The sequence below is a fragment of the Pyrus communis genome, chromosome 13 (assembly GCF_041283825.1).
Source record: "Pyrus communis isolate YQ-2024b chromosome 13, ASM4128382v1, whole genome shotgun sequence".
Taxonomy (NCBI): domain Eukaryota; kingdom Viridiplantae; phylum Streptophyta; class Magnoliopsida; order Rosales; family Rosaceae; genus Pyrus; species Pyrus communis.
The window spans coordinates 13,428,604-13,500,143 of NC_142577.1; the positions used below are offsets into that span (position 1 = coordinate 13,428,604).

Consider the following 71,540-nt stretch of genomic DNA (forward strand, 5'->3'; position numbering starts at 1 on the left):
GAAGAGCGATTGTAGATGACGTCCCAGCCGTTGTTGGTGACTCTGTACAATGCATTCATACAAATTTATGACAAGTTGTTAATTAGAGGTTATTTTAGGAATAATAGTGAGTGTGGAAATAACGTTTTAACTTTTTATGGTGGGTAAAATTATAATGTGGGTGAAGAAATAAGACAACGGGGTGGGTCTAGTAGCACTCTACGCTTATTCAAAACATAATTAAAAAGTACATTCAATTAAAGGTTGGTTTGGTTTCATTCGGTTCAGTTTTTTGCCAAAACCGAAACTATACTGAAATTTTGATTCAGTTCAATTTTCTTTCTCTTTTTTTCGGTTCAGTTCTTTTTTTTTTTCAATATTTTTTTTTTTTTTTATCAATGTCGCACACCTAAAAAACTGATCTTAACATTCTTCTTGAGTCTTGATACTAATAAAAGCAAATCAACTTGTTTCTTATCTCCTCAGTGATGGGGAATACCAGAACAAGCATAAGAATTCTAGAGAAGATGATCGCTACTATTGATACCGTCAGGGTGAAATGGCAATCTGTTGGTGGTGTTGTCACATGCATTGTTAGGAATTGCCCGCCAGTTCTCTCTCTCTCTCTCTATCCATGTTTCTATTTGCAAGCACGTCTTCAATTGTTTATATTAAGGGCAGACTCTTTACCTTAACCATTGCAAAGTTATATTGCTCTTTCATTAATTTGTTTAATCTTCATCAAGTCATATATGAAAAGTTAAATTGCTCTTTCAATAATTTTTTTTAATCTTCATCAAGTCATATATGGAGGATGGACTATCGCTAAAATGGCATCATTTTAAGTGTAAAGGGATTTGGTTTGGTTTGGTTTTCAAACCTCTAAAACCGAAACCAAACTAATAAAGTTCGGTTGGGTTCGGTTTTCCTTTTTTCTGTTCGGCTTTTTTCGGTTTTCGGTTTTCGGTTTTTTGGTGTTTGGTCTGGTGTTTCCAGTTTTCGGTTTTTTGAACCCACCCCTACATTTAATATTTCAAAAGTTTTAGTCTTTCAAACATCCACAAATCTCAAGCATTTCAATTCAATAAAGTCAAAAGAACTAAGTTTCAATTAAATAAAATCTCATGCTAGAAAAATATTTATTAATTACAACATCACATAAATATAAATACATGTAAACCTCATAATTCTTAGTCATTACAACTTATAATATGTTTATAGTAAGGTCGCTAAATAACCGACAATAAGCTTACATGTGCAAATTAAATTAATTAATATTTTAAAGATAGATGGTCCGTTCGGTTTGGTTTTCGTCAGTTTCAAAAGTATCAAAACTGAAGCAAACCAAAAGTAAATAGGTTTGATTCGGTTTTTAAATTGTTTGATATTTTTTCTTGGTCAAAATCAAACCAAACCGACTAATATGATTCCATTCGGCCGGTTCAGTCAGTTTGATGCCCACTCCTAGGCTCCAACATGTAGTATAGCATCGTCTCAAACCCAAGTACAAATCAAAGTGTCTTTCTAGTGTACCCAAACTGTAATGTACTTGTTGCATTAGTGTACCCAAACTATATTGTACTTGTATATAACAAACTCAAGTGATTAAGTGCATTTTGTACATTCGTTAAGCGCGGTACTTTTGATTCAATCTCTCCTTCCCAGATACCTCTCGGATAAAAAAGAAGAGAAAATAAATATATTGCTACACTTCATTGATTAGTTACAAGTTGTGTAGAGGAATTCATCAATTGGTTGTGAGTAAATTTTAAAGAAATTAAAATATAAAAAAATAAACAGAAAATTATTCCATGATGGAATCATATTGGTCGTTAATATATTATAGGGGTGTGCTATCCACACATCTTATTTTACTTTTTACACACTTTTTGATAATTTTTTTCCGTTGATTTTTTTCAATTCATCCGATCCGACGGTCGAAAATTAAAAAGATGTAAGAGAAGTAAAATTGGGTGTGTGGATCAAATCTCATATTATATGCATAGCAACAGCATAAGATAATCCAACATCGAGCATTCGAAAACTGAACCATTATATTTAGGACTTTTTTTGTTAATGGTCTTTTCAGAGAGAGAGAGAGAGAGAGAGAGAGAGAGAGACCTTCGGGTGGCGCTTCGGGAAGAACAAAACCGGCCGGCGACTGCGAGTACTAACCGAAAAGCACAATTGAAAAACCCCAAAGAACCGAAAAAAAGTTTCAAAATTTGAAATTGTTGGAGCAATTAATCCAAAACCCATCAATGCCTCGACAATCCCAAAGCTCTTGCTCTCATATATGAATGTATATGTGTGTGTATATTGCCGCAGCTTCAAAGGCCAACAGTTGATAGAGATCTCCATTCTTTTTCAGGTGAGGTTCCATTTCTACCTCTATCTCTCTACTTCTTATCTGTCAGTTTGAAGCTCAAATGTTTGGTGCTCTGTTCCAATCTTTGAATTTTGTGATCTGAGTTTTTTTTGTTTTTTACAAATAAAATCTTCCAATTGGGAGGCAGAAGATCACATGCTTGCTTCTGAGTCTGCATTGACATATCACCTGATTAATTCATTGATATTCCACTTTGTAGGAAAGATGATTGCATTTAACTCAATCTTGTTTCATTGATTACCTTGCTATGTTCAAATTGTTCTTTTTGGTTCAGTAGCTAAGTAATTATCTACTTTGTAAAGAGGCACCCTATTCACTTGGCTGTCGGAAATTCGGAATTTGTTTCCGCAATTATGATCATTAATTGGACTTTGTCGAATATGTTTAAATTCCAGGGTGCTACAGAACCTGTTTTGTCAATGCTAACCTGATTTCTGTTTTGATTTTCAGTATGGATACATTGGTTAAAAATATGCGTGTTCCTGGAAAGAAATCATCCTTTAAGGAGTACGGGAAACCCTGTTATTCCGGTTCTCTGGCAAACCTGATTTCGTCGCCAAAAGTTAAAAAAGGTGGAAAAGTTCCACATGTTAAAAAACTAAAATCAAAGTCGTCCAAGACCATTATTGCTTCAGCCTTGTCAAAGAAGAGAGGTGCCAACTCTTCAAGCAACGCGTCAAGGAATTATGATGCTTACAATAAATTGCTGAGTAGAAAAGGATTTCGTAAAGAGCATGATACAGATTCTTCCAAAAATCCGTCTGCTGTGAAACTTCAACACAACAAGTTATCAGAGAACGGCTCTGATGAGAAAGGAGAAAAAAGGAGGAGAAAGAAGAAACCGAAAAAGGATAAGGTGGAGTTGGATGAAACTTCTCGCTTGCAGAGGAGGACAAGGTACCTTTTGATTAAAATAAAACTGGAGCAGAACCTTATTGATGCTTATGCCGGTGAAGGTTGGAAAGGTCAGAGGTATGTACGATCATTTAATACATATCTTCATTTCCTGATTTCTGCTTTATATATCTCATAAGTTCTATCAATGATTTAGTATTTAAGCTAGACATAGGAAAAGAGTAATGAAATTTCGAAGACTTGGTTTGAAAAGAATAATATTTATGTTAAAATAGAATTTTAATAAATAGGTGACTGTGGATAGTTTTAGAAGCTAATGTTTTGATTATTCGATGAATGTGCATTTTCAATCATTTTAATAGCAGGAGCACAATCTTGTAGATTTTATGTACTCAAATTAACTGAAAACATTGCAGTGTTAAGTTTGAATTAAATTGCGATCATTTTTATTATACGCAAGTGATGATGATCAGTTAAGCATGTAGAATGTGCAGTGTTTTCTTGGGCTCCTTTCTATAGTAAATAGTTATGCGGTTTAATTCGTTTAATTATTACTTTTATCACAGTCGAGAAAAGATTAGGCCTGAAATGGAACTACAGAGAGCCAATAAGCAGATTTTAAATTGCAAGCTTAGAATCCGTGATGCAATTCATCAACTGGATTCTCTGAGCTCAGTAGGAAGCATTGCAGATTCTTTTATTTCTCCAGATGGATCTGTTTCTCATGAACATGTAAGTACACGGCATTACTATCCTTTTTGTATGTGCCGCCAAGGGATGTTTGGATCCCTAATTGTGGTCTCTGCTAAGGTCTGGACTTTCCAATAGCTCCCAAGCGTAGGCTACTGATAGTTTTGGAGCAATAATGATTTTATTGTTTTTCGTTAGAACCGATTCTCCTTGGAAATAATACCTCATATGAGGCGTTACCTCCTTATCTTGGTTTCATGCTTATTCACGTTCTGGTTTTTCTTTCTATTAGATATTCTGTGCAAAGTGCAAGTTGAACGAAGCTTTCCCCGATAATGATATTATACTATGTGATGGGACATGCAATTGTGCATTCCACCAAAAATGTCTTGATCCTCCCTTGGATACTGAAAATAGTAAGTTTCTCACCTCTTCTGAATTTGCTTTGGACCTTTTGGCGACATACCAATTATGTTTTCTTAGCAAAAGCTACTTCTAAGTTCAATTGTTAATCTACAGTTCCTCGAGGAGAGCAAGGTTGGTTTTGCAAATTTTGTGAGTGTAAAATGGAAATACTAGAATTAGTAAATGCTCATCTGGGGACCTGCTTTCCCATGAACAGTGGTTGGCAGGTTAGTCATTGCCTAAATCATTGAGAAATGTCAAAATTTCACCCCCAATTACTTTTGGTTTTGCTGCTTTAATAATTCCTATAACTAATGGCTCTCTTTGGAATATAGGATGTCTTCAAGGAAGAAGCTGCTTTCCCCCATGGCAAGAATTCCTTATTAAATCCAGATGAAGAATGGCCTTCCGATGATTCTGAAGATGATGATTATAATCCAGAGAGGAACGAGAACAGCTGCAGCAGGGGAGGCAGCAATGACATTGCATCAGAAGAGGAATTTTCAACTGATGTCAGTGTAGGTTCTGATGTATCTACCGACGGGGAAATTGTTTCCGGCCGCAGACAGAAAAGAAGTGTTGATTATAAGAAGTTATATGATGTGAGTATAGAAGCCCAAATTTTTCGAGTTCTTTTTTTCCACTTGTTCTTGATAAATAAAATTGAGATAGAACTCTAGACTGATAACAGAATTGTAATTTTTTTTTTAAAACAAGGCTCGACCCTAAGCCAACAAGACTCCCCTCTTAGCAAGGGTCAGGCAAAACGTCTATTGTACGCAGCCTTACCCTTGCTTTGCAAAGAGGTTGTTTCCATGACTCAAAACCGTGACCTTTCGAGAATTGTAATTTTTAAATTTCTAATTATAGTATGACCTTTAATTCCTTGTACCTTATCTTTACATTCAACTGGACTCCACTTTTGAGTCTGACAAGAGGAGAGTTGTAAATTTCAAGGTAATGAATTACTTAGAAATTGCTTGCTGGTGTTCTTTATAAATTTGATTGTGGATGGTTTGGCAATAAAACATGCCTATTAGGATATAGTCAACTTTTGAAATGCTCGTATCATATTTTAATCAATATATATTAAACCCTTTGAGGTTTAATTAAAGTTTATATTGTGTGGATAATAACGGGGCACTGTATCTGTTGTATAACAAAGGTTCTTTGAGGTGACGGTCCAATATTCACTGTGTTGCATATTTGTTTTCTCCTAAGGAAATGTTTGGAAAAGATGGTCCTTTGCTCGAACAAATTAGTGATGATGAAGACTGGGGTCCCAGTAAAAGAAAGCGGAGAGGAAAAGAATCTGATGCAGCCAGCACTCTTATGACTCTCTATGAAAGTGAAAGAAATCCAGATGTTGACCGTACAGAAAAGAAATCCAGCCAACACTCTTCAGATACGCAAGTTAGAAGGTCATGTTTCCGAATTCCTCGAAATGCAGTAGAGGTATTAGAACCTGTCCCTTTCCCTTCTCTCTCTCTCTCTCTCTCTCTCTCTCTCTCTCTCTTCACTTGCACCCATAATGATTCTGGCGTAGCTATTTTGAAAATCTGATGGTAGTATATGTAATTTCCTAGACTAAAATTTCTGCTGTAATTTCTTATTCCAGAAGCTCCGCCAAGTGTTTTCTGAGAATGAACTTCCTTCTAGAGCTGTCAAGGATAATCTTTCAAAAGAATTGGGCCTTAATCCTGAGAAGGTAATGGCGATCGATGAACTACAGATTGTTTGTGCCTTCTTGAACTGTCAACTAATTCGTTGCTTGGTATGAGTTTTATTGCTTGCCAATTTGGATAAGGGCAACGTTTTTCATCCAGTCAAATGCATTGTCTTTCTGGATTCTGCTTTATTGAAAATTTGGAATTATGGTGTGAATCTGAGGGAATGTTAAAATGTGTAGATATGGTTTTGTAGCTTCTGATCTGCCACTGATATAAAATGGCTACGATCTTGTTAGCTCTTCCATTGTTCTAATAATTTTAATGTTGCAATTTCAAGGTTAGTAAATGGTTCAAGAACGCACGTTACTTAGCTCTGAAAACCAGAAAGGTGAGCTAGTTGTCCATGTTATTTCTCATACGCCCATCTTCTTCAATTCTACTATTGTTTTTATTTTTTTTCGTTTATCTGTTTTAGCCTCTTTGTTATCGCTACTAAATCAAAGGTTTGTATGGAGTTGGAAATCTTTTAAACAAAGATTATATTGGTGAATGAGCCATGGAGAGTTAGGATGTTAAATCTCAACTCCTGAGGATTTTTTGTCTCTCAATAAACTATGTTGATGGATCTTTTGCACAACAGGGAGCGAGTGATAAAGACCTTGACACTTTTACTCCTGGAATCTCCAAGGAACCGGGATATGAAAATGTGACTGGAAAAGCTGCTGATCTCATGGCATCAGATTCAGATGATGATACCTTAGCTGAAACTGTGGTCCATTCGCCAAAGAATGTTAAGGCCTTCCGGAGAAAGCATCCAAAATCACTAAGCAGCCCCTTGAGGAAGAGTCAACAGAAAGGTCTTTCGTGTGGGTCATGTGCAAAGAGCAACGAGGTCTTTGTCCTTCAGAATAAGGTTTGTGAGTTTCTGGAAATTTGCCATCTCGTTTTCCATCCAAAAATCATATTAGAAACCAACTGCACTTCACCTGACTTTGCGATCTCAGAATCCCCATATCATACCTTTTTACATACGTGCAAGCAAACTTCTCATACAATTATCTCCCAGAACTATGTTTTTGTGGGAAGAAGAATTCTGGTATATCAGAGAATTCTTCAGGAACCCTCACCCTTTCCTTCCTCAACTAGTTCACTTGGTTAAATCTTCTCTTAGACTTGTGCTTGTCTCTGCTTATTTTTCGTAAAATATAAAGTGGCAGATTAGGGACTTTTTTGGTTTTTAGATACTATATTTACTGCCAATTATCTGTGTTGAAAATATAAAGTGAAAACAAAGATTACTCATGTGTTGGTTTGCTTTCATATAGGATGGAAAAGAGTTGAGTGATGATGTGAGCTTGAAGAAGCTTAGGAAAACACGAACAAAGGAGAAGAGGGCCAACCTTATCGCTGGAGGAGGTGAAGATGGATGTCGAATTGCAGAGCTGGAAATGGAGAGACTATGTAAGGCCAAAGGTAGACTAGAATACGTGAGACAGAAATTATTGAAATTTCAAACCGTGAAGGCAAAGCAGAATTCAAATATATCTCGATTGCATGAACAGTCTGTGATTTATGTTCCAATAGCAGAACTAAAGGAAAAGGTTTGATAATTTGACAATTTTCTGAATGAAATATAGCATTTTTTTGTATCAGTCATCCCGTCATTTTGAAATTTTATTTGTTTATCATTTTGCTTGTTGTACAAGAATACTCTCTCTCTCTCTCTCTCTCTCTGCACACAAGATATTAAAATTACTCTATATCTGAAAGCAAACATCGAATCCTGGAAAACGGATTGGCACTGTTGTACAACTTGAAATTGAAGTTAAGACGACGATGAACTACGAGCAGAATGATGCTGCATCAGTGTTGCATTCATTTAGTGTGAAATATTCTGCAGTCTGAAGGTTGCAGTTCAATTTCCAGTTAAAGAGATTTGTATTGTTTGTCCAATTATTTATTTTTATTAGAGGGGAGAGATTTCAACCTGCTTCGATCGGAGATGACATCGTTTAAAGATTAACATGGTTTAACATTTTGAGTTTACAAAAGGTTTATTTATTTATTAATTAATTTTTTATGGAGGCGAATTTGAAGTTTATATTGAAAAGATAAGCTCTTGGATTAGAGAAATTTTTTAGAGTGCCAGGAATAATTGGTTAAATTTTTTTTTTTTTCAAGTTTTCAACCAATTATATTATGACATTGGTATTCCGGGCTGTGTTCTTAACATACTAAAAAATCTCTCCTTGGATTGGACCTAGTGGCTTCGTTTGTTCTAAAGATATGTTGAAGAAGAAATGTAGTGTTGTTTTAACTTGAATGCAGGAGATGAATTATTCGTTAAATGGAAGGATTAGAAGGGAAGCGTTTCATTCATGACTAATCCCTTAAAATGAAAAAATCATTCTCACTTCAATGTACCTTGAATTTGGAGAATTATCTATTCTAATCCAGTCTTAGAGACCCAACGAGGCTGGTGATAAATGAAAATGGGATGATGTTAAACAACATGGTGAGTTAGGCTAGTTAAGCAAGGTTACATGACCATCCTTTATTTCTAACTACATATCTCCATTTCTATAAATTAGATCGTAACAGAAATACTTTTCAAGTGGTAACTACATTTTACACTCTTCCAGTTTGAGGTGATTTTCAAATAAGACCACGAAGTCCTACTTTTCTCAAATTGCACACTAAAATTTTAGAATTGTATCAATTTATATATTTTATCTCTTTAAACATCTAATTCTTTATTAAATTAACGAGTTAGCCCATATAAGAGTCCCACGCTCAACATGTCATCAATTTAATGGGATGATCAAACATTCAATAGGACCAAGGATATTGATAGACCCAATTTCAATTCCTTGCAACCTCAAAATAAGAACCATTTTAATTTATATCTTGATGCAGCAAAAAGACTCGTCACATTGTGTAGTCCAGCATATTCCTGTTAACCCCATTGAAAGATGAAACAGTAAACACTGGTGTCTTAACAAGGACGTTAAGCTTAACAACAACGAAAAAAGGGGGTGGGGGGGAAGGGAGAGAGAGAGGCACAGAAGCCAGTGGCTCGTGCACTTTGCCTACAAAAACCATAATCCAGTTAACTGTGGTCAAAATTTCTAACTCGATTTGATATTTATGATGTACAACGACTCAACGAGCCAGGTTCTATACACGCTTATCACAAGCTTTCACCATATCATAGAGTTTGTATACTTTTTGTACCTACTATGGGGTTTTTCAGATCACCAGCACTCTTGGTTCCGTCCAAAGTATGCCGTTTAGCAGATAACCGCGGCCTCAGCTACACATCATAAGAAATTAATAAGAACCCAAAGAAAAACCAGTACGATAATATTATGCTCCTACGAGCAATTAGGCATATATAAGAATTCAGAAAAGGATTTTCAAGCAAAAGCACATGAATTTGAAACCATGCAACATCGTATAAATTTGAATACTAAACTTTAGCGTCTCATTTCAACTCTCTTACTAAACCTACCCATGCCTACCCTGACAAAAATAAATAAGATTGAATTCAAAGGGTAGTCTTGGTTCCGGATAGTCAGCACTCATCATTTTATAATGAACACAGCAAGCCAAAAACTTATTTATTGGAGGAAGTGCCTGTAACATACCGTCTCAATATACTTCAGTTGCTTTAGAACTTGATCCGTTTCCAGTTCCTGAGCCAAACACAAAAGAAGAGGGACGACGTTAGATTTAAAGATGGACACCACACAGACCAGCTTATAATGAAAGTGAAGAAAGCATAGAACAAAGATAAAATCAAAGTGAGGGAAGCAAAATACATTGACATAATACAATAGTGAAGTGGTCTACCCTAATGACTACATCCCAGTCATTTCATATCAAAATCTGACTGAATGAAATCCCAATAACCCTCAGTAGGTTCGATATGGATAGTTGAGGTGCACAATTGTTGAGATGCAATCCCAACCATTTATATCTAATCTAGCAGTTTAAAATGTGATCCATTCTTTTAAGTCACAGAAAAAATGCGATCACGTTGAAGGATCCTATAAGAGAATTTGCGCGGATGCATACCTACTAGTGTTACTCCTCTAATTCTGAGAGTATTATACGAAAGATCTAAAAATTCAAAACTAGTCTATAAATAGAGATGTAAATAGTGTCAGTGATATGTCCACCTGAGGCACGTTACAATCAGCATGGCTTGGATCCCAAAGGATAGAGCAGAAGCACTCCCAGTCATCAGTTTGGACTTCAAAAAGAGGAGCCCTAATATACGAGAATCTTCCATATTTGTTAAAATGTCAAGCATAATCAACAACAAAAGTAGAAGATCAACTAAGAGAACAAAAGCGATATAACACAACTTTAGATCAATAGTATTACGTGACATATCAAGATACCAAAAAACTCTTTCTGAACTATTTTGTGCGCTTTATATTTTGAGATAATTTACATAAAAAAGAATCCAGCCGTAAGATTTGTGGTATAATTTCAAGTGGGAAGGACAAGGTTCCGGCTGGGAAGAAGGCTAAAGCTTTGTAGATTGCAGTGTCTTAGCTGCGATTTGGATTATAAGGATGGAGAGAAACATGAGTTTAGCCAACCTTCAATCACTCTCCATCCAAATAAAGGGGTAGGTCGAGAAATTGTTGCTAAATTTTTTAAATGCCTCAAGTCTTTGAGGTTGCAGTGTGTTACTCTCATCAAATAAATAAGTCCCATTGTTGATTTTTTGGCATCCAAATTGGTTTTCCAGTTCCAGTGTCAAGTCTTAATCTTCAATCACTAAGACCAAAGAATGAGAGAGATGGAAAACGAATAAAAACACCCATCGAGAGTAAGGAAAAGAGAGAAGGGAAGCTTTGATGCATTCTTCCAGTATCTAAAGTACCATCAGTCTTGGATTGGGGTTATATCCCAAATATTTTACAATGATCAGGTTGACAAGTCAAAAACAACATGCATACATTCGTATAAATGTTTCATGTTCTCCATTAAAGTAATGTCACTCAAATATATTACCATACATAAAACTTCCAACTAAATAATCAGATCACAACCTTCACAGGTTCCACTTAAGTGTTAACACAACCATAAATAAATTACCTGCGCCACTTTCCACAAATAGTTCTGTTTGCGCGATCTACAACTTCTTGACATTGAAGCCAATTACCTATAGAGCTATGTCTAGAAGGTTTATTGCAGTTCAGCCCCTACAACGGAAAGATGTGTCATTACTCCATAAAATTTCCAAATCTCTCATGCCAAATGAAAAGCTGATTACAAATAGAGACACATCAAGTACTTACATGGAATCTAGCATATTCTGACGAATCTATTTCCAATGGTTCACCAATGCCATTGATATCACTATATCAAATCAAAATAACAAAAGCTGTATATTGTAAGTAACATGCAAAATGAAAGAAAATAATGATTCGAAACAGAGTTAGGAAAGGCAGATGATGACAATTTTCTTTCCTAGAACAAATGAGAAAAAAAGATCCCACACAGGTAACTATGCAGGACAGCAAGCCAATGGTTTAGGAATACAAGCAGCAGAAACAAGAAGATCTGTCCTACCTGGCATGCTAAGCTCTCTGAAAACAAGGATTCAAAGCAAAAAACGAAATGAAACTATTTACCCTCCTATATAAACCACGAAGTGGCTACCTTCTTAGTACATATCATTTGAAACATGACCAATCGAAAGGAAGAGAGACAAGTAAAGTAGGCAGTTTTCACAAGGATAATCCAACTAGTGAAGGCAGTCTATAAACTTCAACTGCATCAAAAGTAAATAACAGAATAAACATACCCATTTGTTGGGCCAGACCAGTTAGGAACTTCCGCTTGAAACCCTTTGCCAACCCGAACACTAGTTCTATACGGTTCAATGTCTCTCAACATTAACATTATGGGATTCATTTGGCCCTTGGGTGATGCTTCCCTACTCATGACACTTGTGATATTCATCGATTTTTGGGTCACTTGCTCCTGTAAAATCTTATGTCTCTTTTTCAAACAAGAATGACAGAACCATTCATCAATAGGTGGTTTCTTCATACGGGGGTGGCAGCATGAAATGTGAAATGCCTCTTCACAATGATCACAAATTAGCATTTTCAAAGTGGTTCCAGAACGACTACAAATTGTGCATGACCGGCGATGGATGTCACTGCCAATGGTGTCAGTGTCTTCCGCAGAACCACTATTCATGGTAGCCTGGGAATCCCCAAGTAGTCCATGGCTTCTAAGAATAGAGATGCATAGATCCTTTTCAGACAGGTCTCCCACAACCTCCATAACTACTGCACTAGAAGAGGAGCACTCACCTGTTTCATGTACTTCAGTCTTCACGGAAGTTGAAGCATGCTCCATATTTGACTTTGATGATGAACAACTATCATTTACGCTGCTTACCTCTAAAAGTTTTTGCACGTTATTTTTAGGTGCTTCATCAGAAACTAATTCCTCACCAGCAGAACATCCATTACAAGATTCTGAATTTAAAACATGAGCGACTCTCTTGCATAAACGAGGAGCTACAAAATGAGCTCGAGTGGGTTCAGTTTCATGCTCTAATTGAGAAGCAAGTTGTTCCTTACCAGCAACTGCAGAAGCTTTAGAATTTAGAAAAGAAAAATAATCACCACTTATAGTGTTTTCTTGACCTCCTTGAAACCTGGTGACAGGGTTTCCTCGTAACTTCCTCCTTTTATAAACAAGATTAGGTGCAGAACTTTCAGACATGGTGACTGCTGAAAGCAGGGAAGAGCCACTTTTAAAAATCAAGGAGCACGAATCATCAAAATTCTTGGTTTCCTCAGAGATTGGTTGAGCTCTTCTGCAGCTGCAATGATCATCGCATTTTGTACACATCTGCCAAGTTTCAGCACCAGGCACGGAATCACATAAGTCATCGTGTAACCCACGGTTAGATACACAAAATATAGCAGCTTCAATTGAACTAGGAAGGAAACTCAGACTCAACATTTCACCTGAAACCACCTCACTAATATCTGGTGTCTGTTGCTTCAAAGTACCACAGTAACACGCTGAATCACTCTATAATATGTTTGAAATATGAGTTTCATATGACAGAAGAGGCATCTCCCAAAGTTTTCCTCATTCTAATGCATCAACCTCTCTGTTTCCAACAGGCAAAACAAGTTTTAAAAATGGGTATCATATTGTACAATTTCATGCACTTCTTCAATTGAACTCAATTTTATACGTAAGACCAGTTTCGCAATGCAGACGGGCAAAAAAAAAGAAAGTGAGACTCTTCATCGTCCAAGCAAAAACAGGTAACAAAAACTTGCTTGACACACACACACACATCATGACGAAACTCTACATGGTACTCCACAAACACATCACCAACAATAGCTACATCACCCAAGGAATTCTAACAAGGTAGGGGGCAACCAAACAAAGAAAAAGTAATTTACAGATTCCACTGTTTGCTTACAGTATCTACAGTCAAACCTACTTAAGAAGCTGCCTTAGGTGGGCCAGTTTTATAAAATTTCGCTACAAGTAAAGCAAAAGGACTAAACCCTAATTGATTTCTTTGTAGTAAGCAATATCCTCAAACACCCGTTTTTGGATAAACCCGACTTTCATCCTGCATCGCCAAGAGAAGTTTCAACAAAATAAAATAAGTACAACCACCCCATAAATAAGTAAACAAAAATTTTTAAAGGTTCCAAAATAACAAATGAAGAGAATAATCCTTTTAGTATCTTTAACTCCGTGACAGAGTATGAAGCACAACTTGCTCAGTTTCTAATAGAAAAGGATGCCAACCTGTTTAGATTTCTTGATGGTCACATTATTTGTTTATAGAAAACAAAGGGAAAGATTAAAAAAAAAAAAAGAGGGGGTGGGGTTGGGGGCGGTTAGAGAAAATGGTTAGATAACAATATGAGAAAAGGATAGAAACTGCTAGGGTTACACCAATAGGGATTCTAGGAATCACACAAACCTACAGAGAAAGTTCCATCAATTTTATTCAATCACTAAATCTGTCTAAAGGGAATCATAAGGGTGTAATTAATCAAGACCTAAACCTAATAATCCTAAAGAAAAAAGAAATTAAAGACTAAGGACCTGCTGGAACCATACACCAGCGGAATTTATTTAAAGCCATAGACATGAAACACTAAACATCCTTGACCCATATACCTTGCGTTCCTCAGAGTGCTATGACTCTTCTAATGCAATGTGAACCACAAACACAAGTAAAAACGCATTGACACTGCTTAAAGAATCTCTCTCCTTCTGATATATCCCAACATCAATACAAGACCCAAAGAAATAACATATGCAATTTCATAGCATCGTCGACCAATAACTAGCATCTTCCCTTTTTGATGAACTAATCATCACAATCCTCTAGTGAACAAATCCAAAAAAAAGTTCCACTGTAGGTGGGATCTCGTACCAAATTTCTTTCCAATGAAAAGAATTTTGATACAAAACCAAAAAAGTCGTAACGAAGGTCCTCAATTCTACCATCTTCACCACAATCGAAGTATTTAAAGAAATCCACAATAAATATAGGGATTCAAGAAATACCACCTCCATCACACACATACAATCACTTTTTACAGCTCTTAAATCAAACAAATTATGGTCGGCACTCTTCAATGGGCATTTCCACACCGCACATCTTGATAGCATGCACTCGCCTACCAAGTGTTATCTGAAATACAAAATTCTTTTATGTGCTATATAACTATCTTTGTGATACAACCGCCGAAATCCTCATCAGAAATTTTTCCCCAAAAATATCTCCACAACCCATCAAATTGCTCCAAATTTCAAAACTCCTTATAAGAACAATTGATGCACTGCAATAATTTCAGTTAATAACCTAAATGAGCCTAAATGAGCCTTGTGCATGCCCAAAAGACCTAAAACATACATAATTAAGCAACAGTCGCTTAAGCATTAGATACCACCCTGCCAATATGAAATTGTCACTTTGGCATGCAGCAAATTTGTCGAAATATGACATTTGGTATATTCTTAATGACTATTTTTATATCGATCAATAACCAGTCTCAGCACAAGCTTAGCACCGTGTAAAATCATCCACAAATCATGACACCTGAGATTGCTAAGTTTCTGGTTGAGACTAAAATCAAGATGCAACAATGGAGCTGGCAGAGAATAACTAAAAACAATCAAGTCATGGCATGATACACCAACTCACAAAACATAACTATGAGAAAAGCCTTTGGGCTTTTTCCGTCAAACATATCGTCAACGTCTTGGAGAAATCAACGCACTCTATTGTCCGAAACAAATTTAACTTGGACCCCAAAGCAGATTTTCCTAGAACTACATGGAGTCGATACCTCATCACCTCCTGCACTCAATGCAACATTTTCCTTGTAATTTTTTTGAGATGCATATCAAAACTAAAACAGAAACATCTTAACTAGAAAAACTACACATTTACTGATTGAGAAATGCCATATGTACCAAAAATTTGTAGCATGTCTGTTATACACATCAGCATGGCGGCCTGCCACAAACACCAAATTCAAGGGAGGTGGGTTATTGGGTAATGCAACACCTAAGTAAAATTTCAACTGGCATGCCCATAAAAAAAAATTAGTAAAATTTCGTGGAGCAACACACACTTTCCTCAGTTTTTCCCTGCATACCCATAGATGCATATGTTTACTTATTGCAATACTTGGAAACCTAATTAAAATGAAAATTAAGTCCTTATACTTAAGAAATGCTACTTACAAGGAAACTATTTTCACAATACCAATAAACAAAATGTTCTTCCACATATAGCATCTATTAATTAGTACCCGATTGTTTAGATCAAATTTTCAATCATCAAAAATCCTCTAATGAATAATGTCCCCTGCCCAAAAGAGCAGCAGCAGCAACAACAACAACAACAACAACAAAGCCTTATCCCACTAAGTGGGGTCAACTATATGAATCCTAGAACGCCACTGTGCTCGGTTTTGTGCCATGTCTTCCGTTAGATCCAAGTAGTTCAAGTCTTTTCTTAGAGTCTCTTTCCAAGTCTTCCTAGGTCTTCCTCTACCCCTTTGGCCCTGAGCCTCTGTCTCGTAATCACATATTCTAACCGGAGCATCTGTAGGTCTTCGTTTCACATGTCCAAACCACCTTAACCGATTTTCACTCATCTTATCTTCAATTTGGGCTACTCCTAATATACCTCGGATATCCTCGTTCCTAATCTTGTCCTTTCTCGTGTGCCCACACATCTAACGAAGCACAGAAGCATTCTCATTTCTACTACACTCATTTTGTGTACGTGTTGATGCTTCTCTGCCCAACATTCCATGTCATAAAGCATTGCTGGTCTTGTTGCCGTCCTATAAAGTTTTCCCTTGAGCTTTAGTGGCATACGAAGGTCACACAATACACCCGATGCACTCTTCCACTTCATCCATCCAGCTTGTATTCTTTGATTGAGGGTCTCCATCCAATTCTCCGTTCTTTTGCAAGATAGATCCAAGATAGATAAAGTGTTCGCTCTTTGGTACTTCTTGATCTCCAATCCTCACCTCTAAACTTAATCTTTAATCTACTTAGGCAAAGACCTTTAGATTCCAACACTTACCGCCAAAGGTTAAGCTTCACATTTTCTCCTCCTGAGTTTCATCTATCAACACTATATCGTCAGCGAAAGGCATACACCAAAGGTTAAGCTTCCTTATGATAATGAATCCCCAAAAGAGCACTAACAAAATTTTTAGACCCAAGCTATTCTCCATATTAAAACTCCACCTCAACCAACTGTCCCCAAGACCACAAGTCCACAAACTTTCACTCCAATTAAAGTCTTAGAAGAAATCCTCCACCAAAACCAGTTCCTAGTGATTCAAGTTTATAAAAGTTAAAACATAGGGTTCAAGAGGCACACCTCCATAATAGACAAAATCATGTGTTACCTTCCAATCAAACATTGGGCATTTCCACACCACATATCATGCACAAAATATACATGCTTACAATCTGCTACTAAGTGATATACCAATCTTTGTGCTCCAACCACCGAACTCCTCATCAGAATTCTATTCCCAATCAAATTTCCACAAGAGCTACACGTCCGCAGACAAAGGAATTGAACTTCCAGTTTTCAATGCCCCTGTTCTGCCTCAAGGCAAAACCTCAAACCCCTGGAAAAGGAGAAGCGATGCAGAGCAATAACTTCCCAATAACTTACATTATGCAAGCACAAAGCACTTGGTGAACAAATATAATTGCCTTGTAGCATGACATATCCAAGAAGATACTTCACTTTGTTGAAACTCACACCAGTTATATTTATCAGCGTTATCTCAGTTCATTCTTTTTTCCGGTCAAATCATAGTTCATCAAGAACCAACATAATTTGTACGCCTAATTTTACAGGACTTAAAAGCATTAATAAACTCAACCATCCAAATGTAACTGGACAAGAATACTAAAACGTCATGAGGTTGTGGGCATAAGCCACCAAATCATAAAGCATAACTATCAGCGAAACTTTTGGTTCTTTTTGTCTGCTTAACATATTCTCTAATGCCCTGAAGAAATCTATGCATTCTATTTAAGGTGCGAAATTAAGAAACATATCAATTAGATGATTGCATTTTATTTATTCAGCAATGTTATACGGACTAAAATTTAGTATTATCTATTTTTCAAACTAGCACTGAGGCATGCTACAAAGACCAAATTCAAGGTGGGTAGGGTAGTGTGTAACACCACGCATAAATTAAAAGTTTAACACATCCCCTATGCATATCATAGAAAACCACATGCTTTCCACATTTGTTTCCTGCACATCTTTCTTTGATCGCAACACTAAGTATTTAATAACATGGAAAGAACAGATTCTTTGCATTTACGGTTATTACTTACAAGGAAACTATTCATTTGATGCCAATATGGAACCTAGATAGACATACAGTTAAACTTCTATGACATTTTTCGAGTTTCATTAACTACGATAAAATAATCACCGAATAAATTTGCTGAATTCTCTACTTTTGCAGTCTTTCTTCATACATCACGATGGATGGGAAATAAATACAGAAACCAAATAAGATCAATCACTCAAAACTGTTCCACAAAGACCAACTAAATTCTGGTTCCAACAATAGGTGGTGACATTCAACCCCAATTCCAGGCACAGAGTCTAAAACAACCCGAATTTTGATTTCGTTATATCAAAACTAAACCAAATCAGTGTAAAGTAAATCTAACAAACGGGGAGCAAAGGCATGGATATGGACCCAATTTGGTCAACCCCAACTGGGAAAAGCAATCTAGATCCGTACCCAATTGGGGTTTATACAAATTTCAACAATAAATGGCATCAATGTAATCGCATAAAATTATAGGGGAAAACTATGATATGCAGAAAAGAGTAAAGCATTTAAAACTAAACTAAGAAAACCAAAAACAAGAACACACACACACACACACACATATATATATATATACGTATAATTGTATATATAAGAAATTGGGACACCATTACCATAGATGTGCATAGGATCAAAGGCCCAACACATGCAACAGGAAGAACTTTACCGTTGTTGCGCGCTTTCAACTACAGACAAGAATGCTGCAGAGGTGCCATTGTCTGTTGTTTGTCTGCAGGCAAGGACGAGGAACAGGGGTTTACGGAAAACAAACGAAGAGCCGAAGACAGAGTGGGAGATGGGTTTTATGCCGTTTTTAACACTTCTTTTCTTCGGGTTTTCCTTTCACAAGTTTCAAGATCAAAAGGTCCATCATAACCAATTTAATCCATTATATATAGATTGATTATTTTTGTTGTTGCCCAATAAGTATATTGAATAATAAACACACATCGTTTTTCTCCTTTTAGTGTTCATTATAGTCGATTTCATAAACAAAAACTGATATATTTATGTAATGTCTATACATATTTTGTTCAAGATTAAAAACCAAAAAAGACATAAATATACATTTGCAGATGTTCGATAGCCCAATAAATCATCCTATGACTAGAAAATTAGTTTAGAACTTTAGAACCGCAGGGCACGTGTCTCAAATTGTAACTTCCTTACTTTCTCGTCCCTATATCTTAAGGTACTCCTTGGACTCACTCTAATAGTGCTAATCTTCTATTAGGTCATCTGTCTGACCGGCAAATGTTCTCCCTTGCCCTCGTAGTTGTAACTTGAAATTAGATTTTCAAGAATAACCACTCATGTGTTGGTACGCCAATTACTTTTCAGACGTGCTTCAACAATCTCGCACTTGCACAAAAAGTAACTGACACTCATGACATACACTTATAAATCTCATTCCAACTATATGCATCAGTCAATCGTTACAAATTGGGTTTCACTACACTTATGCATGTGTCAATACCATATGAACCATGTAGTTGGGAATTTCTCCACGAAATGTATAAGTTATGTGGCTTAATCTATCAGCCCATTAAGTCTGCGATTAAAGGAGTTCGATACTCTCATTAGTTTAGGACTTCAAATTGAACTACGAATTATGGACTCTCCAAACAGCCTTACTTAGAACATCGCCCTCATTTGATGTTTAGGATTGGCTTGGCTTGGACAGGTCATTAAATTGCAAAGAATGTTGAATGAAAATATGGATGCTAACTTGCATATTTTATCCAGGTAAAATCTAACGTGATTGTCAGACAACCTAACATGTCATATTTCAGAAGAACAATCGTTCTTCTGGAAAGCCTACACCCATAAGTTAGAATGACATGGAAGGAAAAACACAAACCACAATAGCCAATTCTCAAATTCTACAGTTCTACTAAGCTTATTCCAAAATTTTATAAATTATATAATTGTAGTGATAGTAGAAAATATCGAAGAGATCCATATTTCATGTAGTTTTCCCAAAGTTTTCATCCGTTTCCCTTTCCGAAGTCCGCAAAATCCAATTGTGGGCTGTTGCAAACCTTAGGAAGGTCTTGCTTTGGTCTTGCACTTGATTTTTAACCTCTGAAATCAAATTAACGACTGTTACATTAAACAGTGAAAAAAAGAGGACAAAAAAGGGTACAAACAGAACGTTAACATAACAGAAACTGCAAAGCGAGCAAGAAAACAATCAAATTAAAAGAGAAAATGAACTCGAAAAGACTCGACGGTACCATTTAATAAATGAGGTGAGAAACTACTGAATCTCTACGTGCTCATTGCGTTGCTTGTTGAGCAAGAGGCCTATGAGGCTTTGGAGCTAAAAGAAACCAAACAATACAGCAAATTAAAGACATGAAGAAAAATCTCAAATACTTTAACCAAATGATGAAATATTCTAAGTAACGAACATGAACAAAGGCAGTGAATCTGACAAAAATTTGTGCTACGTATTGAAATCCTCCAATGAGCAGGAGTTGACAAACTATAAAATGTAAAAGTAACGATTAGCTTCCAGAAAAATATAAATTAAACATGAACTAGATACCATTAGGGTTTCCCTGCTCATAAAAACTGCGAAAAAGTGAGACTGCTTCTGTTGCCATTATCCCTCCAGTGCATTTGAATCCTTTCCCCTCTGGACCTCCACCACTATACAACAAACAGAAAGTGAGACTGAGAGACAATAATGTCGGCTAGAAAATCGGAGAATTCCAGAGTCTTCAGCATTAGCTACAGCTAAGGAATCACCAAAAAACACTTCCAGCTTACCTCTTACAGCCAAGTCAATAAATAGGCAACATGGTTTCTGTATGTTAGGATTGTTTGTACTGTCTAAGTAGTTTTCTTTTTGGCTGAATGTATTGATTAACTTATTAAGAACCCACTAAACCTGTGCGAAACAATCAACGTTAAGACCAATTTTAAGGCTTGAGCCCTCAGATAACATCCAGAAATCAAGGATTCAAGATATACATATGCCTGAACTCTTCTCATCAGCACATTCCTCCAATAAGAATCAGCACAATCTCAATGACGAAAAGATTTCATCAGATGTCCTCAACACCCCATCTTTAGTGAGAGATTTCATGTTTTGTGATATTAAATTGTTGATGGCAATTATGTGCATATATCTATGAATTTTGTGGTGTGTCTGTCGTTCACAGCAGGTTACCATATATAGATACTTATGTGGTTCCCTGGCATTATGTTATTCAGAAACTGTCTCCCGGAAAGGTACACCAAAACAAGCAAACAATTTGTTAAAGATCACCCAGAGAAAAAGCAATGATTAGGGAAGACACTACAGAAACTCAATCAAATCTTGATTGTGATGTGGGTTCAGAAATGAACCTCGTTTGTGGCTCAGAGCTACTTGAGTGCAACGACAATATTGATCCACACCCACCAAATTTGTCATTGGCACAACCATAAAATACTTCCCTTATTCCTAAACATGGGAGGAAGAGTCACCTATACATTAATCCAAGTGACAAAACGAAGATAAAAAAGTGTCAACATTTATTTGCAGATTATAAGAAAAGGAGCATACCAATAAATGATAAAGCCGCCGCACACATTATGCATGGCTCACATGTCACATAGAGTACACATTTTGAAAACTTTTCGGCAACTTGTGACTTTGAAAGCCTCTGTTCTCTCCACTGCTCAAGAAGAGTATCAATGGCTTCCATCTCTGCATGCCTTGTAGCCTGCATTTTTATGGCAAGCATGTTAGATTAGAAACTCATAAGTTCCAAGTTCAAAAGGCTTACATAGGAAACAGAGTTCTCATGAACATTAAAGAAAGCAAGCAAGTGCCAAACAGATATATCGCTATAATTGTAAGCAAGACTCCAAAGAATGCAATATACAGTCAGTATATTTTGAAACATTTGATCCAAGAATTTAATCATAGAACTGTACTTTTGAGTCAAAGTAGAAGGCAGGAAAAATATAAGAACAGTAAAGTACCAAGATCGAACTGAACACCCACCCACCCTCATTGAAATCGGTAAGGCATTAAAGATGCAAGCATATGTACACAAACAATGAACAATCCTCAAGATATTTGAGTTAATGCATTAAATGGGTCCCACTCTTTCCTTGTGGTTCCAAGGAAAACTGTCTTTAAGGGTACGTTTGGGTGAGCAACTTTCAAATTCAAGGGATTTAGACATAGTGATGAAGAAATGAATCACAAAAAGTTAAATGGGAGGATTACAATGCACCATTTGAGCATTACAAAAGGAAAAGGCATGCGAGAGGGATTTGCAAATGACTACTTGAAAGGAGTCATTTTACAAATTCTTCTTACGTGCCTTTGTTATGCACATGTGGTGCAGTTTCTAGTTCCTCCTATCTAACTTTTTGTGATCCATTTCTTCTTTATTTTGCCTATATGCCTTGGAATTTTGAAGTCCCTTCCCCAAACAAAACTTAAGAGAATAAGCAATTGAAATGTGAAAATTATTTTTATGGGCAAACCAGAGACATGACAAGGTATTGGGATTTTCGCTAAATGAAAAGAAGGCTCAGAAACAAATATCCAGATAAACAGGAACAATTATTTCTTCAACATCAGAACCAATGGTAAACTTACATTTCGTGTCTCATTAGTTCGATTTCTTCCCGAGGCTATGACATTCCCATCTTCAACAATCACACAGCTATTCAATCAAATTTATAGATTAGAAAAGTGCATTAATACAAAGTAGACCCTTGCTTTTTAACACAAGAAGCAATTGAGCGCATGTCACATCAAACTTCAAGAAGGTGATCAGAAGAATAAAAAGATAAGATGGGTATATACTATAAATTTTTTAATTCGGCTTGGGAAGCTTAATGAAGTGAAAAGTTGTGTTACCCCTACATTCTTGCCCTAAATGAGCAACAGGGCTGCTTTCAAAATTCAGAAGAGAATAATTTTCAAGCTACGCGTATATAACAAGGTAAACTAACCTATTTCCAGCAGTTATGTGATCAAATGGCCAAAACGGGTGAGTATAAAGCTCAGCAGTATAAAGACTCGTACAAGTGTGGCAAACACAGTTTATGCAATTAACCGAAAACTTACCCGACAGGAACTTCAAGGCTGTCCAAAGCTTCATTTGCCTGCAAAACGAAAGCAGGACCAAATATGGAAGTTATATACCGTAAAGCATAGCAAATTTAATCACCCAAAAATAACCATTAAAAAAAATAGAGTGGCATGCACAGCATTGAATTCACATGATGCATAAAGTTTCCATCATCTGATGGCCTGAAACACAAATTTCTGTTAGATGATTGGAACCAGAACAGCCCTAGAATGCCACTGCGCTCGGTTTTGCCCCAAATCTTCCACTAGCTCCGAATACTCCATGTCTTTCTTAAAATCTTTGTCCAAGTCCCTAGGTCTTTCTCTACCCTTTTTCCTCTGTCTCATAATCGCATTTTCTAACCGGAGTAATGAGACACGATCTGTTAGTCTCATTACACACCTTAACCGAACAAATCCTTTTGCATATTTCTATATCATTCCCTCGATCTGTTAGAATGTCAACTCCCCTCTGGATCTTGCTCTTTGATGTTTCCGGCACTAGACTAAACGTAGCAAAATCAGAGAATAACTAGAAACACAAGAATTATACTGGTTCGGCATAACTTTTGCCTACGTCTAGTTGTGATTTCTATGAGTAGAGAAACCACAACTTTTTTTTATTAATAATAGAATATAAGGACTTTTGCAAACCATATAACTAATCTCTCTCCTCTCGGTTGTCTCTCTGTTTTCTCTCACTAGCTTTCAGCCTTTTCCACACCTCCATTTATAAGTATAGGGTGTAGTTTACATCATATTTTCTGATTAGGTTTCCTATTCTGTATGGGATAGGAAAGTACACTTTCTTTTCTATTCTAATTTGGCTTCTAAGATTCCTAGTCCAAGAAAACTTAGTTCTTTCATAATCCTTGGAGGACAAGAATCTATGCACCTTTAGCTTTCCTACTACAAGCCTAAACAAAATACAACTTTAACAAAAGACAAACCAAATCCTAACAATCTCCACCTTGGTGAGTCAAACCAAGTCATCACGGTTGCACCCCAGAGTATCTTCAAACCTTCTTGAAGCAGTTCTAGACAACTTACAGTATCTTCACCTTGGCAAACTTCTTCTCGCCTCATTGCAACTCAAGTGAGGAGGTTGAACCTTAATCAATCAATGAGTTTGATCAAGTTCAAGAAATGCTCGAATTTCTTGGCCAACACTATCTTTGTAAGGTAGTCTGCATCACTGTCATCCATGTGAACCTTTTCAACCCAAATCTCCTTGGACTCCATCCAATCCCGGATTTTGTGATACCTTAGTCCAATGTGCTTTGATCTTCCATGGAAAACCTGATTCTTTGTCAAGTGAATGACACTTTGACTGTCACATTTCAGCTTTACGTACTCCTGAGTGATTCTCATTTGGCTTACCAAGCCACTACACCTAATTGCTTCGTTTTGGCCAGAGCAATGAACTTTGCTTTTGTGGTCGACAAAGCTGTAATTGGTTGTAGTAGTGCCCTCCAACTGATTGGTTTTCCTGTGCATGTAAAGACATAATTTGAAGTTGACCTTATCTTGTCAAAGTCCCCTGCATAGTCAACATCAACATATCCCAACACCCCTTGATTTTTCTTTTTACTTCTCAACATAATCCCTTGTCGCCTTCGGGTAACAGAATCCACTTGACTGCATCCCAAGTTGCTTTCCTAGATTTGCCATGTACTTGGAAACGACGTCGATTGATTGAGCTAGGTTGGGATGCTAGCCGTGTGCATACGATTGCATACATTAGGCAGCCCACTGCATTAGCATAGGGCACCTTCTATAGAAGCAGAAAACTTCCTCTGTAAGTTTTCAATTGTATTGACTGAATAATCAATTACACATGTGTGGATATATATATGTGTGTGTGTGTGTGTGTGTGTGTATGTGTGTGTGTGTGTGTGTGTGTGTGTATATATATATATAGCAATTTGACTATTTACATGAATACCCTTTAACTGCCTTAACTAATCACTTAACTACCTTAACTAATCACAGCTATTAACAAACTAATTACATTTAGTTTTAACAAAGTTTGTTAATAGTTGTGATTAGTTAAGGTAGTTAAGTGATTAGCAGTTAAAGGGTATTCATGTAAATAGCCAAAAGGCTATATATATCCACACATGTGTAATTGATTATTCAGTCAATACAACTGAAAACTTACAAAGGAAGTTTTCTATTTCTATATAGTATCTCACCTTTCTGCTTCACAGCTTCGATCCAACCTTCCGCTCGTCAAATCGATCGATTCTTCAATTCTTCGTTTTCAATCTTTCTTGCATCATGTTTTCTGCAAGTTATGGCTACTCAATTTGATTCACCACCACCTGGATCATCTTCTCCGATCGTGTCTTTTTCGGTTCAAAACCCTAATTCTTCTTCCAATCCGAGTCCTCTGAACTCATACACATCTCTTACAATTCACAACATTGGCAGTATGGTGCCAATTAAACTGAAAAATCCAACTATCTGCCATGGCGTGCGTTGTTTACCCCAATTTTCAGGTGCTACAAGCTTCTTGGCATCATTGATGGAACTGAAGTCTGTCCACCGCCATTCTTGCCTGATTGATCGCTGAACCCTGCCTTTGAGGACTGATGAAAAAGATCTTTTCATCTGGTTAAATTCTACTCTCTAAAGAAATCATTCCGTTCACGGTTGGGGTTTCGTCCTCTCGCAAGCTCTGGGTGAAGCTCAAACACCGTTTTGGAGGAATTTCAGAGGCTCACATTCATCAGTTGCAATCACGACTTCAATCAATTCAGAAATGATCTCTTTCAATCTCTGAGTATCTTCAACAAATCAAGGAAATTGCAGATTCCTTGCAAGCCGCTAGTGCCTCAATGTCCGATTGTGACCTAATTGCTGCCACACCATGGATTGCCTGATGAGTTTGAGTCATTCATTGACTCCATTATGCTATGCTTGGCTTCTACATCTCTTGATGAACTCCATGGTCTCTTACTCACTAAGGAACTCTCTATAGCCCGAAGAAAGAATGTCAACTCATCCTTGGCAACTGAACCATTTCAGGCTTTCTCGGTGCAATCTGAGCCCCCTCTACTTCCTACTCCACTTATCTTTGCTGCTCAAAATCAACCTCTTCACTCTGCATCTTGGTACAACTCAAATCGTGGCAAGTCAACTCGGGGTAATTCCTTCTCCAGTTGAGGCAATCGCAATTTTCATAATCGTGGTACCTTCACCAACAATCGTGGCAATCAAAACTATCAAAGCTCTCGCACCAATCAAGGTTCTTTCAACTTCAAAGTTCCTTGCCAGATTTGTGGTTCCACTAGTCATAAGGCAATTGACTGCTGCAATCAACTCCAGTGTTTTCTTCATCACTTGATCTTCATTTTAACACATCCTCATCATTCTCCCACTAGTGGTACATCTTCAACACAAAGTCATTATGCACCTGTTCATGCTACTCATAATTCATCTTCAACTGGAACCATCTCAATGGATACTTTTGCAAGTTCAATCCCTCCTTCAGAATCTTCAATCTTGCCAACAATTCAGACAGGTCATCCCCCCATTTTTGGCAATACACATCCTATGATTACAAGATTTTAGGCTAGGATCTACAAACCTAGGGTTTATGCGGCAACAAAACATCCACTTCCAGTTGATCTTGAATTTGTTCCAAGTACTTACAAGCATCAAAGCATGCTCACTGGAGAGCTGCAATGCAAGATGAATATAATGCTTTACTGTCCACAGGAACTTGATCTCTTGTTCCATCACATCCTTCCCAAAATGTAGTTGGATGTAAATGGGTGTTTCGAGTCAAGAAAAAGCCAAATGGCACTATTGATAGGTACAAAGCCCGCCTTGTGACAAAGGGCTTTCATCAATAAGAAGGTGTTGATTTTCAAGAAACCTTCAGTCCAGTTGCTAAACTGGTCACAATTTGGATCCTTTTTACACTTGCTATTCAATATAATTGGTTTTTAAATCAATTAGACATCAACATTGCTTTCCTTCATGGAGATTTAAAAGAGGACGTTTACATGCAACAACCTCCAGGGTTTATTGATCCTCTTTCTCCCAATTATGTTTGCAAATTAAGGAAATCTCTGTATGGTCTCAAACAAGCTCCTCAGGCTTGGTTTGATAAACTGTTTCAAGTTCTTCAACAACTTAGGTTCAAACAATCTTCATCTGATGCTTCTTTGTTTGTTCTCAATGGTCCTCAATTGGTTATTGTTCTTGTTTATGTTGATGATATCCTTGTTACTGGCCCTAACTCTCAACTATGTCAATAATTTATTCAACAACTTAGTGCTCGATTTCCAGTGAAAGATCTTGTTCCTTTACACTATTTCTTGGGCTTAGAAGTGCACAGGTCATCCAAAAGGATTTTCCTTCATCAAACCAAGTACTTGCTTGATCTTCTCAAGAAAACCAATATGGAAGGTGCAAAACCTTGCTGCACACCTCTTGGTTCCAAGAAACTAGATCACAGTGGGCCACTCTTGTCAAATCCCACTGAATATCATTCTATAGTTGGTGGATTATAATATCTTACTTGGACTCGGCCGGACCTTGCATTTGTTGTTAACCAGATATGCCAATTTATACATGCTCCAAGGGAACAACATCTTCAGGTAGCCAAACAAGTTCTCAGATTCCTTAAAGGTTCTATTTCGCATGGTTTATGGTTCACAAAGGGCTATGTTCATCTCTCAACATACAGACCGGCTACACCTTTGAGAGTGCCAAGAACCAAAGCATTGTTGCACGTTCATCTACAAAAGCTGAATATCGTTCCTTAGCTCACACTGCTGCAGAAATCACTTGGGTGTGCAAAATCCTTCGTGATCTTCGTTAGCATCTAATCTTATCTTTCATGCTCGAACTAAGCATGTTGAGATTGACAATCACTACATTCGAGAATTGGTCCTGGCAAATCTCATTGAAGTGCAGTTTGTTTGCAGTGAAGATCAATTGGTTGACCTTCACACCAAGTCTCTGTCTAAAAGCAAGTTGCTTACTTGTGTTCCAAGCTTCCAATTGGAATCAACTCTGATTCCCCTTTTAGAGGGGGTGTATTAGGGAGAATGACAAGTCATCCATTTCAATTACTGTGAAATAGTTTGTTAAAACTAAATGTAATTAGTCTATTAATAGTTGTGATAGTTAAGGTAGTTAAGCGATTAGTTAAGGCAATTAAAGGGTATTAATGTAAATAGCCAAAAGGCTATATATATCCACACATGCGTAATTGATTATTCAGTCAATACAAATGAAAACTTATAGAGGAAGTTTTCTATTTCTATACCTTCTCCATCACTTGTTTCTCTTTCTTGAACTTATGACATTGTTGCCTACTTAATCTGTAGGACAAGAATATGTGCACCTTTAGCTTTCTTAATACAATCCTAAATAAAATAGGACTTTAACAGAAGATGAACCAAATCCTAACACGATCTCTATAAGAGATAGATTGCCTCCATAGTTAAGCACCCTGGCATGTACCCAAATTGGTTGTCTGAGGCCTTGCCTCAGTCTATACTCAATAACTCTCTTCCAAAGCTATATTATATGACTCATTAACTTAATACTCCTATAATTCATACAAATTTGTATGTCACCTCTATTTTTGTAGATAGGTAACAAAGTGCTTATTTACCACTCATTTAGCATCTTCGTTTTCAAAATCTTGTTGAAAAAGTTTGTGAACCATGTTATTCCCGTTTCTCCCCAGACCTTCCACATTTTGATTAGTCGGGACCTACTGCTTTTTTATGTTTCATCTTTTTTAAAGCTACAACCACTTCCTGGTTCCTAATTCGACGACATGAGTAATTTCTACACTCTTCCGAGTAACTCAACTCACCCAAAGAAGTACTCCTTTTGTGTCCTTCATTGAAAAGAATCTCTCCATCTGTCTTTAACCACTCTCTCCGTAGCTAAAATATTTCCTTTTTCATCCTTGATGCATCTTAGTTCAAGTCTCTTTTGCCCTCCTTTTCCTTGCTCTCACCAATTTATAGATATTCAACTTTCTTTCGTTGGTATCCAAACACTTGTCCATATTGTCAAAAGCCATTAGCTTCACTTCTCTCATGGCTTTCTTTGCCTTCTTCGCTACTATATACCTCTCACAGTTTTCATCGGTTCTATCCTTGTATAAGGTTTTACAACATTCCTTCTTAACCTTAACTTTTTCATGTACCTCATCTTTCCACCACCAAGATTCCTTTTAATGTGGAGCAAAACCTTGGACTCTCCTAATACCCCGACTACAGCTAGCCATGGAATCCCACATTGGCTAGCGTTCCCCTCGGTATCCTAAACGCCTTCGGCAAGTACTTTCTCTTTGAAAGTGACTTGTTTTTCTCCTTTTAGATTCCACCATCTAGTTCTTGGACACTTCAAGGCCTTGTTCTTTCTTCTATCTCACATTCCCCCTTCCTCATTAAAAAGAAATCTATTTGTGTTTTTGATGACCCATTGTTATAGGTGATCACGCGCTCCTCTTTTTTTAAGGAAGTATTGGCTAGAAAGAGATCGTATGCCATTGCAAAAAATGACATCCCCTCCTTGTTACTCTCCCCAAAACCATGGCCACCATGGAAACCATTGTAGTTGATTGTCTCCTTGTCCACATGTCCATTTAAATCTCCTCCTATGAGTACCTTCTCTGTCTGGGAGATTCCTTAGACCAATTTTCCAAGATCTTCCCAAAATTTCTTCTTCGTACTCCTATCCAACCCAACTTGAGGTGCATGTGTTGTGAATATCGCATTTAAAATGCAAAAAACAGAACAAACTCAGAAGTTGAAAATAAAATAACCAAGATAAATAACACCAAGAATTAACATGGTTCGGCTGTATGTGCCTACGTCCATGGGGCAGCAACAATAACAATATTTCAATATATAAATGAGTAAGACGAATAATCTTGTCAAGCCTCTAGGATAAAGACTTAACAAAAAAACAGAAAGAACAAGAACTAGAAATACACTTTTTATCTCTTTTCTTTTCTCTCGCACACACTTTTTCCTTACAATATTCTCTAACTCTTATGTCATTGAGTGGTGTACAATTTATTGTTTTGCTCCAATTCAAAACTAGTGCAATAGACATAATAAATGTCTTCTTCAATAAGGATTACTAATCCTAATTGGAATTTAGTTATGAATCATTCTCCAATTGAGAAACCAACTCCAAATGGGAAAACAACTTCAATTGGGTAAACAATTTAAATTGGATTAACAACTTCAATTGGGAAAACAGCTTCAATTCGATAAACAATTTAACCTTCTACAACTATAATTCCTAATAGACTCGGGACAACTCATCATGGGTTGGAAAAATAAAATAGCATACGCACTAATCACATTGATGAGTTCTTGATTGCTATAATTCTACCCCAGACCCTCTTAACATCTACAACATCTCTTGTTCGAGTCTTATACCGTTTCTGGATTTGTTTGTGCCCGAATACCGAAACTTAAAACTTCAATCTTTGAGTTCTTTTGCCTTAAGACCAAACCACTTAGTTTCCTGGAGGCACATAATACTTATCTTTCTCCTCACCATAAACTATTTCAATAGATTTTCTCATTAAGGTTCCTATATTCCACGTTCCTAAACGCATTTTACTCTCTTGCACCCTACCCTAATGTCCTAGATTCTTTGACCTCACTTGTCCAGTAAGGTCAAAATACTTCTTTTACCTGTCTGGGGCAAAATTGATGTCATCGGATGATTCCAAACAACTTTGAGTCGAATTGTTCAAAAAGAAAGTTTCTATAACATTCTTACTCATTTGACACTATATTCGGGCACCGATAGAGATACTGCGATCTTTGCTCACTCATCATTGTGCCAGGGCCACACAGCTCGTCACGTCCGAGTGACGACCTAACTTCAACAATTTCATTTAGGATCCGTTCTCATTGGGATTCGACATGAAAACGGAGTACTGACCATCGACTACTTGACGCCTTGCCCCTCCTCATTTATCCAAGATTGAAACCGGCAGTGTAAGGTAAACAAAAACATCAGAGAATAAAAAAGGAAATGCAGAGTTTGAAGTGATGCTGTCTCAGAAATGTAAAAACACAAGTTCCTTGAAAATTGAAACCAAATCACATCCCACAGTTTATAAACCTCCCCAGTTTAAGATGTTAACAGTAGCTATTGTAATTTAGTCGGCCGATTACTATCCAACAACCAAAGGTTACAGCCTGCTAATGTGAAGCCGCAGCATTACCTGTTCTATAGCAAGACGCATAAATTTAAGGTTGTTGTCAGGGTACTCTTCTTCAAGAAATGCCATCTGTTGAAAGCAATTAAAAGATTACAGAAATACTGTAATTACATAAATCGAACACACAAATGTAAAGTCTGTCCATTTTTTTCCCCATAACGAGGTTGGGTGCATGCTCAAACACGCCAACACCCAGAAAAATCCCCAATTACGCTAGCCCTAATTTCAACAAACAAACAAAAATTGAATCCCAAATTATGGCAATCGTAATTTCAACAAAATCTCCAACAATCAATCACAAATTCAAGGGGAAATCGTAAGAAATTAAATAAAAAATAAAATAAAATTGCGAGAGCAATTTAGGAAAGAAGAGTACCAGGTGGATATGGAGGACTGGAGTGCGAGTGTGTTGCTTGCTGTTGATGTGGAAAAACTAATAATAGACGGAAATATTGGCTTAATTACATTCCCGCGGTATCGCGCCAAATAATTTGAGGGCGTTTCCTTCTTTCCTATTAAAACGGATCTGTCTCTCCGGATCCGTCCGGATCATTTAATCTAGAACGTTCCCTCAGATCATGCGGTCACAAAATTGATTTTTAATTTTATTTTTTACTTGTTTTACGGGAACGACGACGTCGTAATGGGACAGATCTTTCCATGGTGATTTAGTCCATTAAAAATCAGCGTAGTGGATTTTTCAATTGAAAAGTCGACGAGATTGAAATTAGGAGAGAGCAAAAAATTTTAAAAAATTGAAAAATCCGTTCATGTTTGAGATTTTCCTCTTTTTCTTTTAAGTGAAAGGATAAAAAAGTGACCTTAGGGATTTGGAATTGGAGAGAATTTTTGTCAAAACAACACAGGGAACATGTGCTTTTACCATAAATCAAACATCGATGTTTTAGACTAAATTTCGTTTAATCTCGGCCTTTGATCGCTTTTGGTAAATAAACAAGATTCCAACTTGAGATTGCTTTCAACATTAAAAGAGAGATATAAGACTAAAATAACTACAGTATTCGAGAAGTGTATACAAATAGTTAGAATGCCAATATTCGAGATCCAATTTTCCAAAACAAAGATTATAAGCATATGAAAACCAAACCCACAATATAGAGAACCACCCAAGTAAATTTCAACGAAAATAGCTCCATTATGTGTTACTTGTCCCATATCCAATACCATCAAAACCTCAACCAAACTTACATAATTAAACAAACAAGTAGTTGTTATATTTGACACAAATTAAGTCACTCACTCCAAACAATCGAAAAGGTTAAGCCAATATTTCTGCTCTTGTTGCGATTTCTCGATCAAAAGGGTGGGCAATATCTGGATTCTCACCACAACACCAACAAGACTATTTCAGCGTAACTGCTAACATTTGCGTCCCCTTGGCAACTTATATCAGTAGTCATTCTTCTGACAAAATAAATAGCAGTTTAGTTTTCTCGTTTTATTTGCAATTGAACGCGTAGCAACTACAACTATATATATATATATATATATATACATACAAATTAAATATATATACACACATATATAGTTGTAGTTACTACAAATATTATAAGCATATATAGATATCCAAGTTGCTGTGGAGAGCAACTACTACAAATATTATAAGCCTACATTGAATGCGTAGTCACTACAAATATATATGTACACACACACGCACACACATATATATAGCAAATTTAAAGGAATGTTGGAACAAGTTATTAAGTATGAGTCATGATTGAAGATAAACTTATTAGCAGCAGTTACTCAAATCTCGAGTTTTTATGGGTACAGTTTGAATGCTAAATTTGAGAATCGTTAGAAAATGTTGCACCGACACCAATAGCAACACTGCTGCACTGCATCTTTTGCGAATTCCTTAGAAAATGGAGGCACCCACAAACGAACAAACAAGAAAGTAGCGTTCTGGTTTCAATTTCCAATTTTAAATATTTTCATTGAAAAAACATTAACTTTTTTTTCATGAGTAATCAACTTAAGCCTAATTATTTCGATAGTCCAACAAAGAAAGATAGTCGTCTCATGTGAGAAGACTGTAATACACAGCAACTTGTTGAGCAACCTATACATAATGGGTGCAATGCATATCTTGCCAGTTACTTGTTGCTTTCCACATGACAATGTAGTGTACTCGTTCCATGTAAGTTGCTTTCTTGATTTACACGTCTCGATCCCAATATGCCCAGATACCAAGACATGCACATGCTGGTCGACACTCGAGGGTGACAAAACCATTTTAAACATGCATACAAATAAAATATGTAATTAGAAAGAAATATGTCAAAGCGGAAACGTATACATAGTATACAACTAATCAAGAATAGTATGAAAGAATTATTATAAAAATGTATGAACCAAGGAATGGGTCATACACAGAGAAAACTCGAAAATACCCAAGCGGAAGTGCCCTGACGTCGGGATCAAATGCCTTGATTCTAACTCCTAAAGGGGGCGCAAAACAAAGGGTGAATGGACCAAAGTTTATAATAATAATACTAATAATAAGAAAATTGATTTCTTTTTTAACATACTAACCCCCTGTTTCGAAAACACATATAGTACTACATAATAGGTTTTCAGAAAAACTCTAGCATGCTATGAAAATGTTCGTAAAACAAGTACTATAAACCAGTGCTCAATAATGGTAATATAGTCGCCCAAAGGCAAATCCATAAAACATCTGTAAATCTTATCAATGATGTACTCAACTAGGGGTATCATAATTGCTCAAAGGCATAACCTGCCCATCACCCGAAGATGAAGTTGTACGACTATGGGTTACGCCAGAGAAGAAATATAACATAACACACTGACACTAGCCATGGCTAGTGAAGCTGTCTGACACTGGTTTTGCCAGTGAAGCTGGGTGTATGTCATAAATATCCTCAACTATATCCTATGACCATAGACATCTACATACCTGTGTTGTGTGTATGTGTTGTATGATAACCCACTAGATAAGCACCGAAAACATATCTCGAAAACTCATATCAAATCACCGGAGCTCACAAGAAAACATCGCGCAAAGTCAAAAAAATGTCGCACAAAAATTAGCACAACGAACCTTCGTCATGCACAAACCGTCGCGCCCAGGCAATTATAGTAGGGTTTGCGCGACGAAGAAGTGACCTACGTCGCGCAAAACTGCTTTGCACAATGTAGGTCACTTCTTCGTCGCGCAAACCCTTTTTTTTTTGCAACAATTTTTTTAATTTAATTTTTAATAAATATTGTAAGTAAATTCTAAACAATAATTAATAAACCAAGAAAAAATATTTAATTATAAAATATATGAAAATGTACATACAATATGTCCAAACAAAAAAGAAAAAACTACAAGTCTTCTAAGTTTAATACATCATGCTACTGGGTATCGAATAGGCAAAGTGGCTGGGAAGTTGAAGGTGGAGTAAGATCAGGTGCTGGCATCGGGATTTGAAGGCCGGACATCTCTAAGACCCGTACAATCATACTCATCTTCTCGTTCTGGGCCCTTATCTGCTCATCCTAGGCCCTCATCTGCTCGCCCTGGGCCCTCATCTACTTGCCCTGGGCTGCAAGCTAACCTTTTAGGGTTGTCCTTTCCTCATTCAGGGCATTAACCTCTCATGCGGATGATCTAGAAGATGAGGCACCAGTCTCACGAACCTCGTATTCCCCATACACTGAACAACATTGCCATGACGACGATCAAACTTCTAATCCAGGACCTCAATCACGATCTGAAGACCTGCATCCTCGGGTACAGTGACGTCCTTAAACGGGGTCTTAGGGGGAAGCTGCGATGTTGCTTCTTGGAGAACAACAGTGCGCTTTTCCGCCATAGAACAAAGAATAAGCAATGGCTGAATACATCGCAAAGGTGAAGCAGCTACAACAACAAGAAGTAGCCTCCACATAAATCATACAACATTAATGGAGTTCTATATCTATATCTTAAACATTTCCCAAGTGTTTCAAACTTTCAAGAAGAAAACACATACCAGAATGTAATAAACCAATAATTTTCAATTTCCACAGCTTCTGCTTTATAATTAAGTCATGATTTAAAGGTGTCACACTTCAAATGCTTGTGTAGTCATCCTCACAAGATTAAGGAATGGAATGCATAGGTATAAAAGTATTAAGCGAGAAAGTATATAACCTAACTAAATCAGGACGACTATGGAATTGTCTCAAAAATTACAGCCCAGTATCAAAGTGAAAACAAACATCTAGTTTATTTTCAGTACAAATGAACACACCATGTTTAATCAAGTGAAATGTTCATCTGACTGTAAATGTGGACAAAGAAATGCTCAACTGATAAAACAAAATGGAATTTGGGGTATGCCTATGTGTATCCAGCAGCTAAACATTTTCTATACATTTCCTCCACGCATTTGAGTCAAATACTGTAAATTCTAACAAGAAAATGGCACACATAATATTATATTTAGAAAGAAAAAAATTGAGGACATTCAAAGAAGAAAATAGTGATGGAATAGAACCAAGTCCTCGAGCAATATGCTAACCTGGGTCAATACCTGCTGGCTGGCTAGGAATTGAAAATCTATACCGAAATTGCTTCAAACTGCAAACAAGAAACAACAATGAAATTCTTAAACCCTGAAATTCAACCCATTTCCTAATAATTTATCCCAAATAAAAACCCTGATTGAATCCCCGTTTCAACCATTCACAAATTTTTAAACCCTGAAATCCATCCCATGCCGTAATAATTTATCCCAAATTAAAACCCTAAATTCTAAAATTCATCTCAATTCACAATCAAAATCCTTAATTTCACAATTTCATAATTTGTAATTAGACTTACTTTCAAGGAGAGAGACGAGCATGACGAAGGGGTGGTGGCTGAGGAAAAAATGGTGCAAACAAAAGCATCCAATCCCCTAATAGAATGACACCTCAATAGTTGGAACACACCTCACGACTAGCAAAATAGTTGAAAGATGAGTTACCAATACCAGAAAAATATTATGCATAAGTACAAAATTCATAACCCGAACAATCACGAAACCTAGCATTGGATATGAGGCACGAGGATGGATTGGTCGGAGATAGAACGATGATTGGAATAAATATTTTCATCATAAAATTGAAATTCTAGAAAGCCCTTTCTAGTTACAACAACAAACTTCCAACTAAAACCCTAATTCTTCTTCTTCTTCTCCTTCATTATCCCCCCCCTCCAGCAAAACCCTCCCAAATCCTACAAACAATTTGAACGCCTAATTTGAATTGCATTGATACATTGCTTAAAATTCACAAATTTGCACAAACCCTTATTCTTCTTCTTCGTCTTCTCCTTGTTCCAGCCACCCAAAGCTAGTTATCGCAACAAAGAAACCACCGATACTCAAACAAGGGAAGAAAACGAAAAGGTTCTTTTTTATGCACTGCAGCACTAGATAGCTCCAATTACGTCCCAAAGACTACGAAAGACATTCAGAGATATGGTGCTTATAAATATTTTACTACATTTAGCCTTATACCAAACAATTATAGTGTTCAGCTCTAATGTCAATGTAACATTTTGCACACAAGCATAAAACATTTTACCAGATGCTAAACCAATTCTACACGCATACTTGTTAATGTTTTCGGGGCATCATTCAAATTAACCTCAAACAATTTATCAAGGAACAAATAGCATAAAAATCCCCAAATTAACAATTCACAGAAATATTGTATTGTCCGTACCATCTGAGATAACAACATTTCCTACAGCAATGAAAGCCCCCACTGCATTTAGAACATCAAAGACTCTAATTTGCTGCCTTTCCAAGCCCCAATTAAATTACACAAATGCAATTAACTTGAATTTTTAATTTGGATGTCGAAACATCTGAATGCATAAACCTTTTGCAAGCAAAAGGCAAATGCCAAAATCTCAATTCCCATCTTCTTATATGCAACGTACAACACTAATTACGCTATCGAAACAAGCGAATCAGAGACTCTAATTTGTTGCCCTTCTAATCACCCAATCGTTTAAAAACCCAAATCAACACAAAAAATTCAGAAATTATGTATTAAAAAAAAAAAAAAAAGGCTTAGAGTGTAAAGTTGGCATCAACAAGCCCGAAAAGCAAAGCTCTCAAAACATCAAAACATCACAGGCCAATTTCAATAACGATACAATATCAAAACATCACAGGCCAATTTCAATAACGATACAATATCAAAACATCACAGGCCAATTTCAAAACAATATGACAAAATCAAAGTGACACCATCAAGCAATTTCCAATAATTCACAGAAACCCTAGGTAAAATATTCCCAATTTGCCATTGGGTTTTAGGGAAATGGAGAAATCGATAGAGAGAATGAGAGAGATTGGGATTTACCAGCCAGCGCAGTCCCTAAGAAGCTGCTCGATCTTCTCACACTTCCTAACAAACTTTCCAGGCTCCACGTCCTCAGTCTTGCACTATGTCTTCACCATCTTCTTCGTCAAGAGGATGAGGAGGAAGGCTACGGAGTGAGAGAGAGGGCTAGATGAGCAAGAAGGAAGAGAGAGACCAAGTGAGAAAAAGGGAAAAGAAACCGGAGGAAGGCTGCGGAGTGAGAGAAAGGCGAGATGAGCGAGAGGGAAGAGAGAGACCGAGTGAAAGAGAGGGAAGAGAGACCGGCTGTGGGGGAAAAGTTTGTCCAAATTTAGGAAAATTCAAATAAAATGCCTATTAACTACAATTGCACGCCCAAATTTTAAGAACTTGCACGACGCAGGAATACATTAAGGCGTCGCGCAAAGTGGTTTTGCGCAACGACTCATTGTGGCGTCACACAAAGTGGTTTTGCGCAACAATCCCATTGTGGCGTCGCTTAAGCTATATTTTTTTAAAAAAAATATTTATAAAATTTACTGAAAATATGACTTTACTTCCTTCAAATTCAAATTTTTTTTACATAAAACCCACAATAATATATTTTTCTAACAAAAACCCGATCCGAACTACAATAATAAATTTAAAGCTACTTAATAAATATAAATATATATATATATACACACACACCATTGAACTTGATGAGATACGCATTGTATGAAATTAGTTTCAACGATCCAACCGTCAAACTTGTTTGTAAATACTTTGAGATCGCGTACACCAAAAATCGAAAAAAAAAATAAACATTCAAAGATCAAGTAACCGGACAAACCTTTTCGACAGTTATAAACGAAAAATCACGATTTAACGGGTATTTTAACTTCGATTTTGATGATTTTTTACAACTACACTCCTTGACCCTATATGAACACAATAAACCAATTTGATCTTCAATTTAAAAAATTTACACTAGTGGATACCACAAAATCAAATGTTATACTTAATGAAAGTATAAATAAACTCTAAGTGTTAGTGAATCTATTGTTTTAATAGGATACACATTGTACGAAACTAGTTTCAACAATCAAACCAAACTTGTTTGTATATACTTCGAGATCACGTATGCCAAAAATAGAAAAAAAAAACATTCAGAGATCAAGTAACGGGACAAACCTTTTCGACGGTTATAAACGAAAATCACGATTTAACAATTATCTTAACTCTGATTTTGATGATTTTTTACAGCTACACTCCTTGATCCAATATGAATACAATAAACTAATTCGATCATCAATTTAAAATATTTACACTAACGGATACCACAAAATCTTATGTAAGACTTAATGAAATTATCAATAAACTCTAAATGTTAGTGAATCTATCCTTTTGATGGGATACGCATTTTACGAAACTAATTTCAACGATCCAACCGTCAAACTTGTTTGTATATACCTCGAGATCGCATACGCCAAAAATGGAAAAAAAAAACATTCAGAGATCAAGTAACGGGACAAACCTTTTCGACGGTTATAAACGAAAAATCACGATTTAACGGTTATTTTAACTCTGATTTTGATGATTTTTCACAGCTACACTCCTTGATCCAATATGAATACAATGAAATAATTTGATCGTCAATTTAAAATATTTACACTAACCGATACCACAAAATCTTATGTTATACTTAAAGAAAGTATAAATAAACTCTAAGTGTTAGTGAATCTATTGTTTTGATGGGATACACATTCTACAAAACTAGTTTCAACGATCCAACCGTCAAACTTGTTTGCACATAATTTGAGATAGCATACGCCAAAAATCGCAACAAACAAACATTTAAAGAACAAGTACCTGGACAATACTTTTCGACGGTTATAAACGAAAAATCACAATTTAACGGTTATTTTAACTCCGATTTTGATGATTTTTTACAGCTACACTCCTTGATCCAATATGAATACAATGAACTAATTCGATCGTCAATTTAAAATATTTACACTAACGGATACCACAAAATCTTATGTTATACTTAGTGAAAGTATAAATAAACTCCAAGTGTTAGTGAATCTATTGTTTTGATGGGATACGCATTCTACGAAACTAGTTTCAACGATCCAACCATCAAACTTGTTTGTACATAATTTGAGATCGCATACGCCAAAAATCGCAACAAACAAACATTTAGAGATCAAGTGATGGGACAAAACTTTTCGACGGTTATAAACGAAAAATCACGATTTAACAGTTATTTTAACTCCGATTTTTATGATTTTTTATAGCCACACTCCTTAACCCTATATGAATACAATGGACTAATTCGATCATCAATTTAAAACATTTACACAAGTGGATACCGCAAAAGAAAAAAGCAATGCAAGAACCCCGAAAGAAAAGCAAAAGGAAATTAAAAAAAAAAAAAAACACTTTGCACGACACAAGTACACCTACGTCGCGCAAAGTGTTTTTTTTTTTTTTTTTTTGGCTTATGAACTAATTCAATCATCAATTTAAGACATTTACACAAGTGGATACCACAAAATCTTATGTTATACTTAATGAAAGTATAAATAAACTCGAAGTGTTAGTAAATCTATCGTTTTGATGGGAAACACATTGTACGAAATTAGTTTGAACGATCCAACCGTCAAACTTGTTTGTATATGCTTCGAGATCATATACGCCAAAAATCGCAAAAAACACAAATTCAGATATCAGTAACGTGACAAACCTTTTCGACAGCGATAAACAAAAAATCACGATTTAACAGTTATTTTAACTCCGATTTTTATGATTTTCTATAGCTACACTCCTTAACCCTATATGAATACAATGGACTAATTCGATCGTCAATTTAAAATATTTACACAAGTGGATACCACAAAAGAAAAAGGCAATGCAAGAACCCCAAAAGAAAAGCAAAAGGAAAAAAAAAAAAAAAACACTTTGCGCGACGTAGGTACATATGCGTTGCGCAAAACAACTTTGTGCGATGCAGGTACACCTACGTCGCACATAGTTTTTTTTTTTTTTTTTTGCTTATGAACTAATTCGATCTTCGATTTAAAACATTTACACAAGTGGATACCACAAAATCTTATGTTATACTTAATGAAAGTATAAATAAATTCTAAGTGTTAGTAAATCTATTGTTTTGATGGGATACGCATTGTACAAAACTATTTTAGACGATCTAACCGTCAAACTTGTTTGTGCATAATTCGAGATCGCATACGCCAAAAATTGCAACAAACAAACATTTAGAGATCAAGTAACGGGACAAAACTTTTTGACGGTTATAAACGAAAAATCACAATTTAACGGTAGTTTTAACTCTGATTTTGATGATTTTTTTACAGCTACACTCCTGGATCTTATATGAATACAATGAACTAATTCGATCGTCAATTTAAAACATTTACACAAGTGAATACCACAAAAGAAAAAGGCAATGCAAGAACCCAAATGAAAAGCAGAAGGGGAAGAAAAAAAAGGACACTGCGCGCGACGCAGGTGCACCTACATCGCGCAAAGTTGGGAAAAAAATGGTAAAGCATCTTGGTTTGGTGCCAAAATCTTGTGCGATGCAGAAAACGTCGCGCAAACGATCTTGGCTCAACGACACTTTGCACGACACCAGTCTTCGTCGCGCAAAGTGTCGTTGTGCAAAGACTGTTTGCACGACGTTTTCTGTTTTGCGTCACGCAAAACGTACTTTGTGCGACGAAATTTGCTGCGTCGCGCAAACATGTTTTTGTACTAGTGCATATTCGTAAATCCATAAAATTTCATATACGAAAATCCAATAATTCATAACCTTTAGTAAAACATAAATTCGATAAATCATAAGTTCTCTGTGAACCATGAATAGAAATTCATAAAACATAATATAAAACATACTCAATTTATGAAATATGAAATGCATGCAAGCCTAATATTTTATAAAAACATGCAATTTAAGAAGGGTCCACTCACAGATATTTCATTGCTGGGGAGCCGCTCAAACTAGAGAGGATGAGATCACTTCCAACTGATGCACCTAAACACAACTCAAGACCATTTAATAAACTTTACTAAAACGTTAGAATTTGGGAAAATGGACAGCATATTCAGATTCAGATTCAGCACGTCGAAAAATCTAAGGAAAGACCTCAAGTTCCCCCATGAGCTGCCGCACGAGCTGCCAACGTGCGGCATCCCAGAGGGCCACTCGTCGCATGTGGCGGTTTCTGACGACAGAAACCCAACTTTTCGACCAACTCTAAAAATTACCAAATTTTACAAGAATTTAGAGCTCATCAAGGGGAAGAATTTTAATACCTGAGCTGAAGTCCAATTCAACTACGAAACACCTGAAAACCACATCGATCCATCGGAAACCCTAGAAATGGGTGTTCTTGATTCGACCTCAAAACGAACTTCGACACCTCAGCCACTGCTTGGGCTTTATTCCTGAAGTGAGGGGAATTCTATTGGTGGTGATAGTTGAAGGAATCACCTTCAGAAATGGCGGATTGCCGACAAGGAACCATTGCACCTACCGGTGCAAGTCTTCACGAAATCAAAGCCCATTTTTTCGATTTTTAGGTGAATATGGAAGAGGAGTTAATGCTGAGTTGTTTCCAGGTGGTGCGTGGCTGTGAATCGCTAGAGAAATCACTTGTTTCCAAGTGGTGGGTGGCTGTGAATCGCTAGAGAAATCACTCGAAAAGGCGTCAGAAAATATGGTGGAAGTCGGGTCAGGTCACGGGTCAAAGAGAATGGACCGAATCGGCTGGCTCCCCCTCTCTCTACATTCCCTCATTTCCCCACTTTAGATTGGCCCATCACTCTCTCCTTTCCCTCCTATCTCTCTTCCTTCTCCAATCACAACCACACACGTGGCACATCAGATTTGCTGGAGAGTTCTAGATGTATGGTTAAATGACCATTTTGCCCTCAACTTTGTTTGTTTATAACTCTTTCGTTATAACTCTAAATTACATTTCGTTTGCGCCCACGCGTTCATAATGATGAGTACTATCAGAATACGCCAAGGAAATAAATCTCACGTGACACGACAAGGTTATAAACAAAAGTCAACTTTTTTTCCTTGAAGGGCATTTTCATAAATTCACGCATTAAAATTATAAAAACCGAAATATTTGAGGACAGGTCGTTACATGATGGATCACGGACAACAAGTAACTAGCAAAATATTGAACAATTGGAAAGATGATTTGACTCATTGCACCAAAACCACAATCAAAACTTCCCAAAATCAACGTCTATTCAAAGTCGACCCAAAATCAATGAAATTTAGCATTCGAACAATCGAAGACAAACAAGCAAAAATTTGAGAATTTTGGTAAGATGAATTGAATCCTAAATGCATATCTGTGGTGAGCGAGCGATCAAGGATTTAATTAATACAATCATGAATAACATAGACAAAGTCACATTGCTTGGTGTTGAAACTTGAGTGTGCAGTTATCACGTAAACGGTCCATTGGGCCTCAATAAGTTTCCTAGTGCATTTGGGCCTCTATAAGGGTTATTCAGGCCTAATTGGAGAGAAATAAAAATAAAAATATACATGAAGTCTAGAGAACTCTATTAAATTCTATAGACCTTCAAATTCAAACCTAAGTTGCATTCTTTAAAAGTTCTAAGTAGGGATAGACATTTTGAGATTTTGAATATTTCATCATTTCCCCCACTCCCTCAATATTTGGTTAAACTGGAAATTTATCCCATCCTACGGTCCCACCCCTAAGGTCAAGTTTAACGTATTCCCATATGCTCTTGCACACCTTCAAACTTCATACTTTTTTCAACACTGAAAGAGAGATGTCAGTGGCAGATCCATAAAAAGTTATTTGGAGGGTCACATGTAAAAGTTCACAAACATTTCTTAGACATATAATAACTTTGAAATTAAACCATAGTTTCATCATTCATAATTTATAGAACAAATAACAATACAAATTACAATTGTCTACGACACGTTTTTATATTCTGAAAACGCTGCCTTATAACTTCATTATCAATAGAAGAAAAAACACTGCTCTAAATATAAACTACCACGTTATCACTCAATCATTAATCTCCCATTCGGTTATGCAATAGACTTTCTCAATATTCATAATGGAAAATGCCCTCCCCACTGAAGCAATAGCAATTGTTAGAACCAAAGGCAATGCAATTTGCAAATACACATGATTATATACTTCTTTATTCCTCTCCGTCTCAACCTTTTTTTGTTTTATTTTATTTTTTGCAAAGCTACCAATTCCTTTCAATTGGGAAAGTTCACTATTTGAACGTGTATCAAGAATTTAATGCCCAAGTTGATATTTAAAAATAATAATAATAAGAAGGGCAACTCCTCTTATCATGGAGCCAAGTCCCAGAAACTTTCTTACTTTTCTATGGGTGGATTGAACTATCAACTTCGGGCTTCATTTTCCTTTTCTTTATTAAGCTATCCACTTAAGTCTCAATCGGCCGAAACGAAACTACAGGACTTTGTGAGACCTCACTCATTTCATGTCTATCTCCTTGGATCCGTTTCCAGTTCGAAGAGGAAGGTTTAGATCTTTAAATCTTATGACGGGTGCTCAGATTTTCTCATTCGAAAAGAAAAAGGATCAAGCTGTTGGATGACATGAATGAAGAGAAACTCCAACTTCTAAAGGGACAACATCTATGTCATCCATGAAGATTCACCTGAGTTCAGAGGGTAGGTTGACCCCCTTCCCCTTAATGGATCCGCCAGCGAGAGATACCACTAACGTAACAACTAGTTAGTAAAACTATAAGGATTGATTATGAGACTTATGTAAATCTAGTTGGAATGCAAAGGTATGCGATCCAACTTTTCAAAGAAAATATAAATATGCATATAAAAACCGAAACCCTAATACAAAAGAGAACAACCCAAGTAAATTCAACTAAAATAATTTCATTTATGTGCTACTTATGCCTCATACAAGAAAATTTCTTTTACTTATCAAAAGTTATTCATCACTTGAGAACCAGAGTAAAAGTTAAAAAGGAGAGAAACATGTATGAAAAATAAGAATGAACCATCTAGTCATGCGAACTCTTTCATGAGCAGGGATCTTGCACTTAGCGTCTCTTCTAGTTAAAAACCCGGGCTCCCGTAGAATTGAATCCTTTAGTTGGCTAAGTATTTTTAGGAAAAAGTCTATTGTGGCCAATTATGGGAGCTGTCCGGCGCAAGCAATCGATAAATTCAGGGGGACTGAACAGTCGAACAACCCATCTACGTCTGGATATTCTGGAACAGTTTACCCTCTCGCGCTGGAGATCAGACCCAGATAGGTGTCAGGGAATTAGTTTACCTTCTTGCACTAGAGAGCATACCCAGATAAGTGTCCGGAGATTGGTTTACCCTATCGCACTGAAGAGCATACCCATATGGGTGTCGATGAATTAGTTTACCCTCTAGCACTGGAGATCCTTCTCGCGTTGGAGAACATACCCAAATGAGGTTTTGAATAGTTGTTTTAGGTAGCAGTTGAGTCAGGTTTGTGAATAACTTCTTGGATCTTCATTGAGAATAAAGAAATGTATCAACTATGCTGGAAGGTAGAAACTGCATAACAACTAGGATAATCCTCAGCCTGCAAGGTCTGGTTCGTAGAACTTCTTGAGGCTTTAAACTTATTTGGATAAGCCTAAAAGACGTTAAGGAGGTGATGAAAGATTTCCCTAGGCAATCATTCACATTACTAAATGTGGACTGATAGTGCTCTGACCTGGCAAAGATGCCATTAATTCGCATCGTCTTTAATGGGGGTTCAATGTTGGCTTCCACTGCTTGTGTAGGCCGTGCAACTGGCTTGTCAAGGTATTTGTCGCACCGCCTTCCTTCGTCAACTCCTCGAGGTACTGCTTCTATTTCAAGTAGCCGTTGGTAGTGTGACCCGACCCGGTGGAATACGCAATACTTTGTCTGGTTCATCTTGGAGGTGTCTCCCTTTATGGGTTGTGGCATCTTGAACCACGACATGTCCTTAAGGTCGCGAAGGATCTGGTTGATTGAGACCGAGAACTTAGTGTACGTCTTGGGCGTTAAGCCTCTTTTCGCCGGGGATCGATCCCTACGTCTATTTCATGGCTTGTTTTTGTCATCGCCTTCTTCTAAGCTAGCTTCGTGTCTTTACATGGCTGCTCAAACGGCTTCTAGGAGCACTTAGCCTCATCCCAGAATGAGTGTTTTTTTACCAAAGCATAAGAATCTACAAGGGTCAAGTTCTGGCCTATGATCAGCTCTCTGAAAAGTAAGTGATCTATTGAAAGCCCCTTCCGAAAGGCTAAGCTTGCAATGTTATCATCACATCCGACGATTTTTGCCTTTACCACTTTGAACCTCTTGACATACGTGTAGAACGACTCATTCGGTTCCTTCTTCATGTTGAAGAGGTGGTCAAACTTCTTCTTGATCGAGTGGTATGATGAATATTCCTTAGTGAGAACCAAGGAAAGTTCGCTGAAGTTCCAGATTGAGTGTGGCAGCAAGGTGTGGAACCAATCTTGGGCCTCGCCCTGGAGCGTCATGGTAAAGATCTTGCACATGAAAGCGTCATTGTTGCCGTAAAAGGTCATTGCACTTGGGTAATGCATCTGGTGCCTGTCCGGATCTTCATCTCTTTCAAACAAGGTAAGATGTGGCAGGTTAAACTTCCGTTGTGGCTCCGTCTGCTCGATCTCGTCTATAAATGGTGACCTACTTATGTTGGCCATGTCTCTACGAAGAACATCATCGGTAGTCTCAATGCGCTGGAATCCATGCAGCTGCTCTGCTATGAGCCTTTGTACTTCCTCTTGGATTTGAGCATGATGGGGCAGCGGAGCCTCCGGCTACCCCTAATGTTGACCTGCTGGTCCATGTTGCTATTCGGCATGTCCTGCTGATCTGTGTCGCGGTCGTGATGCACGTCGTTCACTTTGTGTTGCCGTCTCGCTTGGCGGGGGCTGCCAATGGAACTTAAGCTGGACTGCTCTCGTGCTCTCCTCGGTCCGTTATGTGGCTGCCTACTCCAGTGCCTTGTAGGAAGATCTTCTTGTGGGCTTAGCCTCGTATGGACGCTTCGCCTGGAATGTCCTGAGTGCTTATCGGAGTGTGGGCCTAACCTCGAATGCACATTGACTCATGAGTTGAGTCGGGAATGAACGTTTCTCTACACATTGAGGAGGTAAAAGACGTTTTCCCGATGGCCTAAACGAAAGTGCACACTACCCGAACGCATGATTCATGGCAAGTTGAACGGGTCTTTGTCGGGACGTCGTTGAAATGAGTCACGTTATTCCACCATTGTCCTGCTTCAGGACACCTCATCTGGGGCGCGTTGCGTTTCAATGTGCTCAAGGAGCTGGTTCACTAAGGTGGTCTGTTGCGCGAGGGCGCTTGTTAAATTGGCGACCTGTTGGGGCAAGTGGTGCTCGCCATTTAGATTGGAAGAGTCTGGATAATGCGTGTCTCCATGTGTGGTGGAGATATAGTAGACTACAGGTACAATGTTTCAGCCCAGAGCGGGCATTCCTGCAGAAAAGTAGGTTGAAAATAACCATGGGTTGATTGCTGGACTAGTGGCTGAAATCTGGATTGTTGGAAGTAGTCTCAAATTGGATTCGGCTGCAGAACGGGGTCGTTGGAACAAGTCGCAGGATGGGCCAACCCGGCTGGGCTGACACCTGCTCACCTTAGGCCTGCACAAGATTGGGCCCTATTAGCTGTTGGCCTGCCACGTCGTTGCATGCTGGCTTTGTGGCTTAAGCTTGGGCTCGTTGGGCTATCTAGATGGCAGTAGCTACCATGGTCTGGGCTCGGGTTTGGATTTGCTGTGCAACAATGCCTATTGCGGCAATGGGCTGGGCCTCATGCCAGTAGCCTGTTGGTGCCCTAGCAGCGCGTACATAAGCCTCGACTTGGGTTGATGCTGATGCGGTGGTCATTGTCGTAGGCTACAAGGTAGTGGCCGCGACGATGGGGCTCATCCTGTTGTCGCTTTGAGTATTGAGGACCGCAATTGTGGGGCTATATCCTCGTCTCCGCTCTCCGGTCAAAATCATTGTATGTATGGGGTCCCTTTCGTCGCGGTTTCTAAATTTTGTACCATTGTATCCTTTCTCCAAAGATAGATCAAGAAACCTTTCTAGAAAAAATTAATCGATACGGCGTGTGAGAAATTCAACATAATAAAAAATTCAAGAAACCAAATGCAAGAGGCTTCTTCGAGTATTTGAATCAGCTTTCAATGAAAGCACCAATTTGTTGATGTAAATTTCTACCGTCTCTAGCTTTAACGAAAATGCACCTACAAAACAATCAACACCTTTGATCAAGGACCTCAGCCTCACTCGCCCACAATGAGGGGGTTTAGGCCAATGGATCTCCAATGCCTAAGTTAGCTTCTCTAAAAAAAAAAGTAAGTGTTTAGGGCTTTTAGGGGTAGCAAAATCAAACTGAAATTTGGTAGAATAAAGGGTATATATAGGGGAGTGGCCGGCCATGGTGTTAGGGGTTTACCCTACATATGGCAGCATCCTATTGGCCAAGGTTTATGGAGAAATATTCTCAAGATATTAAATAGGAAATAATATCTTGAGATAATGGAGTAATCCTTAATTGATTTAAATTGGGATTACTTACTTGACTGGAGTCAATCTTCAATTGAGAATGCTTTAAAGATAATCTTCAATTGGGAATGTATTAAAGATAGGATTTGTGTAATTAGTTCTTATCTTTAATTCTTTGAGTTTTCCTTGCCAAGGGCATGTGAGCAGTGGGCAATCATATTCAACTAATGGGACCTTCAGAGGTGTGAGCTGGGCATGGGAGTATTTGAGGAGCTTGCCCATTTATTGAGGGCAATCTTGTCTTTCTTGGGCAAAAGTCCACGTGTCATCTCTAGAATTTTTGGGATTATTTTACCCGTTTCATATAAGTTTCTCTCTTGATGGAGCGTGGACACCAAAACCACAATAAAAGAATCCCAAAATCAATGTCCATTCAAATTCGATCCGAAATTAGTGAAATTTAGCATTCAAACAATCGAAGACAAACAAGAGAACAATTGAGAATTTTGATAAGATGAATTGAACCCTAAATGCATATCTGCGGTGAGTGAGCGATCAAGGATTTAATTAATACAACCATGAATAACACAGACAGAGTCACATTGCTTAGTGTTGAAACTTAAGTGTGCAGTTGTCACGTAAACAATCCATTGGGCCTCAATAAGTTTTCTAATGCATTTGGGCCTCTATAAGGTATATTCAGGCTTAATTGGAGAGAAATAAAAAGAAAAATATAAATAGAGTCCAGAGAACCCTATTAAATTCTATAGACCTTCAAATTCAAACCTAGGCTGCATTCTCTAAAAGTTCTAAGTAGGGATGGACATTTTGAGATTTTGAATATTTCATCATTTCCCCCACTCCCTCAATATTTGGTTAAACTGGAAATTTAGCCTATCCTACGGTCCTACCCCTAAAGTCAAGTTTAACATATTATTCCGATATGCTCTTGAACATCTTCAAACTTCATACTTTTCCAACATTGAAACAGGGATGTCAGTGGCAGATCCAGAAAAAGTTATTCGAAGGGTCACATGTAAAAGTTCACAAACATTTCTTGGACATATAATAACTTTGAAAATTAAATCATAGTTTCATCATTCATAATTTATAGAACAAATACCAATACAAGTTACAATTGTCTGCGGCGCGTTTTTATATTCTAAAACGTTGCATTATAGCTTCATTATCAATAGAAGAACAAACACTGCTCTAAATACCACGCTATCACTCAATCATTAATCTCACATTCGGTTATGCAATAGACTTTCTCAATTTTCATAACGGAAAATGCCTTCTCCACTAAAGTAATAGCAACCGTTAAAACCAAAGCCAATGCAATTTGCAAATACACATGATTATATACTTTATTCCTCTCTGTCTCAACCTTTTTTTTTTTAATTTTTTTTTTTTTTTAACAAAACTACCAATTCCCTTTAAATTGAGAAAATTCACTATTTGAACGCATATCAAGAATATAATACCCTAGTTGATATTTAAAAATAATAATAAGAAGAGCAACTCCTCTTATCATGGAGTCAAGTCCCAAAAACCTTCTTACTTTTCTATGGGTGGATTGAACTATCAACTCCGGGCTTCGTTCTCCTTTTCTTTATTAAGCTATCCATGTAAGTCTCAATCGGCTGGAATGGAACTAGAGGACTCTGTGAGACCCCATTCATTTGTAGTTTATCTCTCTAAAAAAGTAATGTTTAGATCTTTCAATCTTATGGCGGGTGCTTGGATTTTCTCATTCGAATAGAAAATGGGTCAAGCTGTTGGATGACATGTATGAAGAGCAACTCCAACCTCTAAAGGGACAACATCTATGTCATCCATGAAGATTCACCTGAGTTCAGAGAGTAGGCTGACCACCTTCCCCTTAATGGATCCGCCAGTGAGAGATAACACTAACGTAACAACTAGTTAATAAAACTATAAGGATTGATTATGAGTCGTATGTATATCTAGTTGGAATGAAAAGGTATGCGATCCAACTTTTCAAAGAAAATATAAATACACATATAACCGAAACCTTAATACAGAAGAGAACAACCCCAGTAAATTCAACTAAAATAACTTCATTTATGTGCTACTTGTGCCTCCTACAAGAAAATCTCTTTTACCTATCAAAAGTTATTCATGACTTGAGAACCAGAGTAGAAGTTAAAAAACAGAGAAACATGTACGGAAAATGAGAACCTAGACACTAAAAAGTTGATGGATTCTCCATGCTCCCCTTCTTAATTAACTATTGTAGTTTTCATCTCTTTGGCTTCTTAGCTAGTGTGAGAAACATAAAAATAAAAATTAATTAACAAAATAGGAGACTAATTAATTAAATAATACAACAAAGGGAAAGAGAGAAAGAGGGGCCAGAAAGTGTCCTATGGCCATGATCCAAAGAGAAAATCGTCATATTTTCTTTTGTCTTTGAGCATTTGTGCTAGAATGTGGCCTTCTAACAAATCGACCCTGAAACAGAATAAGAAAACCAATATTCAGTCCCTGAAACAAAAAGATTTTCTATGATGGAGAACAAGTACAAGTAAAATGAGGTTTTGTGTTGCACACGTGAGCGTAGTCATATTAGTTAGAACGGAAACTCCTATAAATTGGAATCTTTCTTTCCACAATTCAAATTAGACTAAAATAGAATATCTCACTTGTATTAAACTAAGCTTCATTTTATTCTATCAAGATGATCAAATTTTTTTCAATTGAATTTCTATTTTTGTTAATAAGATGGTGTTTACGTTGATCATTAGTTACGTCTCTAAGTAAGTTTTTACTAACATGCATATTAACAAAATATCCACAATCAGAATTTGGATTATCAATAGTATCAATTATACCAATAATATATCTTACACAAGTTTTCTTCAAAATTCAAGGGTTTCACTTCGATGCAACGTAGCATGAAATGCTACGAGCATTAGATGATCTGGATTCATGGGAACACAATAAAGCAATAATCCAAATCAATCTAGATCATCCAATACTCGTAACATTACATATTGGTATAAAAGGATGCTATGTATTATGGAAGAATTTTCCCAAATGCGGACATGGATTGCTCACAACTTCAACTAACTAATAATGAGAGAAAAAGATAGGAGGGATAAAAAAGAAGGAAACATAAATACTAGTCATGAGAAATGTGTTGTAAAGGAAATCATCACAACCATCAAGACATCTTTATTTATCTTTTATTTATAGAAAACTAATGAAAAGAATTTGAAAACTTTGAATTTGAACGAAAATGACAAAATAAAGAGTAAAATGAATAGTACCAGGATTGACTTTTTAAAGTAAAAATGTGTTCTTTCGTTAAAGTGAACAGCATCAAGAGTTTTTCGTTGAAATTCCCTTTATTTATTTCTTATTTAATTTGAAACAAAATTAATCAATTCGAGTGTCAAGTTTACTCTATTTTAGATAAATTAGTATCTTATCATTTGTAGAAAAAAAAAAAAAAAAACCATGAAGAATGTTTTAGGAGAACATAAGTACCTTCATCCTGGGTCGTTGATCGGCGTTGACTTTTCTAACTTGGTATCTGATCTTCTTAGAGAAGAGGCGAGTACGGCGTTTCTCCTTGTAGCGCAACACGCTAGCTTCCCTCAATCCTCCGACGTCCGAGAATAAATCAATCTGCGCCAACCTGGCCTGCCCAAAACAAACCCAATTATCAACCAAATAATCATTTAGATACAAAATGAGAAGGACACTTCTTTAATTCTCACATATTTTGTATTTCCGCAAAAGATTATAGACCCAGAAAATGACCAATGCCGACTTCAATAAAATAATAAATATTATGACTGAGTCCAAAAAGAAGAACATAATGAATTCTACGATGTAGACCCAAAAATGATACTATGATTAAAAAAATGTAATTAATGGTATATTGAATATTAAACATATGCTTTGTTTTAGACTAATAATGGTTTGGCACTTACGGCAAAGCAATCGACTTGGCAAAATTACAAGTGACTTTTCCGTCATTTGAGCTTAAATTATTGTTAACACTTATTTTATAAGTTACTAATTATAGCTCCCAAGTTTCTATTTTTATATAAGTTAAGAAATTTAACGGATTACTATTATAGCATTAAGTGAGGTGCGTAGAATAATTTAACCAACTTTACCACCTAAATTTTAAGAGTGAAGATTTAAGAAACGTCGAAAATGGTAACCAAAAATAAATTAAAGCCCAAAACAAAAATGGCCAATAAAAAACTGACTTCATTTTATAAAGGGCACCCACTTTATTAGACTGACATAAAAAATAGAGGAGCAGATTTTTATTTTTTATTTTTATTTTTTATTTTTTAAAAGCTCCAGACTTTGAACAGGTTTAAGTTTTTTCCCGGAATTCGATTCCCCGGCAAGAGATGAGAAACGTACAGCGACATCATTCCCCGCCGCATCAGATCCCGGAATTTCCTCCGAAAACGGCGACGCTTTGTCCGACCAGGCATTCAAAACGTCGTCGTAGTCCAACTTCAGCATCAGCCCGGGCTCTCCGTCCGCCGGGGGCTTGGGAATCGGACTCGCCTCATTAGGCGATTCCGCGGTGATTCTCGATTCCAAGACCGACAGTTTCTCCACCTTCTTCTTCTTCTTCTTGGCTGTGGCCGCTGCCGGAGCCGGGGCGGAAGATGATAGAGATTTGTTGAATCTGGGCGAGATTTCAAGAACATCTACGGTGGGAAAACTCCACCAGTTCCCCTCGTCGACGTGCCTCAACGGCCTCACTCCTCCTCTTCTCGACCCGAACTCAAATTTCCCGCCAAATCCGAGCCCCATTGGGTACCCATAACAGGAATTCCAAGTCGAATTCGGGTTTGGATTCGAATTCTTCATTTGCCCACCTCCGCCATTGTTAGACTCCTCCTCCAAGTCCATGTTCACACTCATACTTCCCATGATGCTATCAATCCCCTCTTCAATTTCCTCGTCGAGAATCGACTCCGCATCGAAATCTTCCTCTTGGAAATTATACCCGTCACTCAACTCCATGGAATCGGAATTGCAATTCGGTTGGGACTCGAATTCCCCCGGACTCCGGCACGGCTTCTCGAACGAGTTCAGGGACTTGGGCTCTAATCGGGAACTGGGGTTTTCCCGGAGTTGGTGGTGGAGCAAGAACCCGGAGTTTTCGGCCTCGATGACTCTGAACGGCAGGAGCAACTCCGCGGATTGGTCGAAGAAGGAGTCGTGAGGTTTGGTGAATTTTCTGGGATTTGTGAAACTTTTGGAGGAGAAGATGTTGGGGTACGCTGTGGAGAGCAATGCGGCAGCTTCATTGTATGTTTGGTTGGGCCGTTTTCGGGGGGTACGAGGTTTTCGTGTCGAGATTGCGAGGCCGGAGTTGCAGGATTCCGAGAGAGTTGAGGAGGGAGAAGAGGTGGAGGTGAAGGTTGATGTGGACGGCGATTTAATTATTTCAAGCTCGAACGCATAGGTTCTTCCGCCGCCGCTTAGGCACGAAGACATCTTTTGATGATTCTGAGGAACAACAGGCAAAGACAGAGAATTTAGAAACCAAAAATTCAGATTCTTCAGCTGAAGAACACGCAAAACAGAGGAGATTAAGTCATGGAATTGTTGAATTCAAGTTGTTTGGAGGACTAAAATCTAAAAAGCCAAAATCTTTACTCAAAAGGTACAAAACCCTAAACCCTAAAAGTAAAGGAAAGAAAAGGTATTGGGTTTGAAATGAAAAGTGGGAAAAGGCCAAGCAGCTTTTGTGTGATCAAAATAGAAAGAAGGGTTTTTTCTGGAATTGCAAAATTGGAGCAAAGGAATTAAAATTTGATGGGAAACATGTTGAAGGGTTTTTTTTCAAAAAAAAAACCCAATAACTTTTCCATTTTCTCTTGAAAAACAGAGTATCCCAAAACCCTAGAGAGAAAAGAAAACCCAGGTGACTGAAACTATATCGAAGGGAATGAGTAAATTGGGTATTGGCTGATGCAGAAAAAGGAATTTATATATCCCAGAAAGGAAAGTTACCCAATAAAGAAAATCGAAGACTGTGTATATACTGTGAAAATTCAGCACCAAAAGAGGGGAGAGAGAGAGAGAGAGAGAGAGAGAGAGAGAGAAAGAGAGATGGGGAGAGACAGAGGAGGTGGATTTTTTGCAGAGTAGGTCACGGGGCGAACCAAACAAATAAAAGGGTGTAAAGAACCGTTGGGAAGCCTGTAAATATACCACAGGCATATGAAGAGACACTGATTCTCTGTCTCTCTCTCTCTCTCTACAGACCAGAGGCAGAGGGGCACTGGGAGAATGGGAAGTGCCTATGTATGAGTGATGGAGATGAGACAGGGGAAGAGACAATGCTCAGTTTCAGCAGTTCTGGCTGTGGGACCATTTTTTCTTTTTCTTTTTTTCTGCCTTTTCTTTCTCTAATTTTCTAAATATCTTTTCACCATTTCAATCATTTTATCTTGTATCTCAGGAAAATAAATAAATAAATTATTAAGTAGCATTTTATTATAGTAATGAATAAGAGTATTGTTCTTACATCATAATGTACGTTCGAATCTCATTAAATTTTTAATTTAATATTTAATCTATTAAATTTATCATTTGATAAAAAAAAAGAAAAACATCATTTTATTTTGCTCACTTTTGCTCTTGCATTTTCTGCATTTTGCCCTCTTTCATGTTAGGAAATCTTTTTTTTTTTTTTTCTTTTTTTTTTTGAGTAAACAGGAGGATACCTTTTTGTTGCCCTTTCACATTAATTAAATTCACACTAATTTTTGGGTTAATAAAATTCCCAATTGTCACAAGTTCAATACATGATTAAATAATAATAGAGCAACAACAACCCAATTATTGAGAACGAAATTGGATCCTCGTTGGATCTCCTTCCTAGGATCCTATGGAATAACGCACACGGACCGTTGATAAAAAATCGTGCAGTAATATTATTATTTTTTTCACGTAAAAAGAGATTGTTTTACTTTTAAAAATATAAAAAATATTTAATTGGGACCACACAATTTTTTATCAACAGTCGTATACGTTGATCCCTAAGATCCCTAGAAAGGAGATCCGGAGGAGATCCTGCGAGGATCCAAGTCCATTGAGAACAACTTAAAAAGATTTTCTCAAGCTGATTAAAACAAACAAAAAAGGTAACCACAAATAGCATAAAATACCAAAAAGACTGTTAACTACTTAATGTAAGTCCGTTTTAAAATTACTTTTGAGAATGAAATGTCTAATTAGTTTCCAACATTCTATTTCTGACTTATATATATTAGCCTGTTACTACAGATTTTACACGTCATCAAACACCAAATCTAATGTTCATAAAAGAAGACACCAAATCTGTTATGCGTTCGATTACAATTTTATTTTCATTTTTCAATCTTCAATTATATAGAAAGAAAGTAGATGGAAGGATGGTGAATCAAGAATGTGAAGGGAGAATGAGCACTGTACATGAATGAACATACAAGGTGAAAATAAAAATAAAAAAAACCAGAAAAGAAACGGTACTATAAATTGTTTTCATTTCTTGTTTTTTATTTTCATGGTGTATACCATTCCATTTACATTTCTACCATATTCTCCCACAACCCTTCTTCATCCTCATTTCTTCCTTATATTTTTTTTAATTGTACAATTATAAAAGGAAATGGGAGATTTCAAAACTATTACAATAATTTAGAGAGGAGAGAGTTTTGAACCCGGAACACATGGGTAGAAACCCAATACTCTATCTACTAGAATATTAGACTGCATACAACTTTCTTATATTTCCTCTTTATCCTAACCAAAAATTAAAAACTACAAATGAAAAAAGGTTTTTTTTCAAAGAAATGGTTTTTCTTTTTCCAAATTAAAATGGCTTATAATGTCTCATTGTGATTATGATTGTAACCCATAGACGAAAAAGATAAAGACAGAGCAAAATTGAAGTATGGTTACTTAGCTTAAGTAAGTATAACTCAAGGGGAGGGACCTGATAAACTCATTTTTTTTCTTCTTCTACACACTTGTATTTAATTATGTTCATTGTTTATGTTTGATTTATTTAATAATAACAAAAAACAGAAGCAAAAAAAACATGTAAGATGTTTGAAATTCATGTGAAAATAGCTCCGCAACTCAGGTGACGTGAAATCAGCGAGATATTAGTTTTACGCTCAAATTATTAACGTAAACAAATAATAAAAGTGGCATTGATGGATTTAAGAAAATATGAAAATAACAATGAGATAACACTAGAATATTGTGGTGAAAAATATTGGCGATCCACATATTCTCAACTCTCATCCAATCTCAGCCATGGGACAATCATGGATGGATGTCTTGTTTGGATGATTCTCAGTATGCCACCCATACCACCTGCAAAAGTGACTTGAGATTTTATGGAAAATCCCTTTTCTTATCTGCTGACGTGTAGACTACTGATTGGGCGGTCGAGATTTCTAGGGCTGACTGGACTGCGTTTTTAGGGTTTGGATGACAGTCACGTGTATCAAAAACTAAGGTTGGTTTCTGGATCTCTCGCAATGATTTGAACCTTTTTGTTGTTTGGTGACTTTTGCCAATTTCAGTGTGCGGTCGATGGGAACCCTACGTTGAGCTTATTAGGTTCAATAACTTAAAGATTACAATATCAAATTGTTATGGCTTTTGCACAATCTTGTGACCCACATCCCATTATTCCTTGTGTTCCAATTATAATTAACCAAATCACACAAAATTTGCACCATAGAACAAGATAGATAATCACCCACTAGTCTCCCTCAATCAGCCAATAGACTTGTGGTGTGTTAAGGGCAGTTTGTAACGAGTGAAACAAAACTGAGAGCGAGATTGTATTTGTGTACTTCATTAAAATGTGTCCAACTTCATTCTCACTACATGCATGATATATAAGATAGTACTAAATATAATCTCCTTAATGTTCGAAAGAAAGCTGAGTTTTTCTTCTTATTAAGTGGTCAAAATGATGGTTTCTTTTATGGTATTGATTAAGTTTCTCACGTTACCAAATTAATTTTTTTACAATATGTTTTGTCCTCGGACTATTTTTAATTGACTTCGTTCCTCTCTAATCCATAAGGGTAAGAATTACAAGGCAATTTTAACTCATATATTATATCCTTCTTCATGCACCATCGTATTCAGACCAAATCTTTGACGGCAAAAGAGGCAAAAGAAGCAATCCAAAGAAAGATTTGACGCCTGATTTATACTTTTAAACTTTTGTCTTTTGAAATGGAGATATAGCAACTGAATGAAAAAAAAAAAAAAAAAAAAAAAAAAAACATGTTACAGCATCACAAACTAGATATTAGTAATTAGTAATACTTTAAACTTATTTTGAAGGAAGATGTTGTTCGTTGAATCTCACCTCCCAATGGAGAAAAAAAAAAAAAAAAACAATAAAACACTGGTGAAAAGAGAAAATTACTGTTGCTAATATCCAACTATATTTTCATTCTTTATAGTGGACGAAGAAATATGTCAACATGCATGGCGCTTTTTTGGATCCCGCTCTGATTCTCCAGACTCCCGAACTCCAGACTCCAATTATGCTTTCAAAGATATTTTTCCAAAATATCCAGATAATGCATCATTGTCATATTGTGTTTTTTATTCTCAAAAGAAACCATAGATGTATTTATATATATATATATATGTGTGTGTGTGTGTAGATGTATTTATATATATATGTGTGTGTGTGTGTGTGTGGATGTGTGTGGATGTATTTATATATATATATGTGTGTGTGTGTGTGTGTGTGTGGATGTGTGTAGATGTATTTATATATATATATATATATATATGTGTGTGTGTGTGTGTGTGTGTGTGTGTGTGTGTGTGTGTGTGTGTGTGTGTTTCCTGTGTTACAAAATACAAAATGGAAGGTTTGTCCCCCATTTGCACGGCTGAACTGAACATTTTTCTCAACCATTGTCTATTAATTTTTATATAAAGTCATAATTCATAGTTTCGTATCTTAACTCCCAATTATTTCTTTTACCTATTCGAAAAACTCCTCTTTTATACTTCAGGATGGTAAAAAATATATTATATTTATGGATTAGTATTCTTTAAAATAATTTATTAAAAATGCAATAATAAATTTATGAGGTGAAATAACAAAGAAGACACGCAATCAGATGAGAATCAAAATTATATATACAACGAGTAAACATTCAGGTGTGAATTGTCTATTTCACTCTATTGCATAATTACCATCAAGTACAAGGTGAAACTGACAATAAAATTGTGCAAAATTTATCATTGAACCCACACTCAATAATCAAACTCTATCATCACACTATTTTTATCCTACGTTCATTCTGACTAAAATCCTAAGAGCTGTCATAAAACCCTACCATCACCTAATAATCAAACCGGGTTGCTTTCGTTTCCTCTCTATCTTCATGTTAACCCGATCAGTAAGAGTAATAAATACAAGCCATATCACCACAAGAAACAAAAAGAGTCGGAAAGCTTTCAACACATCCAAATGTTTTCCATGTCATTACCAGCACCTGTTTAAAGTGTGAGTTCTCTTCTCGTAATTGGTTCAATTCTACTTCCAATTTAACTGTGTATGCATGTAAAAGCAGCATATATCACTCAAATAAAAATTATTGCCACCATCCTTCAAGAAAATGTGATGAGAAATTCTATTGAAATTTACTTTCACTAAGATGTCCACATAATTTCACATGAGTCAAAATTCCAAAAGTACCGGTTCAACAACTTGCCTAGCAACCTTGATGGTGCTGATCAATCCATCTATAACAATTGGTTGCCATGACAAAATCTTAATTCTTCATTCACTCATTTGGGATTTTATTTTCTAAATGGGGATAAAGATGAATTTACATATTGAATTGGGTTTGGGAGGGTAGTTTAGGTAGTAAATTTAGGTTTGAAGAGAGATTGATTCTTTAATTAAAAATAATATGGGTGTAGAAAGTAAGTTGAGTGTAAAAATAAGTTATATGAGTTCAAATAAAAGTTATCTTTGTTGGCGATCTTCTTAAGTGTAGGATTATGAATTATGATAATTAAAAAAAAATTCATTTATTGGATAAAATTATATATTATATTATATATCAATTGGGAGCAAAAACTTTGGGGAGCCTCTTCAATTGTGGCCCTGCGAAATGGCTCCTCTGGGTCCCCTCAAAGCCGACACTAACTAGTACTATAATTTACTGGTATCTTCTCTTTATTTGTAAATTGTAAGTTTAGGTTTGAGTCAAAGTAATGGCTTGGAGGATTTAATGTTTGTATTAAGTTCAATGCCTACTTACATATTGCTTTGTGATTTTAATTCAAAATTTTCAAACTAGAATATCGCTTTACGAAAACAAAAAATTCCAAAAAAAGAAGTAAATATAAAAGAGGATACATGATCGACTTTTAGGCTCATCATGATCTACCATCGATATTAACAATATTGTTCTCAATTACTTATTACTAAGTGTAAAAATTTTATTATAATTTTTTTTAATAATATTAGGGGTGAAATATCTTATATATAAATTGTATAATATTTATTATATGCAAAATCAACAATACAAAATTTCCGTGGTCGTGCATGCAATCATAACCAAAATCAACAGTAATGGTAGAAGTTTTAAAATAAAACTGGCCGTCCATATTTACTTTTCTTGCAGTTTCTCAAAGGGTAAAATGGTAATTAAAATGTTTCTCAAAACAGTGAGTGTAAAATACGAATTCTGAGAAGCATTTCAAAAATAGTTTGAATTTTGAGAATTTAATTATAAACTGGGTGAAAAGTGGGCAACTGGGCCAAGGGCATTGTCCACGCTCTTCTGATCGCGGGAGTCTGAGCACTGCATGCAGAAAGATCCCCATCAAAATAATGACCGAAAGAACACACTTCCCTCCCCCCTTATCTTAATATCTTTACAAAGGTGACTTGGAGATCCCACAGCCCTTCAAATCGGATAAACACAAGTTCATCCAACAACATATGACTAAAAAGATTACGCAAGATTAGCTCTCGGTCAATAGGCACGTGCGAGGCATATACTCTTCTTTGAAGGGATAATCTATTGCACCCATAATCCTTCCGTCCCTCCTCTCTCTGGGTTGAAAGACTTAAACACACTTGGTTAGCTCCAGTAATTTGATATCGAACTCGTTATCTACATAAGTCAAACTTAAGACCGTCACTTACAAAATAAAGAAGAGTATTACTAAAGGGAATTATTATTAGCACTCCAAAAATCTCATTCTACATTTCAAACTTTCTATATTAGGAAAGAAAAATACATTTGTGAGGAGTGTCGAATGAGATTTTTGGAGTGTCAATAACACTTCCCTTACTAAATTGTAGTACTAATAAATGACGTATATTATCACATTTACTATTTTGGGTTAACTACATTTTGCACTACAAGGTTTTGGAATTATTTGCAAATGAGCCATGAGGTTTCAATTTTCGCATATTACACCATGTGGTTTTTTAATGACACCAATGTAACATCTCCGTCAATTTCATAAAAGGTTTTACTTCTCACACATTCCTTGTTAATTGTTACCGTTTAATATTCTTTAATTCAGTCGATCGAATGACCGCAAATTAAAAAAGTGTGTATGAAGAAAAAAGAGATGTGGATAGCACACCACTTTCATAAAAGTTAAAATAAGGTACTAACAGTGAAATTGACTATCAAGGTGTGTTTCCAATGTGGGACCATATTATTCCATGTCGTTTAGTAACTAATTAGATGGTGATTTGATAGAGATTTGATAAAGAGGTTAAATTGGGGTAATTCAAAAACAACATAGTGTAATATGCTAAAATTAAAACCTCGTAGCTTATTTTTATAAAATGACCTCCAAACCCTGTGGTGTAAAATCCAGTTAACCCAACTTTTTGCATCCTATCTTTATTTGCTTTAATCAATAATACTCACACATTATTACCTTCAACATCACATGATGTAAAAAGAGGTGGAGCACACAGTCATCACGGGATCACGAGTCTTTTCATTACCTAATATCACGTCAGTTCAGTATTTCTCTATCAAATAGACTAATATTCAAATTTAAAACAGATTCTTATGGTCCTTGCATTGTATAGACACGCTGACATTGTTACAATTAGGTTGCCAGTATTCTTTTCATCAGTAATAGCATAGCATTCAATTTACGGTATTACACCGGGAGTTTTTCTTACAAAGTGATATTCTAATCAGTACTATAGAGTATTAGATATTTTAAATTTTTTAATCGTTAAATCTTGATTAGTTAATGGTTAAAACTTAAAATATTAGGAGTATTTTATACCATAGAGCACAATAAATTTTTCATCTAACCAATAACCACTTTAGTGTAAAAAGATGAGAAACCGAAATATGAGTGTAACTATATAAGACTACCAAAACCAATTGGTCTAACCACATATGCACTATACCACGCATATACCTAAAAATAACAATAAACTTCATCAGTCTAAGATATATATGCTTCGTTTTATATAATTAATTAGGCAAGAGTTGCCATATAAACCAATTAGCAATACTTCTCTTTCTAATATCGAAAGAGAACCTATTCGAATCCTCCTGTTTCGTTGGTCATCAAAAGAGAGACTGTATATCCATCATATACCAAATTGAGGGTATAAGTTCTTAACCTTGATTAGTTAAGTTCAACGATGTAATTAACTAGCCGCTTGTCAATTTCAGCATAGAACTCTAAACAATGAGATAACCAAGTGATAGAACTAGTAGATCCATTAGCCTTTATCTAAAAATAGTCTGTGTACGTACCTAAGAAAAACAAGAAACCTGCTGTTTGTGTATATTTGCAGCAAACAGTAGGTGCAGAAAAGACACAACCGATGAGCACTGCATCCTTTCTGGAATGGAATGTGGCCATGAAAATGCTACTCGATCGTGCTAAATTTCAAAGGCAATGGCCCAATTCTTTTTAAAGATAACTAGATAGTCTGAAACTTGAAGGCTAAAACGAGGGCAGCTACCCATTGTGCCTATCTTCCTAAAGAAGTGAGCTTCTGAGATGTAAAAGACAGCATGGATTTTGCTTGAACTTAATATACATAAAAGCGAATGGCCAAACATACTATATGCTAATTAGGGCTTATTTTGGGGTTTAACTTCCTCATATGATTCTTCTCACCAAGGAGGAAAATATATAATGTACAAGAGTGATTTCCAAGGAAAGAAAATCAAATAACCTAATTACGATCTAATTACATGGACTCAAATAGGTAACTAAAATAATTACAAAAGGTCAACTCTCCAACACTCCTCCTCAAGTTGGTGCATAAATGTCGTTCATGCCCAACTTGACAAGAGAGTTGTAAAACGCTTGACTTGCAACAACTTTAGTTAAGATATCCGCCAATTGATCCACTGACTTTGCGAACGGGAATTGAATAATATTCTCATTCAACTTCTCCTTAATGAAGTGTTTGTCAACTTCCACGTGTTTTGTGCGATCATGTTGAATTGGGTTGTGTGAGATATCGATAGCTACTTTATTATCACAAAATAAATTCGAGGCTGAATTAGAAGGATATCCGAGCTCACCAAGTAACCTCCAAAGCCATAATAGTTCACATACTCCTTTTGCCATACCCCTGTATTCTGCCTCTGCACTTGATAAAGCAATCACTTTCTGTTTCTTACTCCGCCAAGTCACTAAGTTTCCTCCCACAAATGTAAAGTAACCAGATGTAGACCGACGATCAGTAACGTTGCTTGCCCAATCTGCATCATTGTAACCCTCTATTCGGCAATGATCATTCTTGGAAAACATAATGCCTCTACCTGGTGAGGACTTCAGGTATCGTAGGATGCGTTCAACCGCACCCATATGTGCCTCACTCGAAGAATGCATAAATTGACTGACAACACTTACTGCGTATGCAATATCAGGCTTGGTGTGAGATAAATAAATTAACCTCCCAACTAACCTTTGATAACGATCTTTGTTAGTGGGAACTTGATCAAGGTGCACGGCAAGATGGTGATTTTGGACTATGGGGGTGTTAGCCGGTTTACAATCAAGCATTCTGGTTTCAGCTAATAAGTCTAGAACATATTTTCTTTGAGACAAAAATATACCCTGTTTAGATCGAGCTACTTCTATCCCCAAGAAATATTTCAAACCACCAAGATCTTTCATCTTGAACTCAGTTGCTAGGTAATCTTTGAGCTTTGAGATTTCCTCTTTGTCGTCACCCATAACAATCATATCGTCCACATAGATGATAAGTGTCGTCAATTTCCCCATTCGACGTTTCAAGGAAAGAGTATGATCGGAATTGCTCTGCCTGAACCCATATTTCCTCATAGCTGTCTGGAACCTACCAAACCATGCTCGAGGTGATTGTTTCAACCCATACAATGCTTTATTCAACTTGCACAATACTCCGGGTTGTAAAACCGATGCATAACCAAGTGGAATATCCATATACTCTTCTTTAAGATTACCATGTAAGAAAGTATTTTTCATATCAAATTGCTATAATGGCCAATCTAAGTTGGCCGCTAGTGAAAGCAATACTCTTACCGTATTAATCTTTGCTACTAGGGCAAATGTCTCTGTATAATCAACACCATATGTCTGGGTGTATCCCTTGGCCACCAATAGTGCTTTGTATCGTTCAATGGACCCATCAGCTTTGTACTTGATGGTGTACACCCATCGACACCGAACTCTTTTCTTTCCTTGGGGAAGTGGAACTAAATCCCACGTTTGATTTTTCTGGAGTGTAGCCATTTCTTCCTCCATTACCTTGGTCCATCGATCGTCAGATAGTGCCTCATTCAGGGAACTTGGTGTGCTATCATTGGATATTTGTTGTACAAAAGCCTTGCCGGGTTCTGATAACTTATGTGATGACACATAGTTGGCAATGGGGTATTTAAAGCCTTTCGTTGTGTCTAGGGAATATCGATTGGGTGGCTTTCCCCAATTGTGCTTGAAAGGTAATTGATAATTTCCCCTACACCCACAAGATTCTCCTCATCACCAACCACGTTTTGCTCCCCCTCTTACTATGCGAAGTAGATCAACACAACCCGCAAGGGCTGTAACTCTGTTATTCGCCAACGACAACCCATTCCACCATTTCAATCTTCGAAGCCCATCTGGGCACAAAATCATCCAGAACCGTGAAGGGGGAGGTAGAAGATACGGGGGCAGTTTAGGTATAAAAGTTGGATTCTTGGAAGAGCCTTCTCCCCAAAATGCAAATACCACCTCCATCTAGGGGATTTGATTCCAGGAGATTAAGGAATTCGATTCTGGATTTTAAGTGGGCCCTACTTACTTTTTTATTCCCTAAATGTTAGTAAATGCGGAAATGCTTCGGGGGGAATGTGATTCCGTTTCTTTCCATTCCATTCCCGTTTGGTAAACACGCCATCGGCGTTCCAAATAGGACTCATGCATTGGTGCGCGCTACATAGGAAAGTTCCAAGTTTTGAATTTCGTCTCGGGTATTTTTTTTTTTTCACAATTTCAAACATAACTTGTTTGTTATAACTCTGAATTAAGTTCTGTATGTGGCCACATGTTCGAAAAAATAAGTATTGTTCAAAAGTAGTAAAATAAGAGTGGTAAAGTGAGAGGAAAATTGAGGTCCACGTGGAAGGCTTACATGGCATCTCATGGGCATTTTAGAAATTTCATTGCTATCGGAAATAAAAACATTAAATTTCAGGATGGGATGTCACATTCATTTGCCCTTGAAACGTATGGAACTCCCTCATCTTCCTTAGAAAACCTTCACTCATGATGGCATTTTTTTCGCTTTTCCAAAAACGTTTTGAAAATCAAGAGACATAATGCCGAGGCAACGGTACATGATATCTCAATCTTTCTCCTCTTGCTTTTCTTGCCTATTTAACTCTCTTTCTCTTGCCCTTGTTTCATCTCTAGCCTTGTCTTACTCGTTAAATAACCTATCTTGTTCCACATTTAGTGCATGTTGGTGAGCCAATTCGTCAACTAATTTTGACTAACGTAATCATTAATCGAAAATTCCCTGTTGCAACTCTTTTCTTAGCAACCTTCTTACCAATAAGCCTCAGGGCTTCTTGGTTTTATGTGAGCGATTCAATTGGGGTCTCCAATGGTGCCTTCAATGGAGACTATTTAGTACTAGATTCATGAAAGAGAGTCTCATTCAACCCAACTTGTGGACCACTAGGCCGAACTTTGTACTTCGAAGTATGCTTTGCAATGTTCCAACATTCGTGCCTTGTGAATGATTTCTTATTTTCAAGATTGAATGACATTTGTACTTGTAGTAACTGAAATAAAAATTGTGAAACAACATAAAGGTCTAAATAATAACATGTTAATTACATTTTAAGTTTATTAATAAAAAATGTTATTACCTTATTGGCTAGATTATTGCCACTTCGATAAACTCCATCTGTTTTGCAAGGGCTTCTTGCCAAGCTTTCAAATATTTATGTAGATGTTTGTACCTACTTGACAAAGATTGCTCGGTCTGGGATGTGCCTTGAATCTGCTTGATAAATTGTGCATAAATCTTCTTTCACATTTGTTGTACCCTCATATCATTCCTGTGACCAGGTCATGAGTAACATACATGTAAAACCACATGCAAAGTAACGTCTTCCCCGATCAACCAAATTGCTTTCGCACTCATTTTTTTTGGTAGAAAAAGGATTTGTAAAGTGAAAAACAAATATTGAAGATTGTATAAAAATTATATTGAGTTCTGATGTGGGAATGAAAAAGATGCTTGGGTATTTATAGAATAATAATAAAAGAAAATCATTTTTTTTTTCAAATTTTAAATTTTTTTACTGTTGGATTAATCATGGCCATTGATTTTATACTCACTTGAAATCCGATGCACTAGAACGTTCCACATGGCATAACGGTAACATTTTATACGGTCCAGAACTTTCGGCCATTAGAAATCCAACGACTCACAAATTACCACGTTGTGGTGGTTGTTGGACTGTTGCAGCAGACACGACAACAAAAGTGTTGGGCCACATGCCAAGTTCACACATGCATTGCACATGCCAGACACAAAAAAATAAAACAACGTGACTGACGTCAGCTTGCCCGCTAGTGCAAGGTCGGACATAAGTTGTATGGGCATCTTGGACAGGCTTTACATGGTCCACCACTTACCCGCTTCTTCTAGGCCCGATGGAGTAGTTTTTTTATGGCAACTTTAGGCCCTTGCCCTTGCCTTTACCTTTACCTTTCACCAATGGATAAATTTGCTACAACAATTTGCATAGAATTAGAAAGAGTGAGATCACATGCTATAACACGTGCCATTCATATTGATATTCTTCTTCACTTCTAAGTGAAAGCTTTTAGGTTTGATCTTCGCTAAAGGCAAAGTTGAACCACATTATTATGGCAAGTCCATTGTAAGACTTAACTGACTCCTCCACCCTCTTAGTATAGATACTATCATTGTTAAAAAAAAAAAAAAAAAAAAAACTGGTACGGTGTCTTTTAAGAGAAATTATTAGGTAAATACTGAACTACCACGTCCGTTATACTCCCATTTGAAATATGGCATGTGGACCTTTCATTCGCAATTGGACATAATTTGTTAAGGGATTTAAATATTTAAAAAATAAAATTCCCAGCAACCATCCTCAGTTCCCGACAAATACCAATGTCAGCCATCCACCTTCATTGCTCCAACCCCACTTGCCAATCTATGGTTGCCATGGTTGTCCACTCTTCCCTTCTCTCTTTTTTTTTTTTTTTTTTTTTTTTTTTTTTTTTTTGTTCTCATGGCAATCAGTGGCATGCATGTAGGGTTGAAGTTATGGAGGCAGAGGATTGGGATCGGTGTTTATAGAGGACGGAGGGTGGTTACTAATAATTTTATTTATAAGTATTTAATTTATTTTTAATTCACTAAGAGTGTTCCAGTGAAGGTTTCTATATGGGGCTGGAAAAGTGGTGGATAACACATGTTAGAGTTCCGAGGAATCTTTGAGGCTTTATAAAAGAATCTCTCCCAATGAGGGGATATTTCTTTCGAGCTCTATATGAGGCTATATATATTTATTTATGTAGCAATTTGATTATGCGATAATTTTTTTTGTTGTGTTAACTTTTCTTAAGTTGAATTTTGGATGCGCTATCTTATTATTTTTTTTTTTGGGAACCTTTCAACCTAAAATAGTTCAAATTGTGACAAAGTTAGATTCCATCACTTATAAACCGTTCGTTGGATTAAATTCTCTTATCTCAATCACATCCGTTATACAAACCTCCACTTCGCCTTTTGAAATAATTTGATTTTCACATACAACACAACAATTTACCTAGCACCAATTTGTAAATTAGTATCATACTATTTTGAAAAAAATTATTTGGAAATTTCACCTACCAATGCCCATGAACGTTAAATCAGTTTGAAATTTTAATTCTTATGGAATTTAAAACAATAATTAATTAGCCAAAATTGCAAGAAAAATATGTAAGAAAAAATAATTAAAAAGAGAATAAAAGGAGAGGATAAGTGTATTCACAATTGGGGGGAGAGTGAGAATTTTGCTCAAATGGATTACTACTTTTTATGAGACTCATTGTTTTTTAAAGCTACATCTAGCCCAATTTTATTCTACCCAAGAAAGGAAGTTGCTAGCCTTAGTGTTGGATCTAATTCCATTTTGGGATGAAAATTTTTAACTAAGGCTTGAAATGTAGTAGAAGGAAAAAGCTCCCATTAGGGGAGAGATTTTTCAGTGTGACCGAAACATAGGATGATACACTATGTGTCACTATACAAATGATTGAATATGTGTGTTAAAAAGTTAATAACTTAAAAAAAAAAAAAAATTTCCCACTATTTATATAAAAACACGTGATGTACCATCCGTGTTCTGGTTACAATAAAAAATTTCTTCCTAGGGATGCTCTTAATTTATTGATGTGAATACATGTCAAATTTTAAACGGGGGTACCTAATAATTTCTCTCTTTTGTTTTGCAGACACAGCTGCAACACCACCAACAGAACCCCCTTCCGTTTTCAGGCATCACCGTCCAATTAAACCTTTTACCCTAACCCTAGCATGGCCACCGCCCAACCCCCCGAGAACGGCTCCGCCAAGGCTGCGAAAGCCGACGCGCAACCACTCACATCCGAAATCACCACCGCCCCAATTACAGCGCCCGAGTCCGACCCAACAACAACAACCGATAACAATCCGAACCAAAATCCCGAACCCGTATCGGACGCCGGGGCTGTCACAACCGCAACGAATGTCGGCAACGATGCCACCTCAGTATCCGATAAACGATGGCCGGGTTGGCCCGGGGACTGTGTGTTTCGGCTAATTGTGCCGGTTCTGAAGGTCGGTAGCATTATCGGCCGCAAAGGCGAGCTCATTAAGAAGATGTGTGAGGAGACCCGAGCTCGCATTCGAGTCCTCGACGGCGCCGTTGGAAATCCTGATCGCATCGTGAGTTTTTCCTCGATTTCTTCTTTTCCAGGGTTTGCTTTTTCGTGTTCTCGTAATTTGCTCCAAAGTGCTGCGTTTAAACTGGTTTTATGGTTGCGTTGAACCCTAGGGTTTGTAATTGTCAGCTTCCTTTGTGTTATCCTCTGTTTAATTGTGGCACAATGACAATTCAGGGTCTCTAATTAAGCTTTGTTGTTGCTAACAAGTGGGTGGGAAGAGTAAAGATTGAAAATTTGAATTTGAATTTTGGGAATTTAGTTGAATCTGTCACGGGGTAACAGAAACCCTAAAAGCAAAGTTAGTTTAATGCTAGCATTTGGTTCATAGGTGTTATTGCTTAGAAAAGGCTATTGCACCTGGCTTATAGTTTTGTTCAATCATTCAATGTGTTAGTAATGTGCATAAGATCAGTAACTTTCTCGAATTTATAGACATGAAGATATAAGATAATCTCAAATCTGAAACGAGACTTGATCAGTGTTGAGTTTTCTACTATCTGAAGATGACTCGTTGCTAGGCAAAGTCCTTTGCATCCATCTCAGAGTTTTACTCAATCACTTGATTTGTTGGTGGGGCATAAGATGAGAATGACAATAAGTATCTGGTATTCTGCTATGTCAAGATGACCTATTATAATGTGAACTCTTTTGCACCGGGCTTGTGGTTTTATTCAAACACTCAAACCATAGTAAGGGCTATACTATAAGATGAGTAACTGTGGAGAAGTTTTACACCTATCTAGTTACAAGACTAAATCTTTGTTTTTACGCATTGTTTAATTGGTAATTATAAGATTTGATACCTTCCTAACAAAGTTTCCATGGGTATCAACATTACAAAGGTATATCAACTTCTTTACCAACCCATTAGTGCTGATTAGATTTCCAAATATCACCTTTTTCTTGCATGCTTGAACCAATCTGTGGTTCTGTATCTTATATTTCCTTTTTAGTCTTAATCTCAAAGTGGTTCATCACTATCTTACTGGCCGTGAAGCTTCTTTCCACTTGCTTGTGATCTATCAGTGTGTGAGGCCATTGAACCAGAAATTGTTTATCGTGATATCATTCTATGCTTCAATCTTTCTAATACACATTTCTTTTTAGGTGCTGATCTCTGGAAGGGAAGAGCCAGAGGCACCTCTTTCCCCTGCAATGGATGCTGTAATAAGAATATTCAAACGTGTCTCTGGATTATCTGAGAGTGAGGGGTCTGGTGCTGCTGGAGTTGCATTCTGTTCCATCCGGTTGTTGGTAGCATCTACCCAAGCAATTAATTTAATTGGAAAACAAGGATCATTAATCAAATCTATACAAGAGAGTACCGGATCGTCTGTGCGAGTATTGTCTGGAGGTATGTTCTTATTGTTACATGATGCAACTTTTCTTCATTCAGTAAAGTACCAATGGTTGAAAATATCTGCCTATTTCATCACCTTTTCCCCAATTCTAAGGATAGTGTGTTTCATTGCTGTTTTTTTGATTTATAACTGAAGTGGTCAGATTGGATACACAACAAACAACTGAGCGAAGGGCTTACTTATAGGAAATTAGACCTAAAATGATAATTAAGTTTCCGTATTTGTTTTCTTTATTTCGAGTTACTTCTGTGCTCCTTCTTATACCGACTTAGCTTTTCTGTTGGTAATTTATAAGTACGGTGATCATGCTAGTGAAGATAAGTATATTATTATTCCTAGTATGGCATGGACTTTAAACTCTTCTCCCTTTGCCTTTCCTGCATCTTAGTTGTGGATCCGTTTTCCATGTTAGAGTCCTATAACTTCAGAATGCATGATGCTTATACTCATCAAAAAATTAATTAGCTGTATTTTTGAAAAACAAGCCTTGGTCATATTCATTGTCCCTTTTAGAAATGCTCTGATCATGTTATTCAGTGTATTCAGATCCTTATTTATGAAACTAGTGTCTATTCCCTTTCTTCCTTTCTTCATTCTCCGATACCTTATTTTTATTCGTGCAGAGGAGGTTCCATTCTATGCTGCCGCAGATGAGAGGATTGTTGAATTGCAGGGAGAAGCTTTAAAGGTTCTCAAAGCTGTAGAAGCAGTAGTGACTCACCTGAGGAAGTTCTTGGTTGATCATAGTGTTATTCCACTTTTTGAGAAGACTGTAAGCTTATTTCCCACTGATGTCTGCTGTATTTTCATTTCTTTGTATTGCTGTGTATTAATTACTAGATCGTGCATGTTTAGTATGCGACAATCTCACAAGAGCGCCAACCAGATACTACCTGGGCTGACAAGTCATTGCTGCATACTGCTTCTCAAACTGGAGTTAGCACTAATTATTCTCTCTCAGCAAAGAGGGAGTCTTTGTTTCTTGATCGTGAAACTCAATTGGAATCACAACTCCCTTCCGCTGGAATTTCACTTTATGGAAAAGATCCTTCAATTTATGGAAAAGATCCTCCTATTTATGGACAAGACACTTCTATTTACGGACAAGGGTCTATTTATGGACAAGATCTTGGTTCTCTTCGTTCTTCAGGAATTGGTCGTCCTGGTGCTCCTGTTGTTACTCAGGTTAGTTGTTCTAACTGTGACATTTTATCTCAACTTCGGACTTCCTTGTAATGAGTTTATTTGGGTCTTCACAGCATGCATACACACAAGGATGGTCTAACTTTGCTGTAACTTTTATTTAAATTACGGGGTCAACAGTGTTGTATATTTTGCTTCCTTATAAGGATGCTGGGGGATCCTTTACTGTCTAGACCTTTATTTACTGGGCAACAGTAGGAATACGCGTCTTGTTTATAACTATAAATCTGAGGATATGCATAGGCTGTATGTATGTCTTACTTACTGACACGTCCATTTGAGGAAAAATTTCTTGATGTATGATGCCTGGAAAATTTGTCTCTAATTGGAAAACT

At 36.8% G+C, this 71,540-nt stretch overlaps 5 protein-coding genes and 1 pseudogene across 14 annotated transcripts in view; 2 read left to right on the forward strand and 4 right to left on the reverse strand.

Annotated features, from left to right (window-relative positions):
- The first annotated feature begins 2,004 nt into the window (after positions 1-2,004).
- On the forward strand, positions 2,005-7,640 carry LOC137738066 (pathogenesis-related homeodomain protein). The gene is made up of 11 exons (XM_068477669.2): positions 2,005-2,350; positions 2,819-3,340; positions 3,790-3,955; positions 4,206-4,329; positions 4,433-4,545; positions 4,654-4,920; positions 5,540-5,773; positions 5,937-6,026; positions 6,326-6,376; positions 6,629-6,901; positions 7,314-7,640. The coding sequence occupies exons 2-11, from the start codon at positions 2,820-2,822 to the stop codon at positions 7,593-7,595; spliced, it is 2,121 nt and encodes a 706-aa protein (XP_068333770.2). The 5' UTR covers positions 2,005-2,350; position 2,819; the 3' UTR covers positions 7,596-7,640.
- A 1,226-nt stretch (positions 7,641-8,866) lies between these two features.
- On the reverse strand, positions 8,867-18,772 carry LOC137738118 (uncharacterized). Of its 6 annotated transcripts, none has more exons than XM_088682928.1 (9): positions 18,580-18,772; positions 12,996-13,144; positions 11,813-12,876; positions 11,304-11,364; positions 11,101-11,207; positions 10,170-10,260; positions 9,636-9,683; positions 9,223-9,301; positions 8,867-9,077 (listed from the first exon to the last, which is right to left on the reverse strand). In XM_088682928.1, the coding sequence occupies exons 3-9, from the start codon at positions 12,874-12,876 to the stop codon at positions 8,917-8,919; spliced, it is 1,611 nt and encodes a 536-aa protein (XP_088539054.1). In that variant the 5' UTR covers positions 12,996-13,144; positions 18,580-18,772; the 3' UTR covers positions 8,867-8,916. The 6 variants fall into 6 exon arrangements, with proteins under 6 accessions (XP_088539054.1, XP_088539056.1, XP_088539057.1 ...); XM_088682930.1 differs by having other exon boundaries at positions 18,527-18,698; XM_088682931.1 differs by lacking the exon at positions 12,996-13,144 and having other exon boundaries at positions 18,580-18,714.
- Positions 18,773-19,674: 902 nt separating this feature from the next.
- Positions 19,675-31,897, reverse strand: EMB2191 (Cytidine/deoxycytidylate deaminase family protein). Of its 4 annotated transcripts, none has more exons than XR_015955092.1 (9): positions 31,596-31,897; positions 31,223-31,288; positions 22,993-23,030; positions 22,519-22,585; positions 21,469-21,628; positions 21,270-21,366; positions 20,327-20,567; positions 20,150-20,235; positions 19,675-19,997 (listed from the first exon to the last, which is right to left on the reverse strand). XR_015955092.1 is itself a non-coding variant. In XM_068477369.2 (9 exons), the coding sequence occupies exons 2-8, from the start codon at positions 31,286-31,288 to the stop codon at positions 20,192-20,194; spliced, it is 576 nt and encodes a 191-aa protein (XP_068333470.2). In that variant the 5' UTR covers positions 31,596-31,792; the 3' UTR covers positions 19,675-19,997; positions 20,150-20,191. The 4 variants fall into 4 exon arrangements, 3 of the variants coding, with proteins under 3 accessions (XP_068333470.2, XP_088539269.1, XP_068333471.2); XM_068477369.2 differs by having other exon boundaries at positions 20,464-20,567; positions 31,596-31,792; XM_088683143.1 differs by having other exon boundaries at positions 20,464-20,567; positions 31,223-31,438; positions 31,596-31,661.
- A 2,597-nt stretch (positions 31,898-34,494) lies between these two features.
- Positions 34,495-35,417, reverse strand: LOC148691800 (uncharacterized; annotated as a pseudogene).
- A 14,802-nt stretch (positions 35,418-50,219) lies between these two features.
- On the reverse strand, positions 50,220-54,510 carry LOC137737102 (protein CHLOROPLAST IMPORT APPARATUS 2). 2 transcript variants are annotated; one of them, XR_011068817.2, is made up of 3 exons: positions 52,565-54,486; positions 51,668-51,818; positions 50,220-50,629 (listed from the first exon to the last, which is right to left on the reverse strand). XR_011068817.2 is itself a non-coding variant. In XM_068476474.2 (3 exons), exons 1-3 carry the CDS (start codon positions 53,654-53,656, stop codon positions 50,570-50,572), a joined length of 1,308 nt encoding a protein of 435 aa, XP_068332575.2. In that variant the 5' UTR covers positions 53,657-54,510; the 3' UTR covers positions 50,220-50,569. The 2 variants fall into 2 exon arrangements, 1 of the variants encoding a protein (XP_068332575.2); XM_068476474.2 differs by having other exon boundaries at positions 51,668-51,823; positions 52,565-54,510.
- Positions 54,511-68,056: 13,546 nt separating this feature from the next.
- Positions 68,057-71,540, forward strand: part of LOC137737114 (RNA-binding KH domain-containing protein PEPPER) — a 4,750-nt gene continuing 1,266 nt past the window's right edge. The window contains exons 1-4 of the mRNA XM_068476493.2: positions 68,057-68,642; positions 69,749-69,995; positions 70,626-70,774; positions 70,858-71,187. Of these exons, the coding sequence (XP_068332594.2) occupies positions 68,253-68,642; positions 69,749-69,995; positions 70,626-70,774; positions 70,858-71,187 (1,116 nt within the window). The 5' untranslated portion in view covers positions 68,057-68,252. The remainder of the gene's footprint in view (positions 68,643-69,748; positions 69,996-70,625; positions 70,775-70,857; positions 71,188-71,540) is intronic.

Bases quoted from the DNA above. Each gene is read 5' to 3' on its own strand.
- LOC137738066 (XM_068477669.2), top strand. From the start codon at position 2,820: ATGGATACATTGGTTAAAAATATGCGTGTTCCTGGAAAGAAATCATCC. The intron at 4,921-5,539 runs GTGAGTATAGAA...TTTTCTCCTAAG, and splicing joins ATTATAAGAAGTTATATGAT to GAAATGTTTGGAAAAGATGG. The intron at 6,902-7,313 runs GTTTGTGAGTTT...GCTTTCATATAG, and splicing joins TCTTTGTCCTTCAGAATAAG to GATGGAAAAGAGTTGAGTGA.
- LOC137738118 (XM_088682927.1), bottom strand. From the start codon at position 12,990: ATGTTGAGTCTGAGTTTCCTTCCTAGTTCAATTGAAGCTGCTATATTT. The intron at 11,208-11,303 runs GTAAGTACTTGA...TTTCCGTTGTAG, and splicing joins CAGAATATGCTAGATTCCAT to GGGCTGAACTGCAATAAACC. The intron at 9,078-9,222 runs GTACAAAAAGTA...TGGTTTTTGTAG, and splicing joins TCTGAAAAACCCCATAGTAG to GCAAAGTGCACGAGCCACTG.
- EMB2191 (XM_068477369.2), bottom strand. From the start codon at position 31,288: ATGGCATTTCTTGAAGAAGAGTACCCTGACAACAACCTTAAATTTATG. The intron at 23,031-31,222 runs GTAATGCTGCGG...TTCGTTTTGCAG, and splicing joins TGCGTCTTGCTATAGAACAG to GCAAATGAAGCTTTGGACAG. The intron at 20,236-20,463 runs GTATCTAGTTCA...GGTTTCTTTTAG, and splicing joins TGAGCAGGGAAACCCTAATG to CTCCAAAGCCTCATAGGCCT.
- LOC137737102 (XM_068476474.2), bottom strand. From the start codon at position 53,656: ATGTCTTCGTGCCTAAGCGGCGGCGGAAGAACCTATGCGTTCGAGCTT. The intron at 51,824-52,564 runs GTACGTTTCTCA...TGTTTTGGGCAG, and splicing joins CGGCGGGGAATGATGTCGCT to GCCAGGTTGGCGCAGATTGA. The intron at 50,630-51,667 runs GTACTTATGTTC...ATTCTGTTTCAG, and splicing joins ATCAACGACCCAGGATGAAG to GGTCGATTTGTTAGAAGGCC.